Source organism: Aotus nancymaae, unplaced genomic scaffold (genome assembly GCF_030222135.1).
Source record: "Aotus nancymaae isolate 86718 unplaced genomic scaffold, 86718_ANA_hifiasm-v0.15.2.pri h1tg000006l, whole genome shotgun sequence".
NCBI classification, from domain to species: Eukaryota; Metazoa; Chordata; class Mammalia; order Primates; family Aotidae; genus Aotus; species Aotus nancymaae.
The window spans coordinates 43,660,568-43,732,656 of record NW_026988417.1 but is presented as its reverse complement, the minus strand read 5'-3'; positions in this window follow the sequence as shown (position 1 = coordinate 43,732,656).

Genomic DNA, 72,089 nt, shown 5'->3' with positions numbered 1-72,089 from the left:
TAAACACTATTCTTTAGAGAAAATGCATACTTAAAGTAGGAGACCTAAACAAAGAACTATTTCAATCATGTGGATGAGTGTGAGAAGAGAACTGAACAGTCTACAGATAGCAGCAGTGTTTCACACATTTATTGTGAGTCTACAACATACCTCCACATGCCTGGGCAATAATATGAGACCATCTGTGAGCTGACCATGCAGGACATGATTACCTCCATGAAACTGCTCTTGTTCCTTTCTCTTTCCACCTCATCTGCAGTTTAGGTCCCAAAACGAATAGAAAAAAATGTAAATGTGTAGTACAAATTTTAATTTAAGCATTTACTAGCCTTTCCTCCTGTAGATATTTCTAAAGACAACTTGAGAAGTTCGAAGTTTCCTTTATTTATCCTGTTCCTGAAAAAATCAGTTTATTTTCTGTCCCAGACTAGTATCCTATCACTTTATGATCATTCCTGCTCCAATGATGTAATTCTCATCTGGAATATCTCTTAATTTTTTTCTTATTTATTGAAATCTCATTCCTCAAGACTTCTTTAAATTCTTCAAGTCAACTAAAGTATCCTGTTATGTATAAAAGATTCTGTGATGGTTATAGTTAATCTTCTGTCTTCTTGCTATGAATTTTTCTTACAAATTGAATTAATGCTGCAAACTCAGCACTTAATTGCTGTTTTCTCTATTTTGTTTCCATTCATCTTACCTCCTAACTGTGTTGCAGATTCCTTAAGGGCACAATTATAAGCATATGCTAGATATAGGTTAATGCTTGTCAGTTGGTTTCTCACCAAAGGCTTCAAGTCAATCATTAATTTAAGAGGCAAATTTGACATCAGAGAAAAGCTTTTATACTAATAAACTATAGGTGTTAAACTAGTGTGGTATGCTACAGGCCTATTTCAAATTCAATATACCAAGGCATAAACTCAACAAAATGTTTGCCTTTGTCATCTTAATCTCCTAATATTTGATATTCATCTTAAATTTTACTTTAGTTAGTTGGACTCCACCTAAAGGAATATTGGGAAGATGTCTCATTACAAAATGTTAAACAGGGGACATTTTCTCCAACACTTTTCCATTCTTTGTATTATGTTTTAATATGAACATATTTACCAGCTTAGGATGGCAATCAATATGACCATATGAACAGTGCTAATACAGGGTGTTGTCACCCTCATTCTAACGTTCTGTCAATTGGTGAAATGAGTGCTTCACCTCCTTAGACAGACTTATTGGTAAGGGATCTTTTGGAGTTCTAGCTTGTCAGCTCTAAAGAAAAAAACCTTCTCCCCATGCCTCCTCACCTCCAAAATATTTGAGTTTCAGAATTAAAAAGTAAAGTTTCACTTGTTACCTGGCCATCATATCTCTTTTTGGCTGTAACCCAGGTTAAGATATTGAACCTCTTGCACAGCAATGGCCAAGGAGTGGAGGACCCCATAAATCTCAGATACTGCTGACATCACAAGATGGGACTATATTTTTTGTAGTATATATACTATTTCTGTTGTAATAAGTGAGTTTTAAGTTAAACTAAATTATTCCTTTTCTGTTCAAGTTATAATTGTTAAGGATGATTTCTCCTGTTTTGAAAAAATTACATAAAGAGGAAAAGTTATTTTAAAATGTTTATAGGAGAAAAATAATAGAATAATACTTAGAACTTAGCTGGGTAGAACAAAGAAAGAAAACGTTTGGTATTTATCAGGGTCTTTTTATGGAAATCCCAGCAAACACAGAAAGTAAAAAACTAGACTTGTTATCACATTGGTGAAATGTGAAGGCAGGGCTGGAGTAAGGGATTTTTTTTTTAACCTTTATGATTACTCTTACTCTGTTTTACATATGGTTTACTGTGTATTCTCCTAAGACCTTTTATTAGATAGTAAATCTCTTGAGTAAAAGACTCATCATTTTTCATTACCTTTATTGAGTTCCTATTATGTGCCAGGAATTAATTCAATTAAATTTTATCTCATATATTAATCTAGACATGTTGGGTTCTCAACATTATTTATACTTAAAATACTTCAGCATTATAGGATTACCCTCTTAAACATCACATTTTACAGTGTGGAAAGTATAGAAGTCATAAGAAATCAGATACCGTCTACAGGACTGATAAAACAGATGCTATAATTAATTTGATAACAATTTTTATACATCACCTATCTTTCTCTCACAAAGGTAGAGGGTAAACATTGTATTTGCCATTTTAGGTGCTTTTATAAATGTTTACATATTTGCAATTTCACATTAATTGGATTCTGTTTGAGAAAATGACCATTTTATGAATATAATACAACATATTATTTCGTTCATTGAAAATACATCTGCATTTGGTGCCATTGATGTCTTTATCGGTGTACTACTAATAAAACAGAGCCATTCAACTAGATATAATATTATTCTCAGACATTTGTAGAGCTTCTATTTTTATAATTAGAAGTAACTTTTTTTTTACCTTTTAGGTTCAAGGGTACATGTGCACGTTTGTTATGTAGATAAAGTGCATGTCACTGGAGTTTGGTGTACAGATTATTTCATCACCCAGGTAATAAGCGTAGAATCTGATAGGTAGTTTTGAGATCCTCTCTCTCCTTTCACTCTCCACCCTCAAGTAGGCCCTGGTGTCTGTTGTTGCCTTATTTGCATCCACATGTATTCAATATTTAGCTCTCACTTATAAGTAAGAACATGTGGTATTTGGTTTTCTGTTCCTGTGTTAGTTTGCTTAGGATTATGACTGCCAGCTTCATCTATGTTTTTGCAAACAACATGGTCTGATTCTTTTTTATGACTGTGTAGTACTACATAATATATATATGCTACATTTTCTTTATTTAGTTCATGGGCATTCAGGTTGATTCCATGACTTTGCTATTGTGAATAGTGCTGTGATGAACATATGTGTCCATGTGTCTTTATGTTAAAACAATTTATATTTCTTTGGTTATGATACAGTTTGGATATTTGTTCCTGACCAAATCTCATGTTGAACTATAATCCCCAATGTTGGAGCTGGGGCCTTGTGGGAGGTATTTTGATCATGATGGCAGATCCCTTATGAATGGCTTGGACCATCCCCTTGGTGATAAGTGAGCTGTTGCACTGAGTTCTCACAGATCTGGCAATGTAATTGTATGTGGCATGTCTTGCTTTCCTTCTTACCATATGATGAACCTGCTTCCCCTTTGCCTTTCACTATGATTGGAAGCTTCCTGAGGCATCCCCAGGAGCAGATGCCACCATGCTTGTTGTAAAGCCTGCAGAACAATGAGTCAATTAAACCTCTTTTCTTTATAAACTATCCAGTTTCATATATTTATTTATAGCAATTCAACAATGGCCTAACACAGAAAATTAATGGCAGGAGTGAGGCATTGTTATAAAGACACCTAAAAATGTGAAAGCAGCTTTGGAACTGGGTAACAAATAGAAGTTGAGTTTGGAGGCCTCAGAAAAAGACAGTAAGATGAGGGAAAGTTTGGAATTGCAGAGACCAGTTAAATGGTCATGATCAAAATGGTGATAGTGATGTGGACAGTGAAGTCCAGGCTGACAAGGTCTCAGATGCAGGTGAAGAACCTATTGGGAACTGGAGCAAAGGTCATGTATGTTAATAACAGAGCAAAAAAATGTGGCTGTATTGTGTCCCTATCCTAGGGATCTATGAAATTTTAAACTTCATAGTGATAGTTTATGTTATCTGGTGAAATAAATTTCTAATAATCAAAGCATTAAAGATATGGCCCGACTGTTTCTAACAACCTACACATGGATGTGGAAGCAAAAAAAATGACTTAAAGTTGGAATTTATATTTAAAGGGAAGTGGAGCATAAAATTTAGGAAAATTTGCAGCCTGGCCATGTGGAAGAGAAAGGAAAAGCTTTTTGGGGAGACAAATTCAAGAAGGCTATGGAGCAACCACTTAGTAGAAAAATTTGCATAACTAACAGGGAGCCATGTGCTGATAGCCAAGACAATGGGAAAAAGGCTTTGAAGGCATTTCAGAGACTTTTGAGGGAGCTCCTCTGTATTAGTTCTTTCTCAAGCTGCTAATGCATACCCGAGACTGAGTAATTTATGAAGGAAAAAGGTTTAATTGACACATTGTTCAACATGGCTGGGGAGACCTCAGGAAACTTACAATCATGACAGAAGAAGTAAATGTGTTCTTCACATGGCAGCAGTAAGGAGAAGTGCTGAGCAAAAGGTGAAAAGTTCTTCATAAAACCATCAGATATCGTGAAAGCTCACTCACTATCATGAGAACAGCAGCATGGGGTAACTGCCTCTATGATTCAATTACTTCCCATTAAGTCCCTCCCATGACACAAGGGGATTATGGGAACTAGAATTCAAGATGAGATTTGGGTGGAGACAAAGCCAAACCATGTCACCCTCCCTTCACAGGCCCTGAAGCCTAGGAGGACTGAATGGTTTCATGGGCCAGGGCCAGGGCCCTATGCTCTGTGCAGCCTCAGGACACTGTTTCCCACTTCCCAGAGACTCCAGTTCTAGCTTCAACTCAAAGAGCCACAGATATAGCTCCAGCTGCTACTTCAGAGGGTGATATGCATAAGCCTTGGTGGCTTCCATCTGGTGTTAAGCCTGTAGGTGCACAAAGTGCAAGAGTTAATAATACTTGGCACCCTCTTCCTAGATTTCAGGGGATGTATGAGAAAGCCTGGGTGCTCGATCAGAATCCTGCTGCAGGGGAGGAGCCCTCACAGAAAATCCCTACTAGGGCAATGCCAAACGGAAGTGTGGGGCTGGAGCTCCCACATAGTGTCCCAATGGGGCACTGCCTAGTGAAGCTGTGAGAAGGTGGCCACAGTCTCCCAGACACCAGAGTGGTAAAGCTACTGACAGCTTGCATACTGTGCCTGGAAAAGCCATAGGCACTCAACAATCTGTTAAAGCAATTGTGGGGGCTGAATCCTGCAAAGCCACAGGGGTAGGATGCCCAAGAACTTGGGAGCCCATTGCTTTCATTAATGTACCCTCGATGTGGGACATGAAGTCAAAGAAGATTATTTTGGAGCTTTGGGATTTAATAACTGCCCTGCTAAGTTTTGAATTTTCATGGGGCCTTTAGTCCCTTTATTTTGGCTGATTTCTCCCTTTGGGAAGGGGAGTGTTTACACAATGTCTATACTCCCATTGTATCTTGGGACTAAATAAATTGTTTTTGAATTTACAGGCGCATGGGTAGAGGAAATTTGCCTTGTCTCAAATAAGACTTTAGAATTTCGACATTTGAGTTAATGCTGGGAAGAGTTGTGATTTTGGGGAACCGTTACAAAGGCATGATTGTATTTTGCAATTTGAAAAAGATACGAGATTTGGGAGGGGCCAGAGTTAGAATTATATACTTTATTTTCCCCTCTGAAACTCATGTTGAGTTGTAATTCACAATGTTGGAGATATGTCCTGGCAGGAGGTTTGGGGTCATGGAGGGGCAGATTCCTCATGAAAGGCTTGGGCCCTCCCCTTGGTGATCAGTTAACTCTCTGAGTTCTGATGAAATCTGATTATTTTAAAACGTGTGTCACCTCCACCTTAACCCTACACTCTTGCTCTCATTCTGATATGTGATGTGCTTGCTCCCCCTTTGCCTTCTACCATGATTGGAAACTTCCTGAAGCTTCCCCGTAAGCAGATGCCACCATGCCTCCTGTAAAGCCTGCAGAACCACGAGCTAATTAAACTTCTTTCCTTTGTAAATTACTGAGTCTTAAGTATTTATTTATACTAATGCAAGATTGGCCTAACACAGGGTATATACCCAATAATGGGATTGCTGGGTTGAATGCTCCTTCTGTTTTAAGTTCTTTGAGAAATCACCACACTGCTTTGCACAATGACAACAAATTTACATTACCAACAGCAGTGTATAAATGTATTCTTTTCTCCACAACTTAGCCAGCATCAGTTGTTTCTTGGCTTTTTAATAATAATAATTCTGACTTGTATGACATGATACTTCATTGTGGTTTTAATTTGAAGTTCTCTAATGATTAGCAATGTTAAGCACTTTTTTCATATGCTCATTGGCCACATGTATGTCTTCTTTTGAAAAGTATATGTTCCTGCCCAAAGTAACTTATAGATTCAATACTATCCCCATCAAGTTACCATTGACTTTCTTCACAGAATTGGAAAAAAAAAACTACCTTAAACTTCATATAGAACCAAAAAAGAGCCTGCATAGCCAAGACAATCCTAAGCAAAAAGAACAAAGCTGGAGGCAACACTCTACCTTACTTCAAACTATACTACAAGACTACAGTAATCAAAACAGCATGGTACTGGTGCCAAAACAGAGATATAGACCGATGGAACAGAATAGAGGCCTCAGAAACAACACCACATATCTACAACCTTCTGATCTTCTACAAACCTGACAAAAACAAGCAATGGGGAAAGGATTCCCTGTTTAATAAATGGTGTTGGGAAAACTGGCTAGCCATGTGCAGAAAGCAGAAACTGGACCCCTTCCTGACACCTTACACTAAAATTAACTCCAGATGAATTAAAGACTTAAACATAAGACCTAACACCATAAAAACCCTAGAAGAAAACCTAGGCAATATCATTCAGGACATAGGCATAAGCAAGGACTTCATGACCAAAACACCAAAAGCATTGGCAACAAAAGCCAAAACAGACAAATGGGACCTAATCAAGTTCCACAGCTTCTGCACAGCAAAAGAAACAGTCATTAGAGTGAATCGGCAACCAACAGAATGGGAAAAAAATTTTGCAATTTACCCATCTGACAAAGGGCTAATATCCAGAATCTACAAAGAACTAAAACAGATTTACTAGAAAAAAACCAAACAAACCCATCCAAAAGTGGGCAAAGGATATGAACAGACACTTCTCAAAAGAAGACATATATAAGGCCAACAAACATAAGAACGAATGTTCATCATCACTGATTATTAGAGAAATGCAAATCAAAACCACATTGAGATACCACCTCACGCCAGTTAGAATGGAGATCATTAAAAAATCTGGAGACAACAGATGCTGGAGAGGATGTGGAGAAATAGGAACATTTTACACTGTTGGTGGGAGTGTAAATTAGTTCAACCATTGTGGAAGACAGTGTAGAGCTTCCTCAAGGACCTAGAAATAGAAATTCCATTTGACCCAGCAATCGTATTACTGGGTATATTTCTAAAGGATTATAAATCATTCTATTATAAAGACACATGCACATGTATGTTCATAGCGGCACTGTTTACGATAGAAGAGACCTGGAACCAACCCAAATGCCCATTGAAGATAGACTGGACAAGGAAAATGTGGCACATATACACCATGGAATACTATGCAGCCATAAAAAATGATGAGTTCGTGTCCTTTATATGGACATGTGGACATGGATCAATCTGGAAACCATCATTCTCAGCAAACTGACACAGGAACAGAAAATCAAACGCTGTATGTTCTTACTCTTAGACAGGTGTTGAACAACGAGAACAAATGGACACAGAGAGGAGCATCACACACTGGGGTCTGTTCAAGGGGCCAAGGGAAAGACAGTGGGCGGGGGGATGGGGAGGTTGGGAAGGGATAACATGGGGACAATAGCCAGATATAGGTGATGGGGATGGAGGCAGCAAACCAGATTACCATGTGTGTACCTATGCAACAATCCTGCATGATCTGCACATGTACCCCAGAACCTAAAGTACAATTAAAAAAATAATTAATTATATAATTAATTTTTTTTAAAGTAGGCTTGTAGGAAGAGAAATTAATTTAGAAATCTAGTTTAAGGCTTTCATTTTTCCAACAAAGTAACTGAGAAATATGATTTGCCAAGTAAAAATGCTTTATCCATGAAAAATATTACTGTTAAATAATGATGATTGCTGCTACCCTAAGAACATATATCAAACTATTATATGTTGATTATCATTTTGTCATAGATAAAAGAACAAACAGGTATTTTTTTGTATTTGAGGGGCAGAAAAAATGGTAAGTACAGAAATACAGATAGATAGGTAGGTAGATAGATAGATAAGACACATAGACACATAGATAGCTACAACGACAGAGATTTTGGACACATGTGATAGCATGTTTCTATATTATCTGAGATTACTGGCTTAGTCATGCCATTTATTTTGATTTACATATGGCCAATTTAGATATTCTGAGTCTTTTAAAAAATTATAAATGAAAATCACTACATCTTGACCTTTAGAGATATAGAAACCATGGTTTCTTTCCCCTTTTAAAAGAGAAATAGGCTGTTCTTAGGCTTCTTGGGTTTGAAAGTCAGTTTTCTTCCCCATTATCTCTAAAGTTGGCCTGCCACTATTTGTACAGGAAGGGTCAGCAAGTGTCGGGTTCTTCCTCTGCAAGTTCATTATTGTCTCATGCCAGATGAATCCTTAAGCTCTGTATTAGTTCGCTCTTGCATTGCTCTCAAGAACTAAGTGAGACTGGTTATTTGTTGAGAAAATAGGTTTACTTGATTCACAGTTCCACAGACTATACAGGACGCATGGCTGGGGAGGCCACAGGAAACTTGCAATCATGGCAGAAAATGAAGAGGAAGAAGGCATATCTTACACGGCCACAGAAAAAGAAAGAGACAACGGGCAGGGTGGAGGGTGTTACATACTTTAAACAAACAGATCTCATGAGAACTCACTTACTATCAAGAGAACAGCAAGGAGGAAATCCTCCTCCATGATCCAATCACCTCCCACCAGCCCTCACATCCAACACTGGGGATTGCAATTCAACATGGGATCTGTTTCATCAAGCTCTAAAAGCCATGTGTAACATCACTGTTGCATTCCTCTATGGCTCTCATTTTATGTTATATTACCATTTTATTACAAGAGTAAAATAATAACTTTACAGCAAATTTAGATTATTATTTCACCTAAACATTCTTCTGTTTCCTCATCCAGCCTTTTCGTATCAATCTACTTTGCATATTCATAAAAATAAAGCATATATTAATCATGGCCTATATTCTGGCCCTGATAATTGCTAGAAAGAGCTGACACAGCATGTTCCAGCAGTTATTTTTGAACACTTCGCTTTCCTCTAATAATGGTCTAGCCTTTAATAAATGTGTAATCTGTTTGTATGTCTAAGAAACATCACAACATATCCTTTTCCTGTAGGAACCAGACTGTTATTACCCTTTGTTTCCCTTCCTACTTCATCACCAATATAAAATCTTTAATTTCCTTTGCAAGCCTTTAAGAGAGGTTTGTCTAAACTTTAGGACTGAGACTTAGAATCTAGGATATGAATGAGATAATATTTTACTGAGTACTAATATATTTGAACACACAGTGGGTTTTTTTTAAAAGCTACAACATTTAGTATAGATTGTTCTGCCACACTTACCCAGAAAATAATTTTAACCCTTCTCAATAGAAGATTACAGTGAAAATGTCAAACAAGTCTATTGTTCCCTTTTCTTCATTTGAACATTTTTGTTATTTTACTGACACCAATAGAGCCATACAGAGACACTCCAGTTCTAAAAGTCAACATAAAATAACATGTAACAAAAGAATGGTACACTTAGGCAACAGCAATAGCTAGACTGGTATTTATCACATTTAATAGAAAAAAAAATGCAGTCTATATTTATTTCTTACATAAGAACATTCCTTTTCACAAATAAGTCCACGAATAGGCTATAAACAGTACATAATGCTTTAGCTTTTATTTTTGATCCATAATTACGTTTTATATCACCATGTAACATGAGAGATTGTTACTCAATTTTTGAATTTGCATTCTTTATGTCCTTATATTATATAGTCATTCATTCACAAAATATTTACAGAATGAATTTTTTGTCCCAGGCACTGCTCTATGTAGTTGGGGAACAAAGATTTCTTTATTTGTAAAGCTTTCTTTTGAGTCAGAGCAGGCAGGGGCAATGAACACAGTAAATGTAGGCATAAATATAAATACAAAGGAGATGAGTGCCATGGAAAAACAAGTAGAACAATGTAAGGGGATTTGGTATTGCAGCACTCAATAAGGTTATTTGGGTATTTCCTAGGCCAGAAAAAAAAAAGGCAATTAGAGCACAGGCTCTAAAGCTAGAGTGTCTAAGGTATCAAGAAACAATAAGCAGAGTAATAATGGTCAAGGTCAGAGAGGTCTCAAAGGCCTAACCACACAGGACTTTGCAGAATAGTGTAAGGAGCTTGCTTTTATTATCAGATTTACCAAATAAAAAGATGGGGCACTCAGGTGATATATTAATTTCAGGTAAACACCATTTTTAGTATATATATGTCTTATGCTATATTTGGGACATACTTATACTAAAAACGTATCTGAATAATTGTGGTATAAGTATGCTCCATGAAATATTTAGAACATAATCTTTAAAATGTTTTGGGTTTATCAGAAATATAAATCAAATTGGACATTCCGTATATTATTTGTCAAACCATGGGAGTGTTTTAAGCAGAGGAATTGCATGACCTGACATTATTTAAAAGGATCACTCTGGTTGCTGCCTAGAGAATGGACTGATGGTAGGGAGTTCAGGAAACAAGAAGATCTCCTGGGTGGCTTTTGCAGAGATAGAAATGAAAGATTATGGTGCCTAGAACCTGGAGGATAGATTGTGGTGCAGAAAAGAATGAGAAAAGGTAAGGCTAGAATGTAAAATAAAAGCAAGATACCTACTAACTGATATCTACCTATCTATCTAAACAGATATAGTTAATATAAATGTTTGCTTAATTTAATCTGATTGGTTTTGTGACCAATTCTCTCTAAAAATAAAAAAGAGGAAAGAAAGAATAGCCTCATTGCCGACCTGAATAAAAGAAGAAATGCAAAGGAGGATGCTGGACTAGAAATCACAACACTAGAGTTGTCACTTGTTTATATGTGACTTCAGATAAATCACAATCTCTCAGAACTCTCATTTTTTTATAAGCATGGACAAAAATGTCCATGTTTCTTACCTCACCAGGTTACTGTGAAAACCAGATGAATGTGGATACTTACGATCTCTAAAATGTGTCATGTAAGTACTCATTGTTATAAGTATTGAAGTTACAGGAAAATCATATGGGTAACATTATAAACACAAGAGAGGAAACAAAGGATTAAGTAAGCTGAAGAAATGTCATATTTCTTACTTCAAGGAAAAACTAAAAAACATTTCTTCCAGGCAACAAATCAAAGATGCCAGGAATTCATAATGGTCTTTGGAAGATCATGTACGTCTCTCCATTTTATCTTAAAAAACTGTCTTCTTTCTTCTTTCAATATAAGCAAGAAAACAACATATATTAGCACACATTCTTTTCAGTTTTAGATGTTTTCTACTAAGAGAAGTAAACTTAATGAACAACGAACACTCAATTGTTTTTTATCGCAGAAAATTACTTAGGAATCATAGTAGAATACTGTCAAGATGATTAATGAGAATATAATCTAAGATTCTAACATGGACCCAAAAAGAATAGGTCTGCTAGTACTGGAATCAGTGTATAAAATTAAGTAAGACTGAGAGAGAAATGTGGCAAGTGTCCATCTATTGATTCATTCATCAATTCATTTAATAATTACTTCTTGAGCACTCTCTATGTATAAAGGTCTATAGGATATTCAAAAAATAAAGAAAATAGAACCACTACTCTCAAAACACATATACATCAATAATTAGAATATTAGGTAGTTTATGATAAGTACTACAGGAGAAGTATAGATCATGTGTTATCGTAGTACGGAGGGAAGAATGGACACTGCAAAGGTTGATCAGAAAAATGCTGTGTTGTCAGATGGTGTCCTACCAGGTGGGATAAGGGAACCTGGTAGTGCCTGGCTGACTGTGGTTACAATGTAGAGAAAATGAAAGCAATGAACAGAGGTGTACAAGATGAGTTAACCCAACCTTATGGAAAATACTAAATATCAGATAAAAGAAGATGGTTTTATTATGTTGACAAAAGTTAGCTGTTGAAGGCTTTGGAGTTGACAGGACCATTAGAGTCAAGATTAAGAAAAATCAATCTGGCAGCATGTGTAGGAAGACTCGGATGCAGGGAGACAACTAGAAAACTATTACAATTGTCTCTTGGAAAGAAGGCAGTTGAATGAAAAGAATTTGTGAGGTGTGTATCAATTAGCATTGGAATTAAATGAGTATAAGAGGCAATCTAAAATAAGGGTGGCTTATACATGATTCATCTATCACTCATTTAAAAGAGAATTGGTAAGAACTAAATTGGTAAGAATGAAATTCAAGAACTAAAACACAGCTTTATATAGTTTGCAGTGACAGAAGATTCTAACTTTTTATACTACTATTTTTTTAATAGTTTCCACTATCATGTTCCCCAAGATGTTGGCTGGATTCCTATTGCCTCATCCTCATTGCAGGATGAAAAAACTAAAAAAGAAAAAGAAAAACCTCCTCTCCTCTGAGTCATCTCCCTTCAAGCAGCTTATCTGAAAAGTACCCAAAGGTTAAATTTTCTAGCCCTATTGTATAACTCAGAGACGTTATATTATTGTGAAAGCATTTTCACTATAATTTTTGTTTTTCTGTTACCACCCTGTTTGAAGACTGTTGAAAAACAGATGAATTTTACTTTCACCTGATTGTACAGTATTGCAATTGCAATCAAAATACAATAGCAATGTTCGATTTATTCATCCATTTATTTAACAAATATTTGTGAGTGTCTTTCACATGCCAGGGGCTATTCTAAGTGCTAAAGATATAATAAGAAGTAAAACAGAGAAGGTTTTTGCTCTGAAGAAGTTTACATTCTAGTGGGAATGTAGTAGGCATTTGGAGAACTCAAATAATGAACAAATATATAAGATAAAAGCAGAGAACAGAGTAGTGAAATAAATTAGAAACAGTGGAAGAGTAGGAGAAACAAGAATAAGGAATATATGGGAAATGAGCCCAAAGACTCAAGAAAGCAGAAGCAAGAGTAAACGTAAGGTACCAAGACAGGAAGGAGGGAAAATGGATACAAGGGGGAGATCATGTACTGACTTGTAACAAATGGAAAATATTTTGTTTAAAAAATATTTTTTAAAATGAATCAAGTGAATCAATGGAAAGAAGCATGGAAGGAAGGATAAAAGCGTTAATGGACTCTAGAATAAGGAAATATTTTAAACTGGTTTAAAGAGGTTACTGGTTTTATAGATAATAACTTTGCTTCAATATAACCTTATTAAAGAAATAAACTATATTTTAACTAACTCACATTTATTCTATAACTGTTCAATTTGCTTTGCTTTTGTTTTATACTGATTTTGAGTAGAGGTGACCTAAAGCATCAAGTACCAGAGCTGAATCTGGAGTGTGTGAATCTTGAGTGCACATTATCTAACACTTCCCTCCCAGCAGGCTGAACTGTTACTTCTGTGCTCTTCCCAGAGCTATTTTCTTCTGCTATGAAGCACATGAGTTAAAGTTCTAAACTTGAGGTAAGTCTCCATGGTTACAAGAGGGCAAGCTGTCTCTTTGTGCCCAGAAGAGCTGGAATTGTTTTCACTTGAAATTGAATAGCACCCAAGCTGCATTGCAGAATGACAAACTCAATTGTGAGTGACACGTTTTTATTCCAATGTAAACAGGATGCATTTAAATCACATTAAGAAAGAGATGAAAAGCATTAACACAGGCACTTATCATTCCAGTCCACACTGACACAGTATTCCAGAACATGAACCCAAGAGGTCAACTGTGCAATTTTGAATTCTCTCAACACTACACTCAGAGTGAAAATATCTTCCTAGAATTAGAGAAAGAATTAAACTGAAAAAAATAATAATAATTGATGGGACAGAAAACCTATTTTCCTGATGTAATATCTATATAAAAATGAAATTTGTGCATTTCTTCAGTTTGGGATTTCTATTCCTTAAGTATTTTTATGAATTCTCTTCAAGTTAAGTAAGAAGCTCTAATGTATCCATGTAAAATGAATTTTTTTCCTTTGTATTCTTATAATAAAAAACAATTCTTTAATGTAGAGGTTTCTCTTTTTGTAATTTGAAAAGATTATACTAAAATAATTTTGGAGATTTTGAGTATGCTTACAATTTTTGAGACCTTTCATATTTGAAGTAGAGTTGTTTCATCGATGCTTAGCTGAAGTATGGACATCTGTGTCTATCTATAGATTTACTTGCTGGAAGATTCCAAGGAATGGCACTAGGCTGGACCAACAGGAATAGGGATATCCAGGTATAAGAAAAAGGAAACCAAATAGGAAGAAAGGACAATAGATTCAACATGGATAAATCAAAGATACATGGGAATGCATACAAAGAACAAAAATAAAATTAAAGAAAGAACGAGTTTGCCTTTTATTTTACTCTTAAAAAGGAGTTCTGGTCACGAATGTGAGAGAGTCAGCAGCCAAGATGAAAATCTAGCAGTTCCTTAAGAAAGTAAACATTTTCAACCATTTCTAAGGTTGTATAAATAAATTATATACCAAAGCCAAGGAGAATTTATACTAGATATGCAAGGCTAGTTCAACATTCAAAAATCAATCAATATAATCTATCACATCAACAGGTTAAAAAAGAAAAATCACATGGTTATATCAATAGATAAAGAAAACACATTTGACAAAATCCAGGACCAATTTATGACTTAAAAATAAAACCCTCAGCCATGCATGGTGGCTCATGCCTGTAATCTCAGCACTTTGGGAGTCTGAGGCAGGTGGATCACGAGGTCAGGAGCTCGAGACCTGCCTGGCCAAGATGGTGAAACTCCGTCTCTTCAAAAAATACAAAAATTTGCCAGGCATGTTGGCAGGTACCTGTAATCCCAGCTACTTGGGAGGCTGAGGCAGGAGAATCCCTTGAACTAGGGAGGTAGAGGTCGCAGTGAGCCAAGGTCTGCCACTGAACTAAAGCCTGGACAACAGAGACTCTGTCTCGAAAAAAAAAAAAAACAATAATAATAATAGAGTGAATTTTCTTGACCTGACAAGGAATTATCTACAATCCATGAAAGAAATAATTGATAAACTGAACTTTATTAAATTTAAAATTTCTGCTCTGCAAGAAACAGTCAAGAGACTAAAAAGATAATACACAGTCTGGAAAACATATTTGCAATAGACATATCAAATAAAGTTCTATTACCCAAAATATGAAAGAAAATTATTAACAAAACTTTTCAAACACAGACAAGATGGCCAACTAGTAGCAGCCAGGAAGTGTCACTTCTATGAGAGAAACCTAGGTTTTAGTAAGTCCACATAATTTGAACAGCTCTTCAGAGAGAAAATGCTGAGAGTAGATGGAGATGTGATGCAGATGCTGAGGCTAAGGAGGTAGGCAGCTTGGAATCCTGTGTAGGGTACCCAGATGCTGGGGCTAGTGTGTGGCCCTGAACAGCTTCTGAGGAATAGGCGAGTAACAGTACTGACGACTGTACACCCTCACTATGGACCTCTAAGATTCTCCATACAGGGGATTCCCACATCCCCCATGGACTTTTGAGCTGATAGAGGGATCTGTCAGAGAGTAGACAGAAAGAGGGCTCCAGCTAGCACAGAAGTGGCGGGTCTTTATACAAGGCACAGCACCTGTAGAATGTAGCCATAGTGCCTATTCTCCAGTGCTCAACATCTCATTCCAGGAAGCTCCAGCTCAGCTGACCACAAGGCCTAGAGAGAGTGGGGCCAACTTCTTGGGGTGGGGGTTGCTGGGACACATCTATTCTGTAGGCCCTCCTGTCCACAAGCCCCTCCTAGGACCCCTACCTGGCCACCCTGCAAGAGCATGTCCACCCTGCAAGAGCATGTCCACAGCACAGCCTCCACTGCCAAGCCTGGTGCTTTGACTACCTCATTACATTCCCAGGAAACTGGGAGCACTTGAGATTATTCAAAGCACCTAGAACCTGCTTCTAAGAGTATGGAAGACAGAGCTGCAAGCCAATCTCAGGTGCCCAAAGCTACAGTGCACAACTTGAGAATTCTGAGCCAAGATCTCTGGCTAGCACTCGAGCAGGAGAGGAACCCATACTTTCAGAACACTGAGAGGGATGATGTGTGAGTTCTTGGGCTGAGTGGGAGTGGGAACAGGGCATGCCTCCTCCAAAAGGACCAGCCTAAAAGAGGTGTAGCCTATCATTCTGCTGCAGCTTGTGCCAGGGAGCACTGCAAACTGAAACACCTAAGAAAATAAAATGTAGGTGCAGTGCCAGTGATTGGAGAGGGCTCTCGCAAGGCATCTGGAGTGGACCTGGTGAGGGAGTCGCCTCTCTCACCCTACACTGCAGACCATAGCTTCAAACATGAGGATATAGAGCAGTTCTGTGGCTGAATATGAGACTATCCTCCAACCATTACTCTTAAGCACTATCTACTGGATCTCAGCCCAAACTACAACACCAAAAATATTTTGGTAATTTAACCCCCTGAGAAACCAAGAGTAAGAATTCAGCCATAAAAACCCTGTAAAGAGCATTGGCATTCAGAAACCATCCATAAGTGAAGCCAACCGGCTATACTCAACTTACACCACAGTGAAAGGAACAACAACCCACCCTGAGGAGAAAGAATCAGTGTAAGAACTCTGACAATTAAAAAAGAGTGTTCCTTTACACCCACATGTGTCCATTAGCTCCCCAGCAAAGGTTCTTAACCATTTTGTAATGACTAAAATAATAGGCACAGATTTTACAATCTGTACAGCAAGGAAGTTCATCAGGATTCAGGAGAAAGTTAAAAGACAACCCAAAAACTCCAGTAAAATGAACCAAGAGTTGAAAGACCAAATAACCTGTTTAAGAAAGAACCAAAGTCAACTTCTCAAGCAGAAAAAATTTACTACAAGAGTTTCATAATACATTCAAGAGTTTAGCAGCAGAATAGACCAAGCTGAAGGAACAATCTCAGACCTAGAAAATCAGTTCTCTAATCAACTTTGTCATACAAAAATAAAATAAAATAATTTTAAATAACCAAACCTCCAACAAATATGGGATTATGTAAAGAGACCAAATCTATAACTCATGGGTATTCCCGAGAGAAAAGAGAGAATAAGCAACTTGGAAAATGTGTTCGAGAATATGGTCCACAAAAACTTCTCTAATCCCACTAAAGAGTTTGACAGGTACATTTAAGAAATTCAGAGAAACCCAACCAGATACGATACAAGATGACCATCCTCAAAGCATGTAGTTATCAGTTTCACCAAGATCAGTGCAAAATAAAAAGTCTTAAAGGCAGCTAGAGAGAAGGGCCATGCACAGAAGGAACCTCATTAAGCTAGCAACAGACTTCTCATCAGAAACCTTCCAAGCCAGAAGAAACTGGAGGTCCATTTTTAGTGTCCTTAAATAAAAGTAATTCCAACCAATAATTTCATATCCCACCAAACTAAGCATCATAAAGAAAGGAGAAATAAGAGAAATAATATCCTTTTTAGACAAGCAAACACAAAGGGAAATTATTTCAACCAGACGAGCCTTATAAGCCCTTAAGAGAATGCTAAATATGGACTGAAAAGAATGATACCTACCACAGAAACACATTTAAGCACATAGTCCAGAGACACTATAAAGCAACTACACAATCAGGTCTACATAACAATCAGCTATCAGTGATGACAGGATTATAATCACATATATCAATACTAACCTTAGTTTAAGTATGACAAATGCCCCACTTAAAAGACACAGAATGAAAGGCTGGTTAATAAAACAAAACAAAACCATCTGCTTTTTTCAAGAGACTCATCTCACGTGTGATAATACCCACAGGTTCACAGTAAAGGAATGAAGATCTACCATGTAAATGAGAAAAAAGAGCAGGAGTCACCACTCCTATATCAGATAAAACAGACTTTATCCCAATAAACATTTAAAAATACAATGAAGGGCATTACATAATGATAAAAATTAAAGTCCAACAAGAGGGCTCAACTATCCTAAATATATACATACTGAACATTGGAGTACCCAGATTCATAAAACAAGTTCTTAATGTGAAAAGACTTAGACAACCACACAATGATAGTGGGAACCCTAAACACCCCTCTGACAGTGTTAGACAGATCAACAAGGCAGAAAACAACAAAGAAATCCTGGAATTATATTTGACACTTGACCAATTAGATCTAGCAGATATCTACAGAACATTCTACAGAAAGAAGAGCCAGAGTAGTGACTACAGTCACTACTGAGTAGTCACTACTCTGGCTCTTTTTTCTCATTTGCATCATAGATCTTTCTTCATTCCTTTACTGTAAACCTGTGGGTATTATTACACATGAGATGAATCTCTTGGAAAAAAAAAAAAGATGGTTTTGTTTTGTTTTATTAACTCAATAACCACAGAATATTCATTTTTCTCATTTGCACATAGAATGCAGTCTAAGATCTAGGATCAACCACGTATTTGGTCATAAAGCAAGTCTCAATAAATTTAAAAAACTGAAATCATACCAAGCCCACTCTCAGACAACAGTACAATAAAAATATAGCTAAAAATCAAGAATATCTCTCAAATCTACACAAATACATGGAAATTAAACAACTTGCTCCTGAATAACTCCTGGGTAAACATCAAAATTAAAGCAAAGATTTAAAAAAATATTTGAAATAAATGAAGATAGGAATACAACTTACCAAAATTCTCTGGGATGAAGCCAAAGCAGTGTTAAGAGGAAAATTGTATGGCCCTAAATGCCTTTATCAGGAATTTATAAAAATCTTAAATTACCAATCTAACTTTCCAACTAAAGAAACTAAATAAAAAAGAAGAAATCAACTCCAAAGCTAGCAGGAGAAAAGAAATAACTAAAATTGGGGCTCAGTGCAGTGGCTCACGCCTGTAATCCCAGCACTTTGGGAGGCCGAGGTGGGCGGATCATGAGGTCAGGAGTTTGAGACCAGTCTGACCACCATGGTGAAACCCTGTCTCTACGAAAAATACAAAAATTAGCTGGGCATGGTGGCGCACTCTTGTAATGCCAGCTACTCAGGAGGCTGAGGCAGAAGAATTGCTTGAACCTGGGAGGTGAAGTTGCAGTGAGCTGAGATCTGGCCACTGCACTCCAGCCTGGGTGACAGAGTGAGACTCTGTCTCCAAAAAAAAAAAAAAAAAAAAAAAAAAAATTGGAAAAGAACTTAATAAAATTAAGATGCAAAAATTCATACAAAATATCAATGAAATCAAGAGATTTTTCTTCTAAAAACAAACAAGATTGATAGATTACTACTAGATTAACCAAAAAAAAAGAGATTGAAATATATACAATTAAAAGTGACAAAGATGACATTACAACTAATCCCACAGAAATACAACAGATTCTCAGAGAATGCTATGAATAACTCTATGCATACAAATTAGGAAATCTAGAGGAAATTGATATATTCATGGAAATACACACTCTTCCAACATTAAACCAGGAAGAGATTGAAACCTTGAATAGACTGATACTGAGTTCTGTAGTTTATTACATTAGTAATAAAAAGCTATAAACCAAAAATAGCCCTGAACCATGTGAACTGAGTCACTGAATTTGAGCCAGTCTGGGCAGAAGGTGAAACACCATCTCTACTTAAAAAAATACAAAGTATTACCTGGGAGTGGTGGTACATGTCTGTAGTCCCAGCTAAAGAGGCTATCGCAGGAGGATTGCTTGAGCTGGGAGGTGGAGGTTGCAGTGTGCTGTGATCATGCCGCTGTATTCCAGCCTGGGAAACAGAGCAAGACTGACTTAAAACAATGACAACAAAACAAACAAACAACAAACCACAAAGCCAGCATCACATCAAAAAGTTAATACATCACAATCAAGTAGGCTTTTCAAAATATGCAGATCAATAAACATGATTTACCACATAAGTAGAATTAAAAGCACACAAAATATGATCATCTCAATAGATACAGAAAAAGCTTTCAATAAAATCCAACATCCCTCAATGATAAAAAAAAAACAACAACAAATTAGGCATTGAAGGAATGTACTTCAAATTAATATGCACCATCTATGACAAACCATCAGCAAGTATCATGCTGAATGCAAAAACTTGAAGCATTCCCCTTGAGAAACAGCATAAGACAAGCATGCCCACTCTTACCATGCCTGTTCAACATAGTACCAGAAATCCTAACCAGCGTAATCAGGCAAGACAAAAAATAAAAGGTATTCAAATAAGAAAAAAGAAGACGTCAAAGGATTTCTGTTTTGACAATAAGACTTTATACCTAAAAAGGCATAAAGAATTTGACAAAAGGCTCCTAGAACTGATAAATAACTTTAGAGAAGTTTTAGAATACAAAATCAATGTACAAATATCAGTAGCATTTATATGCAACAATAACACCTAAGCTGAGAGTAAAATTAAGAACACACTTGCATTTACTACAACCACAAAGAAAATGAAACACCTAGGAATACATCTCACCAAGGAGGTGAAAGATCTCTACAAGGAGAATGCAAAACACTGATGAAAGAAATCAGAGACTACACAAATAAAAGGAAAGCCAGTCTGTGCTCATGGATTGCAAGAATCAGTATTGTTAAAGTGGCCATATTGCCAAAACAATTTACTGATTCAATGCTATCTCTAACAAACTACCAACATCATTCTTCACAGAATTAGAAGAAAATTTCCAAAGTTCATAAGTAACCTAAAATGTGCCTGAATATCCAAGCATTCCTAAGCAAAAAGCACAAAGCCCAAGGTATCACACTGCCTGACTTCACACTATACTATAAGGCTACAGTAACAAAACCAGCATGATGTTGATACAAACACAGACACATAGTTCAATGGAACAGAATTAAAAACTCAGAAATAAAGCCGCATATCTATAACCATCTGATCTTCAGTAAGATTGACAAAAACAAGGAAATGACTCCCTATTCAATAAATGGTGCTGTGAGTACTGGCTAGTCATACTCTAAATAATGAATCTCGACCCTTACTTTTCACCATATATAAAAATTAACTCAAGATGGATTAAAAATTAAAATGCAAGACCTCAAACTATAAAAACCTTGGATGGCAATCTAGGAAATCCTTCTCAATGATGACCTTGGCAAAGAATTTTTGGCTTAGTCCTTTAAAGCAATTAAAACAAAAACAAAAATTGACAAGGAGGACCTAATTAAGCTAAGAAGCTTCTGCACAGTAAAATAAACTATTAACAGAGTAAACAGACAACCTACAGAATGGGAGAAAATATTCATAAACTGTGCATCTGACAAAGGCTTTAATCCAGAATCTATACAGCATTTAAACAAATTGACAAGTAAAAGCCAAATAATCCCATTAATAAAAAACTCAGCAAAGGACATGAACAGACACATCTGAAAAGAAGATATAGAAGTGGCCAAAAAGCATGTGATAAAAATGTTCAACATCACTAATCATCAGAAACATGTAAATCAAAACCACAATGAGATAACCATCTCACAGTAGTCAGAATGGCTATTATTGAAAATTAAAAAAACAAAACACACAAAAAATGGTATTGTCACGGTTGTGGAAAAAGAGAACACTTATACACTCTTGGTAGGAATGCAAGTTAGTTCGGCCTCTGTGGAAAGCAGTTTGGAGAGTACTCAAGAACTTTTAAAAAAAAAAGTTACTATTCAACGCAGCAATATCATTAATGGGTGTATGTCTAAAGGAAAATAAATCATTCTACCAAAAAAGATATAGGCACATGTATGTTCATTGCCACACTATTCACAATAGCAAAGACCCAAAATCAACCTAGGTACCTATCAATGATGGACTGTGTTTACAAATGTGAGGCATATATATATCTCACCATAGAATACTGCAAAGCCATAAAAAAAGAACAAAGTCATATCCTTTGCAGCAAATGGATGCAGCTAGAGGCAATAATCCTAAACAAATTTGTGTAGGAACAGAAAATCAAATACCACATATTCTCACTTATAAGTGGCAGCTAAACATTTAGCACACATGAACATACACATGGGAACAAAAGACACTGCAGACTAGAAAGGAGAGGAAGGAAGTGAGGCATGGGTGAAAAACTACCACTGGGGACTGTGATCACTACCTAAGTGAAGTATCACGGGATGCTGACATCATGGAATTTTAAATTTCTTCAAGTTTAATGTTTTCCTGATTTTCCAAAATTAAAATATACTTTCTGTTTTAAAAAGTCAGTATAAACCTTACCACATATTTCCACGTTTAGCTACATCCACATATTCATATTTTATTGAATATTATGTCTCTATCACACCTGATTATAAAGTTAATAAGAGAGGCAAACATGTTTGTCTTGTATTGCCACTGGCGCAGATACGCTATGCAATACTGTATCCACTCAACAAATTTTTTTTCAAAAATGACTAAATGAATAATTGCAAGAATCATGGTTAAACAGATCAAGAATAGATGCTTTGTATTCTATTGAGCCAGCACATAGTATACAGAATAATTTTCCTTAAGCAGATATCATATACTCCCCTTGTAATGAATTACCCCCAGTGTATATGGCTTCACATCTGAGAAAATTCTAACATCCATACTTTTTTTGGAATTCAAATATTCTCTAAACTTCAATTTTCCCAAAAGTAAGCAGGGTAAATAAACTCCCTATAGTTAGGCTGCAATCAGAGATAATCTAGGTATGATACTTACGATGTACCTGAAATAAAGAAATTATTAGTATTGGTATTGTTATCATCGACTTCCTTAACTAGTTCTCATTTAATCATACCCCCTTTCAGTCAAATAGCACTACATACTTTTTATTAAAATAAACTATAGAATTTTCAAAATTTCAATTATTCTAACATCACCCTCTCAATATTTGCCAATCTGAATATCACATATACCTACTATTTATTTATTTTTAAAATATGCCTTATATTGCTTTGGTTTCTTGATTGATTTTTGGCAACAATATTGATGAAATTATGGCTTTGATATTTTTCTAATATAAAATATGTAATTATTACATAAACAAATACACACAGAGACACATATTTCTTCCTTGCTCAAACGCTTCTCATCTTGTATTCACAAGTACTTATAATATTTTTTGAGAGACACTGCCCCATATTATAGTGGCAATTGGTAATTGGTACTGTGGAGTCATTTTGTGGATTCAAATCCTAAAATCAAATGTGTCTCAGAGCTCACGTAACTTTTCTCTGTTTCATTTCCTTTGTTGATAACTGGTAGTAAAAATAAGTTTAAGAAAAAGAAGAGTAATTTAAAATTTTTTCATCTTTGTTCAGTGAAAAGGTTTAAAAGCAATGACTAATTCAATAGAAATGAGGATTCTTAGTTCTTACATTGTAGCTCTAAATACTATTTTACATTACACCAATTTAGGTCTTCTTGAAGAAATGGCTGACTCCAATTCTGAGGTAGAAAATAGATCAGATGAGCCCCAAGAGTAACCATCCAAGACTACTGAGATCATTTCAGAAGGAACCAATTTAAATAGGTTTCCAGTGACTGAACACAGGACAATTTAAGCACTGGTAAGCATAATTTAACTGTAATGAATTGAAACTTATCAATATGTTTATATCCATGAGTTTATGATGACACAACAAAACAAAAATTCACTGATTACCTTTAGTAGATGAAAGAAAATTATTATTTTGAAAACTGATAACTAGATTAAATGAATTAAGTGTTTATTCTGCCTTTCCTATAACTAACTATATTTTTAGGTAACAGTATAATTAATGATGAAAATACCTCTCTGTTGAAGTAATTCAGCTAATAGATGCAGGAAAATAATCACAAATAATCACCTGTCCATTTATGAAAAATAGATATGGAATTAAGGGCAAATCCAAAGTTTGTGCCTTGAGGTTACAGCAGGATGAAGTGGTTCTTATTTAAAACAACATAAAAGAATCATTAATTGTGAATTATGATGAGTCATTTAACCCTCTCAGCAGATTCTCCTCTGGTAACTTGGGAATCATACATTCTACACCAAGACCTAAATCTTGTGAGAATTCAGTGAGATAATCTATAGGAAAACATATGGAGTGTAACAATCTAAAGAAGCTTAACATAGTCCTAGGACTTTATCTTTCTTTCTTTGAGTCCTCAAAACATTTCCATGGACCCATTTTACAGCAGTTTTATATATATATATATATATATATATTTTTTTTTTTTTTTTTTTTGAGACGGAGTTTCGCTCGTTACCCAGGCTGGAGTGCAATGGCGCGATCTCGGCTCACTGCAACCTCTGCCTCCTGGGTTCAGGCAATTTTCCTGCCTCAGCCTCTGGAGTAGCTGGGATTACAGGCACGCGCCACTATGCCCAGCTAATTTTTTGTATTTTTAGTAGAGACGGGGTTTCACCATGTTGACCAGGATGGTCTCAATCTCTTGACCTCATGATCCACCCACCTCGGCCTCCCAAAGTGCTGGGATTACAGGCTTGAGCCACCGCACCCGGCCAGTTATATTTTTATCTTTTAATTATTTGAGCATTATTTTAAATTATTGCCACCTCTTAGATTACGAAATCCCTATAGGAAAGAAAGATGTTTTGCTTATTTTCCATGCTCTTTTTTGCACATATCAGGGTTTGAAAATATCTGGCAAGCAAGCAGGCTCATTCTCCTACACATCTGCCATGTATTCATCATTCTTTTCCAATGGAGCTGGGGTACAGAGTCAGTGCTTTTTATAGCATGCCCTCCTGTGCAGCCACTGCTTTACCTGGCACCTGAGAAACTTGTTCGTCACAATTCACCACTACCTTAATGGCACCAAGCAGACCTTTATTGAATCAATGAAGTTAAAGTATACCAAATTCAAACTAAGTTCTCTTAAACTGTCTAAGTAAAGTGGACAAGTTTCATTGCAAGCATTTTACAATCTTTTTTGCTTACTGAAAGATTTTGCTTACTTTACAGATCATAGGTGTTTTTGGTAAGGATAAGTATGAATATTAGACTGGGCAAGTGTTAACATAATGGGGTATGATTATCATAACGCTAAAAGGTTTAACTTTCCCCTTCAGACTTTATTTAAAATGTTACAGTTATTTTCTAGCAAAATTTACCATTAATCATTTTTATAAGGCTTGATTTACAATAGAAGGAAATTCAAAGTATTGGGAAAACGACACCAAGAAATTAAGAGCAAGTATATCCAAGGAAAATTATTGGCACAGTTTACATTATATGATGATATGATTTAATTCTACTGTCACAAATAAGTCAGTAGCTATTCAATTATTACAGTAATTTTGAGTAACTTTTTTTAAAAAACCAACTCTAATCTCTATACCTAATAAGCTAAATTAAAATTGCTTACCAGGGTGACATTTTTCTGCCAATGCTTACACCACAAAATCAAACCCCATCCTTATATTTAAGAACCCCTTCTGGAGAATATTTCCAGAATATCACTGGGAGACAATTTTTAAAGTATTATCTCCCAAGGACATCTGAACTCAAATCTGAAAAGTTAAAATTTATCTATTCTGTTTTAACTAGTACAGAATGTATATTAATTTATACAACCCATTTCAATACTTTTGGAGAAAAATATCTATAAGCATACTCATAAGGTTAAATAATTTTAAGTAAAATGTTTTAACTGCCCATAGTAACAATTTTAGAATAATATTATATAATATAGTTATCAAATATATATGTTTTTTTTCTGATATAGTTCTACTGGAAATTTTACATGAAAACATTAACACTTGACAACAGGCTTAATGTTTTCATCTATAAAGTGGGTATAGTAAAAACACAGAACTTACATTATGTCTTTTAAACAATAACAAGTGCTGATAAGGATGTGAAGAAATTGGAATTATCCTAGTTTGCTGATGACAATGTAAAATGTTGCAGTTGTTCCAAAAAGCAGCTTGACAGTTCCTCAAGGAATTACTTACAGAGTTACCTTATTACCAAACAATTCCACTCCTGGACATATAGCCAAGAGAATTAAAAAGATATTGAGCACACAAAAATTTGTACTGAGCATTCCTAATGTTACTCATAATAGCCAAAAGGTGGAAAAAACCCAATGTTCATCAACTAACAAGTGGATAAACAAAATGGTATGTCCATACAACAGAACATCATTCAACCATAAAAAAGAATAACGTATTGATTCATGCTACAACATCGATGTATTTTGAAAATGTTATGCCGAGTGACAGAAAACAGACACAAAAGGCACATATTGTGTGGTTCCATTAGTATGAAATGTCTAGAATAGGCAAATCCATAGAGACAGAGCGGTGGTTGCCAGGAGTTGTAGGAAAGGGAGAATATATACAGTAACTGCTAATGGTTAAGGGGTTATTAGGGGGTTAAGAAATGTCCTGAAATTACCGAATGACATTGGTTAGGCAGTTTTATGAGTACAGCACAAAGCACTGAAGAAATGTCCTGAAATTACCGAATGACATTGGTTAGGCAGTTTTATGAGGACAGCACAAAACACTGAATTGTACTTTTTGGTAAATGTGAGTATTATATGTGAATTACATATCCGTGAAGAAAGATTCAGTCAGAGGATAGATGTCTAACTACTATTGTCCAAACTGTTCTATCTCACATAATAAATCAGAACATTTCTTTAGCTAGGTTGTGCTAGCTAGTACAAACTTTTCTTTGATTCATGACACATTTTTAGCTAAAATCAACATATTGTTTAATTATAGTATTGTTAATATAGATTTTGATTTTCTATTTCTACAGAAGAAAAATAGAAATATTCTAAATTAGAAAACACCTCCATCTAGTTGAAATCTGCATTATATTTTCTACACCAATTTCCAAGTTTAGATAGTCTCAACAGAAATTTAAGAAATATACTATTCTTTGAAGTTCAAATTTTTAAAAATGTGACTTAAGTGAGAAATATAAAAATGCAATTTCTAAGACACGTGATACGGTTTAGTTCTGTGTCTCCACCCAGATCTCATGTTGGATTATAATCCCCAGTGTTAGAGAAGGAGCCTGGTGGGAGTTGATTGAATCATGTGGGTGAACTTCCCAATTGCTGTTCTCATGATAGACTTATCACAAGGTCTGGCTGTTTGAAAGTGTGTAGCACTTCCCTCTTCACTTGGTCTATCTTCCTCTTGCTCCAGCCATGTAGAATATGCCAACTTCACTTTCACTTTCTGCCATGATTGTAAGTTTCCTGAGGCCTCTGCAGAAGCAGACACCACAGTGCTTCCCAAGCAACATGTGGAACCATGAGCCAATTAAACATCTTTTCTTTATAAATTACCCGGTCTCTGGTATTTCTCTATAGCAATGTGAGAACAGACTAATATACCACAGAAATGAAATAACAAGATATACCCTTATTTTTCTATTAAAATTATTCAAGTATATAAACAAAAAATATGCAACTGATAAAATGCCAAATAAAATATAAATTATTATAGATTTGATTTTAATTATTTTTTGTTCTAATGGACAAAACCAACCAATAAATCAGTATTAGTTGAAAGTATATCTTCACATTTACAGATTAACATGTATTTAAAGAGATACATATTTTGATAACATACACAAAGCAACAACTTAGAGGTTATATACAATCTAATTTTTGTTTTTCAAATAAATATATTTAAAATAAACAAAATTTTGCTGTAACTATTAAGGTGACACCTGTTCTTTAATATTTTTATTATTCTTTTTACTACCTTCAGGGCTATTTCTGAGACATATGATCAAAACACACAAGCATTTAATTTAGAAAACACAAAAATACATTTACTCAGGATGAGAGATATGTGAATTATATCTTTAACTTGTTAGTGTAATCACTGAGACTCTGATGTCAACAGGAAATAAATGCAATCAAATAAAAAGAATCAGTGCTCAATATTAAATCAGAGCTCCTTAAAGAAATGAATAATTCAAAGCTAGGGTAGGGATGATACAAAATGAGCTCAGAGAATTTTGTAATGCCAAAAACTAAAGAAGAGCTTAGACACACATACAAACATGAACACATAGGGTATGTTAAAGATTTCAAACAGATAAAGGAGCCAGATGAAAGAGCTCCCAATGCCAAAAACTGAAATAATATGAATGACAAAATATACAAAGTAGTATCTCATTATAATCCAAAGCACAACAAAAATGTCCATGAGGCCATACTAATATAAACCAATGTTTAACTAAATAAATAAATAGAGAAAATAGACAACTCTTTCACGTAGAAAAATTTCAAATAACTTATGTGGATAATCCAACTCAAGTAAGTGGTATATAATTCCCCATATCTTAAGTGTAGGCTGTGCATAATTACTTCCTTCCAAAGACTATATTATGAAATGGGAAAAGGAGTAACTTTATAGTGAAAAAAATCTCACAAACACTATCTGAACCAGGCAATCAAGTTTAACACCCATGATGCCAAGTCATGTTGATAATATGTAACTTGATATAATGTGATGGAAATGGCACTTTACTTCTGTGGTCTCGCTCCCCAAAATTTTTAACTCAAGAGTAATTGTGGGAAAAATTCTGCAAAATACCTCACCAATATTCCTTAAAACTGTCAAGGTTATCAAAAATAATAATTATTTGATAAAATGTTACAATATAGAGTTAACCTGAAAATCCTAAAGACACATGGCTACTAAATGTAATAGAATATGCAGGATGAGATTTTGGGCTAGCAAAAGGATATTAGGTACAACTCATGAAAAGCTTTAAAATGTGTGAACTTTAGTTATAATTATCTATCAATATTGGTTTATTAATTGTGACAAATGTACCATACTAACAATAGGTATTAATAATAAGGGAAAATTAAGTGTTGGGCATATGAGAATTATATATAGTGTCTATAGGGTTTTTTTTGTATATTTTTAAACAAGTCTAAAGTAAACTTTATATTTGAAAATGAGTCTTTGCACAGAGAAACAATGAAAGACCAGGTCTCTCCCTCAACATTGGAAATCACAGTTCAACATGAAATTTTGGTGGGGCCATAGAGCCAACCCATATCATTTTGCCTCTGGGTCCTCCCAAATCTCATATCCTTCTCAATTTCAAAACACAATTATGCCTTCCAAATAGTCCCCCAAAGTCTTAATTGATTCAGCATTAACTCAAAAGTCCAAGTCAATGTCTCATCTGAGACAAGGCAAGTCTCTTCCACCTAACAGTAAAATCAAAAACAAGTTAGTCGCTTCAAAGATACAATAGGAGTATAGGCATTGGGTAAATGGCCCCATTCCAAAAGGGAGAAATTGGGCAAAACAAAGGGGCTAAAGTTCCCATACAATTCTAAAACCCAGTAGGCCAGTCATTAAATTCTACAGTTCTAAAATAACCTCATTTGACTCCATGTCTCACATGCAGGCCACACTGATGCAAGGAATGGGCTCCCAAAGCCTCCTGCCCCTGGGCTCTGCAGGTTACAGCCCCTACTGCTGCTTTCATCAGCTGGTATTCAGTGTCTGTGGCTTTTCCAGGTGCATATTGCAAGCTGTCAATCGAACTATCATTCTGAGGTGTGGAGAATGGTGGCCTTCTTCTCACAGCTCTACTAAAAAGTACTCTAGTGGGGACTCTAAGTGGAGTTTCCTTCCTAGGTCTCCAGCCCTGTGATGGGAGGGGCTGCCAGGAAGGTCTCTGAAGTGCCCTGGAGGCATTTTCTCCATTGTCTTGGCTATTAACATTTTACTCTCTTTTACTGCTGTAAATTTCTGCAGCCTTGAATTCCTTTCCAGAAAATAAGGTGTTTTTTTTTTCTATTCCATGGTCAGGCTGCAAATTTTTCAAGATTTTATGCTTTTCTTCCCTTTTAAATATATTCTTAACTAAACCTTCTAGGATTCCATATTTTTACTTAATTTGATGTAAAAACACTGCAGCCAATGAGAGAGACATTTGTGAGAAAGAATTTGTTTTCAATTTTAAAGCTATTATCAAGGATCTGCAAATATAGCTTTATAGTTCTTAAAGTCTAAAAACATATTCTAGATAGGTCTTATAAGACAACACCTATTTAAAAGAACTCTCGTGCATAGTGCTCCAGTAGAAGTCTAATAGAGAGAACATAATATTTTTCTGTCTGATATTGGGCAAGCTACTTCAACTCTTAGAGTTTCATTTCTCTCATATATAATATTGGAATAAAAATACTTTAAGGATAAGATTCTTAAAATTATTGTATGTGGAAAGCATCTGATAGATTGTTGGGCACATACATGGCACTAGTAGCCAGAAACATATTAGATCCAATCATTTATTTCATTAGATTTAGGAACAATAGTACTCACAAGTTAAAATGTGTTACAATACTAAATGCCATGAACAAAAATTGAAAGTGACCATAGGCTACTATGTTACACAGATGGAGACACTGAATTCCAAAAAAGTTACATAGTATGTCTTAAGACATAGATTTTGTTAGTGCTGCTTTTCAGCCCACAACCAGAAATTTAGATAGCAAACTCAGTGACACATAATCTGATGTGTATCATCTCAGGAATGGTTCCTACTATTTTAAAAATAACCAAGTTCACCCTTGAGCTGAAAGTCACATGTCTTATGGTCAATGTAACTATTTAAATAACTTTTCAGGAAAATGAATGCAGAAGGCAAGAAAACTCCCTAAATTAATACATTTTTTTTAAAAGGTGGGTTTTCTTATTAAACTGTTATATTAAGAGATTTTCTGGTTCCAGTTTAGAATCTCTTGGTAATGCAAATTGCCATTTAATTCAAGCTTAAATTTTACCTAAAACTGTAGGAAGTATAGCTAATCCTTACTAAAGCTGATGAATATTCATTTTCCCTGTCCAGAATATTATAATGGATTCAACTTGCTTTGAAATCCCCTCAGGATATGGTCATGATTTCATTATATGCCTGATTCGATAAACAGGAAGGATGATTGCTAAGCTCTCCAGAAAATTGTTAGGAAAATTATCCCTTATGGCACTGGCAACTCTTCACTGGGCTAAAAATTTTTTCAGTTTTCAGACAGAATTCTTTTTAATGTATTAAATATACAATATTTACAAAGACAGCTAAATACAACTCAACAACTGGGAGGGATGACATTTCTAACACACCTTACTTCAAATATCAAAAGAAATCCCTTTCTACCATAAAAGTTTCTTTTTCCACAGTAATCGAGCAGAAACAATGATAGATACAGATATTAGACTAATAAAAGAGAGTGAGACAAAGGCTTATATACAAATATGTTGTAGCAACTCTGTGGAATGTGGCTGGATATTGAAGTACCAGGCTCCTAACATGCAATCTTCTCTTAGTTAGCTACACCCTCTGCCTTCGGGTTCCCATCCAATCATATGGCTTTAAATGTCATTAGGATACTGATGACTCTTCAGTTTATGTCTCCTATTCTAACATCTTCACTCAGTTCCAGACTTCTTATATATCAAACTAGCAACCTGATCTCCATTTGAATATTTAGCAGTACTTCAAAATGAACTTGAGAGCAAAATTGACACACACACACACACACACACACACACACAGAGAGAGAGAGAGAGAGAGAAATACCTAGGTTTTCTAAGAACAGAAAACTTAACCTCATTCCTCTGTAAGTTTTTCCAACCTCACTAAATATCTGCACCACCTACTGAATTATTTAAATCAAAATCTTTGGTATACTTTTGAGTCCGATCTTTTTCTCAGACATACATTCCTCTGCATTCAATTTACACTGTTGAACTTGCTCTACTTTAAAAATATACCCCTAATTCATTACTTCTTATCATCTCCACTCTGGCTCAAGCCAATACCATGGCTCACCTAGATTCTTAAAACAGCCTCTGTCTTTCTTGTGTCCACTGTTCTCTCTTTAATTCATTTGTAACATACGGAAGTTGAAACTTAGATTTGGCACCTTCCTGCTTATGAGTTTCCATCAGGTTTATATTGTAAATAGAATAAAATCCAATTATTCAACTTACAAGGCCAGTGAAATGGCCTCTGCATATCTCTCTGAGCTCAAGTCCTGCCCATTCCTCTCTTACCTTTAACCACCATGACCTTATTTCCGTACTTCATATTTCCTTTTAAGAAATGCTTTCATTTTCTTCTTCATCTGTCGAGGTAACTCCACCCCTAGATATTGACAATCCTGGCTCTTTTGCATCATTTATGTCTTGACTTCAAGGTCATTTCCAGAGTGTAGTTTATGGAATTAATGTCTGAATTCAAATGGAAGCTGAAGAGGAAAAGACTAGTTTCTAGAAAATAAAAAGTAGGTAAGTTCAGTGGAAGCTCTCTTCTCATATTGATGGGTAGAGGAGAAATGATGTAGTAAATCTTGCTGGAGGGGAGAGGCCTTTTTCCTTCCATGGAAGTTCCTCTAACCCTCTTGATGTCATTCCAGTCTCCTCACCTAATGTCCCCAAGGGACAAGGGTCAACTTCATCTGATGAACTGGGCATGTGTCCCTCACCCCTTTTTCTTCCTACAAAAGGCAGTACTTTGCTGTATCCATCTTGCTATACATTCTACAAATAGCCTCTGCCCTTGAATTGAATAGGTAAAGTAGCCTACATCCCTTTTATATACAGATATAAACCATTGTCTTACTATTTACTTCATCTATTAAAAAGTTTGTATTTTGGTCATTATTTGCCTTATGACACTCTTGTATCATTTAACTGCTCTGATACTCAAGTTTAGAAGAGGAATGACATTGGTTAGAACCTCTTACATCCTGAAAGAAGCCGTGCTCTTCCAGCACGTATTAATATGCCTAAAATAAACCACAGATGGCTGCAAGATACAGTTTGAAATGAGGCCCTGGTCTGAGCTGAAACTAAGAAATTATGTGTCCAGTAAAGGTCTTCTGCTTCCTAATTAGAAGAAAAATTGATAATGTTCATCTGACTTAAATAATTTTGCATATAAGACCTAACTCATAGTATATAGAAGAGCTGCATAATTATTTGTTGAAATATTGAACAAATGAATGAATGATATTTTTTCTTTCCTTCAGGCAGCATGAGATATGCATGATCCAACACCAGCTTGGATACAGCACAGCTTTAAAGCATCTATATCCATATGAAGGAAGAGCAGCTAAGGTGAAGGAGATGAAGGACTACAGCAACTGCTTCAGCAAGCAAAATTTCCAGACAATGATGCAGACCAATTCTTTCAGAGATAGAAATTATAGGCCTGAAGTGGTGTCTCATGCCTGTAATCCCAGCACTTTGGAAAGCTGAGGCGGGTGGATCATGAGGTCAGGAATTTGAAACCAGCCTGGCCAATATGGTGAACCAAATTTCTACTAAAAATATAAAAAATTGGCTGGGCTTAGTGGTGGGCACCTGTTGTCCTAATTACTCAGGAGTCTGAGGCAGGAGAATCGCTTGAACCTCCGAAGCAGAGGTTGCAGTGAGCCACAATCGCACCATTGCACTCCAGCCTGGGCAACAGAGTGAGATTCTATCTCAAAGAAAGAAAGAAAGAAATTACTTAGGTAATTAGGTAATTTAAGATGGACTGAGGGTTCATACAGCAAGCTAGCAGTGGAGTATGTCAGAACATGAGGGGGAAATGGCAGTTTGGGAAAAGTCAACAGAAATAAAAAATTTATTATTATCATACCCTCCAAACTTGGAGAAATGCATCTTCCAACAGCTTCCTTTTAACACATTGCACCTGTTGAATTATATTTTACTACTACCTTTTTTTTTTTGTTCTTGGCCTTCCTGAAGTTAGAAGTTTAAAAAGTAAAATTACCCAGACATAGAAGTGTTTTCTTAAAATTTTACTTAAACTCCAAAAAACAGTAAGTTTAACAAGGAGAAAAATGTAATGTGAACAATCCATTTTCTGTTCTTTTATTTTAAATTTAGCTATTTTCTTGCATTAAGTAATGTTTCCATAAAAGTGAAAAACACTTACTTTGTTAATTTCCATGAGGTATTTAAAAGTTCCAGTTACTCTTTCCTGAGCAAAAACACTAGGCTCATGGGAGGAGCTCCCAATTCACAGCTGTTCAGCATCACATTGTCACGGCTTATCACAGTTGCCTGGAATGTCTTTTTGAAGATCAATTTCCAAGTGAGCAATCAGATCAAGATCAGTCAATCTAATTCAGTCACTTTAATGACCAGCTAACTGAAATAGTGCTGGTAATTTTGGTGATTAAAATGACAAATACAATTCAGTTGTGCAAAATTGACATCTCGCAGTGCTTGGCTGTGATGTCAACACACAAGCACACACAAAACCCCTCTGATCCTGAGCAAAGCACTTTGTGGACACAGTCCAAAACTGCCCCTCTCTTGCCATTGCTTTGCAAGATTGCTTTTGCACTGTTGGGGTCTATCATTTTGACAACTCATCATAATAATACATTTTCTTCTGTATTCCTTACACAGCCTTATCTTAGTGAAAAATAACTAAAATTGCACCTTATCTCAATCATGTTGAATTTAGTGGTAGAGTTCTGACAATATGATTAAAGTAATCACAATCACTTATCACTCTGGTGGGAAAACGTTCCTTTATTTGCAAAATAAACATAATGCCGCATAATTTGCAATTTTGGAGAACATTTTAGAAAAAAGAAATCTGGAACACCTGTTGTTGTCAAGTCTCAGGAAAACTGCCAGTAGCATTTTAAATGCTGCCTTTACCTGTTTCACATAACAGCTGAGTCTTACCATCTGGCCTAGCCTGAAATTTCCATGAGTTCAGCCAAATTGTCAGAATAGCTTCCTTTTGCCAATCCTTCAAGAAATGGGCTGCTTAGAAAACTGAAAATACATTTGACATCAGAAAGCCTTCTCCAAATGCATGAAGCCTGAATGCCATAAAATGATGGGAAGAGTATTAGGCTTAAACACCATATAATCATTTCTAGTGTAACACCATATTAGAATTAGGGATTAAGCCAACAGAGCGTGTTTGTTTAGAATTGTGATAATTGCTGAGTGCAGAGCAGTATAAAAATCATTCCTCAAAATGGAACATTGCATTTTCCTAATGGACAACTAAATAAATAAACATGTTGTAAATGTTTCCACAAGTCAAGCAACAGAATTCTTTAAAGCAAAAACAACATATACTCTCAGATTATAAACTTAATGTATAAAATACTTTAGGTAATGCCAATGAAATTTAACTGCACTTAGCCCATTTTATCCTTAGGAACTGTGGAGATTTTAACTTTTAACTTTAATCATTATTGATTAAAATGAAAACAAAAATTAAATCAGATGATATTGACTGGTAGGTAGAATGGGCAACATTTTTGAATGAGGTATAATTCACAAGCAGTGAAATGCACAGATCTTAAGTGTAATTTCTCAATGCATTTAGCAATTGCATGCATCCATGTACCCTACATGCTTACTGAGATAAAAATATTTCCATCAACCCAAGAAGTTCCTTCTTTATATGTATACAAAGAGGTTTAATTGGCTCACAGTTCTGCAGGCTGTGCAAGCATGGCAACATCGCTTGGCTTCTGGGGAGACCTCACGGAGCTTTTATTCATGGCGGAAGGTGTAGTGGGAACAGACACAGCACATGGCAAAAGCAGGAGCAAGACAGAGTTAGAGCAAGGTGCCCACACCTTTAAACAACCAGATCTCACAAGAATTCACCCACTATCATGAGGAGAGCACCAAAGGGATGGTGCTAAACCACTTATGAGAAATCTACCCCCATGATCCAATCACTTCCCACCAGGCCTCACCTCCAATACTGGGGATTACAATCCAACATGAGATTTGGAGTAGGGAATAGATATCCAAACTATATTGTAGGGATAACTTAGCTATAAGCACATAAATTTCAATCAATTTTATTGTTATTTACATCAAAAAAGAGAATTACAATTCATCCACAATTGTGCAGTCTGCATAGTATCCTTATTTATATACTCCAGACAGAATAGACCATTTGTTTTGCATAAGCATTAATGAGAACCAAATTCCCTGTTTATAAATTTGAGCATCTAATGATTGTAATAAATTTTGATATAATACTACAAACTTCATATATTGCATTTGTATATTTTTACTACTCACCTTCTTCAGGTGTCAGGTACCATAGGACCCATTCATAGCACAATATTACCTTTTTCTTCACATTCATTCACCATACTAGGTAAGGAACAGGAGTCTTCTGCCATGATCATGAGGACCCTCAGCCACATCAAACTGTGAGTCCATTAAACCTCTTTTCTTTATAAATTACTCAGTCTTGGGTATGTTTTTATTAGCAGTGTGAATACAGACTATTGCAATGTCCCACATAAAAGACATAAAGTGAAAGCCTGGATAAAAAGATAAGACCCAACCCTCTGTTGTCTTCAAGAGACCCATCTCACATGTAACAACACCTACAGGCTCAAAGTAAAAGGAAGGAGAACAATCTACCATGGAAATAGAAAACAAAAAAAGAGCAGGTGTCATGATTCTTACATCAGATAAAACAGACTTTATGCTGATAAAAATTAAGACAGATATTATGTTATGATAAGGGCTACAATCCAACAAGAAGCTTTCACTATCCTAAATATATATATGATATATATATATATATATATATATATATTTAGGATGTAAATATCCTAACAATGGCACACCTAGATTCATAAAACAAGTTTCCTAGGCCTTCTCAAACAACCATGTAATAATAGTGGGAGAATTCAACAACCCACTGACAGTGTTAGACAGATTATCAAGGCAGAAAACTCACAAAGAAACTCCAGACTTAAACCTGACAGATGGCCAACTGGACCTAATAGGTATCAACAGAACACTCCACCCAACAACCACACAATATACATTTTTCTCATATGCACACATAACATGTTCCAAGATTGACTACATGCTCAATAATAAACAAATTTCAATAAATTCAGAACAATTGAGATCATACCAAGCACACACTTGGACCACAGGGCTATAAAAATAGAAATCAAGCTCAAGAAGATATCTCAAAACTACATAAATAAATGGAAATCAAACAACTTGCTCCTGAATAACTCCTGGATGAGAGATTAAGAAAGAGATCAAAAATTTTTTTGAAGTTAATGAAAATGGAGATACAACATATAAAAATCTCTGGAATGCAGCCAAAGCAGTGTTAAAAGAAACACTTCATAACCCTAGATGCTCTTATCAGAAAGAAATATCTCAAATTAACCACCCAACTTTCCAACTAAAGAAACTAGATTAATTATTCTCAGCAAACTAACACAGGAACAAAAACCAAACACCACATGTTCTCACTCAGAAGTGGGAGTTGAACAACGAGAACATATGGGCACAGGAAAAGGAACATCACACACTGGGGCCTGTCGGAGGTAGGGGGCAGGGGAGGGATAACATTAGGAGAAATACCTAATGTAGATGATGGGTTGATGGGTGCAGCAAACCACCATGGCACATAAATAACTATGCAACAAACCTACACCTTCTGCACATGTATCCTAGAACTTAAAGTATAATAATAATAGAAAAAAAGAACAAACCAACCCAAAGATAGCAGGAGAAGATAAATCACTAAAAATAGAGACGAGCTTAATGAAATTGAGATGCAAACATTCATACAAAAGATCAACGAAATAAAAAGTTGGATATTCAAAAACATAGATAAGATTGATAGACTTCTAGCTAGATTAACAATAATAAAAAAGGAAGACTTGAGAAAGTACAATCAGAAATGACAAAGGCTTATTACAACTGATCCTACAGAAATACAAAAGATCCTCAAAGACTACTTGAACAACTCTATAAAGACAAATTTAAAAATATAGAGAAAATGGATAAATTTCTAGAGATACACAATCTTCCAAATTTGAATCAGGAAGAGTTTGAAGCACTGAATGGAACAATATCAACTTCTAATATTGAATGAGTAACAAAGAATCTATCAAGCAAAAAAAAGTTCAGAACCAGATGGATTCACAGCCAAATTCAACCAGATGTACAAAAAAGAACTCATACTAATTCAACTGAAATTATTTTTAAAAATTGAGGAGGAAGGACTCCTCCCTAAGTCATTCTATGAAGCCAGTATTATCCTGATATCAAAATCAGGTAAACATACAATGAAAACAACAAACCTTCAGGCAAATATGATGAACATAGTTGCAAAATTTTTCAACAAAATATTAGCAAATTGGATCCAGCAGCACATCAAAAAGTTAATACACCATGATCAAGCAGGCTTTATTTCTGGGATGCAATGTTGTTTCAACATATGCAAATCAATAAATGTGATTCACTACATAAACAGAATTAAAAACAAAAACCATATGATTATCTCAATAGATGTGGAAAAAGCTTTCAATAGAATCCAATATTTCTTCATGATGAAAAACCAACAGACTAAGCATTGAAGGAACATACCACACAATAATAAGAGCCATCTATGACAAACCCACTGCCAACATCACACTGGATGAGCAAAAGCTTGAATCATTCCCCTTGAGCAGTAGAATGAAAAAAAAAATCCCCATTCTCATCACTTCAATTCAATATAGTACTGGAAGTGGCAACCAGAACAATCAGGCAAGGAAAAGATATAAAAGGCATCCAAGTAGGAAATTAAAAAGTCAAACTATCTCTCTTCACTAACAATATGATTCTATATCTAGAAAATCATAAAGACTGCCAAAAGACTCCCAGAACTAATAAATGACTTTAGTAATGTTTTAGGATACAAAATAAATATGAAAAAAATCAGTAGCCTTTATATACACCAAGAATGTTCAGGCTGAAAGTGAAATTAAGAATACAATTGCATTTACTGTAGCCATAGTGAAAATGAAATATTAAGAATACAGCTAACCAAGAAGGGGAAAAACTTTTACAAGGAGAATTACAAAATAACTGCTAAAAGTAATCAGAGATGACACAAATACGTAAACAAAAATTCCACGTTCATGGATTGGAAGACTGAATATTTTTTAAATGGCCATATGACCCAAAGCAATTTACAGATTTTACCCTATTTCTATCAAACTACTGATGCATTCTTAAGAGAATTATAAAAGACTATTCTAAAATTTATGGAACTGAAAAGGAGCCTGAATAGCCAAAATTTCCATAGCAAAAAGAACAAAGCTAGAAGCATCACAGTATGTGACTTCAAAGTATACTTAAAAGCTACAGTAACCAAAACAGCACGATACTGGTACAAAAACAGACACATAGACCAATGAAACAGAATAGATACTCCAGAAATAAGGCCACACCATACAACCCTCTAATCTTTGACAAGACCAACAAAAGCAAGCAATGGGAAAAGGACCTCCTATTAAATAAATAGTGCTGGAATTACTGGCTAACCATATGCAAAAGAATTAAACTAGACCCCTACCTTTCACCATATATAAAAATTAACTCACAATAGATTAAAGATATGAATGGGAGACCTCCCAAAAACAATTGTAACAAAAACAAAAATAGACAAGGAGTACCTAATTAAATTAAAGAGCTTCTGCACAGAAAAAGAAACTCTCAACAGAGTAAACAGACAACCTACAGAATGGGAGAAGATATTCACAATCTATCCAACAAAGTTCTAATATTTAGAATCTACAAGGAACTTAAAAAATTTACAAACAAAAAACACAAATAACCCTATTGAAAAGTGGGCAAAGGACATTCTTCAAAAGAAGACATAAAAATGGCCAACCAACAAATGAAAAAATGCCTAATATCACTAATCACAGAGAAATGCAAATAAAAACCACAATGAGACACCATATCACACCAGTCAAAATGCCTACAATTAAAAAGTCAAAAAACAACAGATGTTTGCAAGGCTGCACATAAGGTGGGAATTTAAGATAGTTCAGCACCATGGAGAGAAGTTTGGAGAGTCCTCAAAGAACTAAGAACTACCATTCAACTCAGCAATCTCATTACCAGGTACATATCCAATATACAAGTACAAGGGGAAATAAACAAAGGAAAGAAAAATAAATAAATTATTCTACCATAAAGGTAGGAAAATAAATCATTCTACCAAAAAACACATGTGTATGTTCATTGCTGCACCATTCACAATAACAAAGACATAGAATCAACCTATTTGCCTATCATTAGCAGATTGGATAAAGAAAATATGGTACACATACAGCATGAAATACTCTTCAACCATAAAAAAATGAAAAAAATCATATTCTCTGCAGGAGCATAGATGCAGTTGGAAGCCATAATCCTAAGCAAATTAATGCAGAAACGGAAAGCCAAATATCATATATTCTCACTTATCAGCAGAAATGAAATACTGAGCACAGATGGACATATACAAGGACACAACAGACCTGTGGACTACTAGAATGGGGAGGTGGGAAGGAAAGCATTGGTTGAAAAACTACTTATACGACACAATGCTCATTACCTTGGTGATGGGATCTGTACCCCAGACATAAGCATCACACAATATCCCCATGTAAGAAACTGCAGATGTACAGTACATATCTAAAATAAAAGTTAAATTTTTAAAAAATGTATGAGCTTAATTTTAAGAAGTAGTTCAAAGAACTTGATGGAGGTTAACTGTGGATATAAGGGAAAGGAAAAGGGAAGTAAAGGATAATCAATAGCCCCTAGGTATTTATTCTGAGCAACGTGTGATCAGTGTTGAAGTCAAAATGAAGAAGATATGGCAATAAGTGGATTTGGAATTTGAGGGAGGGTGGTATAAGTCAAGAATCAAAATGCCTATTACCCATGCAAAAAGAGATGTTGAGTAAGTAAGCAATTGGATACAGGAATCTGGTGTTCAGAAAATTAAGAGGCTCTAATATTTAGGTGTCTGTACCATAGAGATGATATTTCAGGGCTTGTGTGGTCCTCGACCTCAAATTTCTGTCCCAGTTAGGGCATTTATGTCATTTATGTGGGAGATTTCTCTGATTAATTTCTGGGCATGTTATTGTTTCACATGGGAGGAGGGATGTGGCTTCCTCAATTCATCTCATCTAGGCTGTTTCCACAAAATCTCCTCAATGTTTCTCACAAATAGGTATCACTTCTGCCCTCCCTCTCCAACACCCAATTTACTTCTCCCATGTAATGTCTTAGTTCTGTGAGAAGTGTAGCAAAGAGGGTGTAACTGTTGGTTAGATATTCATGTTTTAATTCTGCTATCCAAAGAGTTAATCAAAAAAGTAAACTCTACTTGAGGTTGCGATTGGGATTTAATAATGAGAAATAAGTAATTACAAATAATAAAATTACTCCATTTTGGTGAAGTTTATTTCAAAATTTAATTAAAATGGCAGTTTTCCAAAATATTATTGTTTGGATGTCACTGCCAGATAGTTAAAAACCTAAAATGCACAAATATTAAAATAAGTTGAAACTCCTAAAATAAAACAATATAATACAATAAAAAAGCAAGGTGCAATTCCTAATATATGGGAGAATTTAACACTCTTCAAGGATTATTCTTCAAATTATAGAAGGATGTAAAATTTATTAACAAATAGTATTTGCACATGAGGTTAATGAATGGGAAAAAAGTAGGTTTGAACTCTACAGTATGAAATACAATAAAACGTTTATTTAAAATATTAATTATAAATAAATTAGCCTATATCAGGTGAATGTAAACTGATTTCATATTGGGAATGATTTATTCCAATAAAGCATGAATAGCCATATGGAAAAAGGATTAGATTTGATTACACACAATTAAAAATAATGTATACAAAAATATCTCAGGTACAACTTAAAGTATAATGAAAATTGATAAGAATAATCAGCAAATGATATGAAAAATGAGAAGTTAATATCTTTAACATAAAATAGAAATTAATAATCAGTTTAAAAAATACAATATAGTGTGTTTTTGTTTCAATGGGCAAAGAAATGTTAAGAAAATTCACATACACACAAAAAAATATCTTTTACAGTCCCCTTTGTCACTAATCAAAGGAAAACTCATAAAATTCTATAGTGTTTGCATTTAAAATTGGTAAATTATTTCATACATTCATTTCTTGAACAAATATTTTTGGATAACTACTATGTTCTGGATAGTGCTAGGTACTGAAACCTTTAAAAATAAGTACCTTTTTTTACAATCCAATGAAATACTAACTCAAACTCTCAGTGGGAGTTTTAAATTGATGCAACATTTTTAGAAGGCAGTCTGGAAATACCTCCAATATTTGCATATGGTTTGACTCCATTATGCTTACAGAAAAAACAATCATTAGAATATTGTGCAAAGATAAATATGCATCGAGGATTAGTTAAATAAATTATAATACATTCAAACAATTGAAACTACATAGCTATTACTTGAATGAATTATACAATTATAGTAATTTTAAACATCTTTTTACAATTATTTATGTAACATAAATACATTTCTTCTATTTTTTCAAATACAGAAAAACGTGATGGTGGTTACATGAATCTACATGTGTCATGACATAGAACTAGAAATACATTTTGTGCCAATGTCAAATTCCTGGCTTTAATACTTCAGTAGAGATAGCACAAAATATAACATTACTATTTGGAGGAACTGGGAGAAGGGATCATGGTACTTCCCTGTACTATCTTTGTAATTTCCTGTGACTGTATAAAAATTATTTTAAAATAAAAAGTTAAAAATATATAGCAAAACATGAGAAATCAAAGACCTTTTTCTCCACTGATTTTCATTCTGATTTACAGCTCCATCTTTCAGTCCTCTCCTGTTCCCAGAGACAACCAATATTACTTTGGTATTCACCTTTTCAAACCCCTAAAAATATTTTAAAATAAATATAAGGTAGATCAGATCAAAACAGACATCAAGATATGAAAATTGCAAAAAAGACTCTCTGTTTAGATTGCTTTTACTTTAATTTCCTACAAACCAAAAACCAAACATGCAAAGATGCATGACAAAATCAAGGGTACTAGGGAGCAAGTAAACACAGTTTTCTAAAGCACTCCAAGATCTATCTGATGGCAACCTTCCTGGAGAAGCAGAATTTCCCCGAAAACTTGCAGTTTGTTTGTTTGTTGTTTGTTTGCTTGTTTTTAACATTTTTACTTTTATTGTATGTACTGCATGTTACACTCTACATTGTTCACTAATCTAGGTGAGATGATACATGAAATATAGAGAAATATTGTTTATAACATACCCAAAACCTTTCAAGTTTTTGCTTATTAATTTCAACAGATGCTCTGAAATAATTTGCATCCCTAGGCACAAATTTCATTTCTTCCTTCATCATGCCCAAGATATGTAATAATTATTATTAACTCACCTAAGTATGGCAAAAGATGCAAAACAAGAACACAAAAATGGAATGAGGAAAATAACACATTTGCATGGTAGTTTATAAACAAGCAAAAGCCCGAGAAATGAATTTTAGCAACTAAATTCAATTTTTTTCCGTAAACTGAAGTTGTATTACCTTACCTACAAATCACGTATAGATGCTTGTTTTTTTTTTTTTTTTTTTTTTTTTTTTTCTGAGACGGAGTTTCGCTCTTGTTACCCAGGCTGGAGTGCAATGGCGCGATCTCGGCTCACCACAACCTCCGCCTCCTGGGTTCAGGCAATTCTCCTGCCTCAGCCTCCTGAGTAGCTGGGATTACAGGCACGTGCCACCATGCCCAGCTAATTTTTTGTATTTTTAGTAGAGACGGGGTTTCACCGTGTTGACCAGGATGGTCTCGATCTCTTGACCTCGTGATCCACCCGCCTCGGCCTCCCAAAATGCTGGGATTACAGGCGTGAACCACCGTGCCCGGCCGCTTGTTTGGTTTTTAAGGGACTCTTTTGGAAGTGGTGATCCAAAGTTTGGAGGAGCGTAGAAAATGGAGATTTACTACATTAAATAGAGGAGGCGAGCAGCATCCAGGTCACATATGTGAATCTTCCACCAGTTCCAATATATAAAGTAATTCTCCCCTGTGACGAATTACATAGACTGTTGTTCTCTTTTGTGCTTCATCATTAGACCTTTATTATGTTTGGCTTGCCAAATCGTAGTAAATATAAAACGTAAATTGTATGCATATTTTCATGTAAATTTTATTATCCTGTACTTAGATTTATAAGTTGCTTTTTAAATTCAAAATATGTTAAAGAAATAGACACATTAATGACTCTAGGTCTAGTTCTTTCCTTTTAAGTGTTTTGTAGAATTCCAATGTAGAACTAAGAAATAATGAAGCCATTTACTACAAAAGGACTTTTAGATCATATCCACTACTCTGATGTAATTAATGTTGCAAAAAATATATATCTAAGTAGCTTCCTTTATCCTCCACTGCTTTGTCATGGATACATATTTAGAAGGAAAATTAGGTCAATGCAATTTTTGTTTCAAATAATACTGCCAAATTGCCTTCTAAAATGCCTGATTCGATTTATATTTCTTCTTTTGTGTATGAGTGTACCCCTCTTTCCCATCAGTCCACAAATAGTTGCTTTTATTAATTGTTTGGATTTTGCTAAGATTAAGGCATTTCGTTATAATCTGCATTTTCTCAATTATCTTTTTTATTTGCTTCCTTATGTTTGTCTTAATTTTATTTCTATTTTACTGTCACATAGTAAGGTATGATTCTCATTTTATTTTATGTTATAATAATAAACCCTCTTGACACTTATTGAGCTGCTTTTCTCCCATTAGTTTTGCTATTTTACATTGGCTTTTATTGTTAAACATAATTAAAATACACACACAAACACATGCATACACACATACACACATATGCCTATTTCAGGACTTTTAAAAAATTTATTTATTTATTATACTTTAAGTTCTGGGGTACATGTGCAGATGGTTCAGGTTTGTTATACATAGGTATACATGTGCCATGGTAGTGGTTTGCTGCATCCATTGCCCTATCATCTACATTAGGTATTTCTCCTAATGCTAACCCTCCCTAATCCCACCATGCCCTGATATTCCTCCCCTAGCCTCCAACCCCCTAGACCCCAGTGTGTGATGTTTCTCTCCGTGTCCATGTGTTCTCATTGTTCAACACCCACTTATGAGTGAAAACATGCAGTGTTTGGAGTGTTTGGTTTTCTGTTCTTGTGTCAGTTTGCTGAGAATGATGGTTTCCAGCTTCATCCATGGCCCTGCCAAGGACATGAACCCATCTTTTTTTATGGCTGCATAGTATTCCATGGTGCATATGTGCCACATTTTTTTACCCAGTCTATAATTGATGGGCATTTAGGTTGGCTCCAAGTCTTTGCTATTGTGAACAGTGCCAAAATGAACATATGTGTGCATGCATCTTTATAATAGAATGATTTATAAACCTTTGGGTATATACCCAGTAATGGTATTGCTGGGTCAAATGGTATTTCTAGTTCTAGATTCTTGAGGAATCGCCACATTGTCTTCCACAATGGTTGAATTAATTTACACTCCCACCAACAGTGCATAAGCGTTCCTATTTCTCCACATTCTCTCCAGCATCTGTTGTCTCCTAGTTTCTTAATAATTGCCATTCTAACTGGTGTGAGGTGATATCTCAATGTGGTTTTGATTTGCATTTCTCTAATGACCAGTGATGATGAGCATTTTTTCACATGTTTGTTGACTGCACAAATATCTTCTTTTGAAAAGTGTCTGCACATATCCTTTGCCCACTTTTTGATGGTTTGTTTTTTTTTTTTTTTGTAAATTTGTTAAGTTCTCTGTAGATTCTGGATATTAGCCTTTTGTCAGATGGGTAGATTGCAAAAATTTTTTCCCATTCTGTTGGTTGCTGGTATACTCTAATGATAGTTTCTTTTGCTGTGCAGAAGCTCTTAAGTTTAATTATATCTCACTTGTCTGTTATAGCTTCTGTTGCCATTACTTTTGGTGTTTTAGTCATGAAGTCCTTGCCTATGCCTATGTCCACAATGGTATGGCCTAGGTTTTCTTCTAGAGTTTTTATGGTGTTAGGCATAATGTTTAAATCTTCAATGCATCTAGAGTTAATTTTTGTGTGAGGTATAGGAAAGGGATCCAGTTTCAGCTTTCTGCACATGGCTAGCCAGTTTTCTCAACACCATTTATTAAATAGGGAATCCTTTCCCCATTGTTTGTTTTTGTCAGGTTTGTCAAAGATCAGATGGTTGTAGTTGTGTGGCGTTCTTTCTGAGGCATCTATTCAGTTCCATGGGTCTATATCTCTGTTTCATACCAGTACCATGCCTTGTAATACAATATGATGCCTCCAGCTTTGTTTTTTTTTTTTTTTCCTCAGGATTGTCTTGGCTATGCAGGTTCATTTTTGTTCCATATGAAATTGTAAGTGTTTTTTTCCAGTGCTGTGAAGAAAGTCATTGGTATCTTGATGGGGATAGCACTGAATCTATAAATAACCTTGGGCAACTGCTGAGAGATTTTGTCACCACCAGGCCTGTCCTACAAGAGTTCCTGAAGGAAGCACTAAACATGGAAAGGAACAACCAGTACAAGCCACTGCAAAAACATACCAAACTGTAAAGACCATTCACACTATAAAGACACTGCACCAACTAACGGGGCAAAACAACCAGTTAGCATAAAAATGGCAGGATCAAATTCACACATAACAATATTAACCTTAAATGTAAATGGGCTAAATGTTCCAATCAAAGACAAAGACTGGCAAATTGGATAAAATGTCAAGACCCATCAGTGTGCTGTATTCAGGAAACCCATCTCATGTGCAAAGACACACATAGGCTTGAAATAAAGGGATGGAGGAAGATTTACCATGCAAATGAAGAGCAAAAAAAAGCAGGGGTTGCAATCCTAGTCTCTGATAAAACAGACTTCAAACTAACAGAAATCAAAAGAGACAAGGGCATTACATAATGGTAAAGAAATTAATACAAGAAGAGCTAACTATCCTAAATATATATGCACTCAATACAGGAGCACCCAGAAACATAAAGCAAGTTCTTTATGACCTACAAAGAGACTTAGACTCCCACACAGTAATAGTGGGAGACTTTAGCACCCCACTGTCAATGAGACAGAAAATTAACAAAGGTATCCAGGATTTGAACTCAGATCTGGACCAAGCAGACCTAATAGACATCTACAGAACTCTCCACCCCAAAACCACAGAATATACATTCTTCTCAGCACCACATTGCACTTATTCTAAAATTGACCACATAATTGGAAGTAAAACATCTCAGCAAATGCAAAAAATGGAAATCATAACAGTCTCTCAGACAACAGTACAATCAAAGTAGAACTCAGGATTAAGAAACTCACTCAAAACCACACAACTGCATGGAAACTAAACAACCTGCTCCTGAATTACTATGGGAGGCAGAAATAAAGATGTTCTTCGAAACAAAGATGCAACGTACCAGAATCTCCGGGACACATTTAAAGCAGTGTCTAGTGGGAACATTATCACACTAAATGCCCACATGAGAAATAAGTAAAGATATAAAATTGACATCCTAACGTCATGATTAAAAGAACTAGAGGAGCAAGAGCAAACTCTGACTTAGTACATGTAGAAAAGTCTCGAAGCATTAATGCAGAGGCAGTCCTGTGCCATGTTTGAAGGACAAATTGCCTACATTAAACTCTGATTCCACCATTAATGTCTGAGGGACCTTGGAAAGTTTACGTAATTTTTTTACATTTCAGTTCTTTCATATTTAAAATAGGATTAATAATAATGGTAGAGATGTCTTAGACTTGTAAATGAGTTAACTAAGCTTAAATTAGCATCTGTCACATTGAAAATATTAATGACTGTTAGCTGGCATTCTATTTACAGTTGCATGTGGTGAAAAAACTTTTAAATGCTTAACTAAAACTAAATTGAAGTGAGACACCATTTCCCAGATTAGCTTCAAGGGGACCAATAACACTCCCATATTGCCTTTCTTATTGGAGATAAATACCATTTTATATAATTAAAACTTCTACTAGAATATTAAATATGAACTTATTCTACCTGACAACTGGTTTGCCCAATAGTTCCATGAAACATTTAATATGGAAACAGATGGATATGACACTGACTGAATCCCCTCCTTTTCTCTATCAAATTAATTTAAAAATGCCTTTGATTCTATTTCCAAAGTACATGCAAATGTCATATATTTCAGTCTAAGCTACTGTGCTTTCTCAGCAGGTTAATGGAATGGCCTCCTATGTCATCTCTGTGCTTTTCTGGATCCATTCAATCCCTTCTCTACATAACAGGTCAAATTATTTCTGAAAAATAAAAAGTAGCACAGGTTACTCTTTGTCTTAAAACTCTTAAGAGAGGTCCCCTGGATTGTTTAATGGAAAAAGACTGTTGACCATATCCTAAAAAAGCTCTTATGCTGGGGGGCCTTTCAAGTGTCCAACTGCAAATTACTTATGGACAGAAGGGGAAAAAAAAAGTGCAAAAGCTGGGGAAAAAAAACTGCAAAAGCTCTGGAAAAGAACAACCTTTGCCCAGCCTCACCGGTTTTCTTTCTCTTTAACAACTTCTTCCCAAATCTTTAAATGGGAAGCTCCTCATCTCTTTCGACCCCAGCTTCAATAGTATGCTCAGAAACATCATTCTTGAACCCTTCAAGTAGTTTCCCAACATTCACCCACAATCGGTCTCTGTCATTTATTTCACTCTGTTTTAATCATAACTCATTTTTATCTGTAGTTACCTCATTTGTTTATTTTTTTTTAATTGTCTGCCTCTGCCCCATTCTATCCTGTATTTCAGAATTAGAATTACATTAAAATGACAGCAAGTGCCTTTTTGTTCTTGTTCACCACTGTACCTCAAGCATCTGGAATACTGCCTGCCACATAGCAGATGCCCAGCACGTATGTGTCAAATATTAGTTAGTATATGAATATAGTATTGGTATTAAATATGAAGCTGCAAGGTCCGCTCTTTCTTCAACAGATGCAACTTCAACAGGTATAATTTCAGCCTCTGGAAATTACTGGTTTTGTTAACTTTTACTTTAAAACAGAGTTCTCAAAAACAGAGAAGACACTTGATTATTACCTATTTGTGGCTTTGTCTGCCTTGTAGGGCTCAGGTCCATTGGCAAGGTGACAAATAATGTGGCTTACAATGAAACACATATATTCAGCATATATAAACATACATTAGAAATCCCAATATATCTCTGAATTCTCTTTTAGTCTGTATCTCCATATATTATTTTCCCTTACATTTATGCTTTGTGGTTGAAAAATTCAGGTCACTTGTCCTGTGAGGTTTCTCATGTTGTAAATTTTACTCATTGTATTCTTAAATACTAGAATTATTAATATATCACTCTATAAGTAACAGAAAAAATTCTGGAAATAATTCAAGTATCTAACACAAGGGACAAGTTGAATAAACTATTTTACATGTACACAATGTAGTACCATGCAGTTGAAAAGAAGTCAGGTAATTCTCTGGTGCTATGTACTGATCTCTATAATATATTGTTAAATTAAAAAGCTAAGTGCAGATTTACATAATGTGCTACCATTCATCTAAGAAAGGAAGGATAACAATATATGTGCCCATTCCTAATGTTAAAAACATAGATGAATAAGCCATACATTTGTAAGTAGTTTTATATGATGAAAGAAAGAGAATAAGGTAAAAGAGATGGGAAGGTAGAAATTAAATTCTTTTTAATAATGTTTTTAAAACTTTTTATAAAAATAAATATTTTACTTAATTGTAAAATATAATGGAATTTTAAGGAGCAGTCCCTGAAAACTGAAAGTATTATGAAATAAGTGAACCTACATAATGTTAATGGCATAAAATGCACAGAGAAAATCTATCCAGTTGATATGAAGACATAGAAATTTTATTATATATTTTTAGTGGAAAATACTCTTTAGTAGGAATGAAAATAACTGGAAAAATGAACATAAAATAGTTTTGGTAATTTTATGATTGGTGGTAGTATGGGTATTCTATTCTAAGACTGTCAGTGTAGGGTGGGAGACAGTAAATGATAAATTATGTTGGTTACGTTAAAAACACAGTTTGTCTTAGGAGAAAAGAGACAGTTAGGTTAAATTAAAATAGTGTTGCTCTAAATTTGAATTAGAAATGAGTATAAAATTATTATGCATTTTATTAGATAGAAAATGATTGTTAGAGAGAGAGAGAGAGAGAGAGAGATGTGTATTTAATGAAAATGCTGGCCAAGTGTGGTGGCTCATGCCTGTAATGCTTGCACTTTGGGAGCCCAAGGCAGGCAGATCACATGAGGTCAGGAGTTCAAAACAAGCCTGGCCAACATGGTGAAACCTCGTCTCTACTAAAAATACAAAGAATTAGTCTGGCATGGTGGTGGATGTCTGTAATCCCAGCTACTGGGGAGGCTGACACTGGAGAATGGCTTGCACCCCGGGAGGCAGAGGTTGCAGTGAGTGGAGAGCGTGCCATTGCAATCTAGCCTGGTTAACAGTTCAAGACTCCTTCTCAAAAAAAAAAAAAAAAACAGAAAACACTGAGCAAAAATGCAAAATAACTCAGTAGCTATGAGCAAAACTAGCACCCATATTTTGATTGCCAAGTACCATTTTGGACTAAAAGTAACCATATTACATGGGAAAATGGCAGATCAAAATACATGCAAAATTATCCTGGAGTATCTTGTCATGCAAGAAAGTAAAGAAGTCATCAAAGATCACAAGTGTTTATCCAAAGGACTTATTTTGATAGGCCCCTGTTAGGTACGCACTGGGCCAGAAAAAACAATTTGAGTACCAATAAGATAACAAATACAATGAATTACAGCATGTTAAATATATTTAAATCCATCAGTTCAAGATGAAATTAAAAAATAACATCTCATTGGTCAAATTTAACTGTGAAAACTAGAAGATAAATGGGAAATACAAAGGATTTATCTGCTGTTCCTCTAGAAAGTGTACCGAAGGGTAATCAAAATTTGATGAGGACAAATACCTGTTATAAAGGCAATTCACCTAACAAAATAATAAAGAATGATATTATTAGAATACCATGATTTTGTAGTGCCTAGGGAATGGGAATTAATACACCACAGCAATGATCACCTGTGTCTGCTAACATCACTGAAAGAGAGCAAGCTGGCATTATGTGCCCCCTTATGGAAGTTCATAATGCCATTCATGAAGTAGTCTTGGAAAAAGAAAAAGGCAAATAGTAACAAAAGAAGAAAAGGAAACTTTAATCTTTTGAAAACATTTAATGGAAACATGTATAACATTTCAAACTTTATAAATCACCTAAAAGGCCTCACAAATATTTCAGGGAAATTGTAATATCCGGCACCTTGTTAAACCTCTAAATAAATTGAATGAATAAGTGAATAAATTTATTGAAGACACTTTTTATTTGGAAAGCTGCTGAAAATCTACTGTCAAAACTTTCATTAGAAAATATTAATAGAAAATTTGTTTCCTAATAAATATTGAATGTGTTTGATAATTTATTCAGAGGAGAAAGACAAAAATATAGTCAATATAATTTAAACACATAGTCTTTTTCCAAGACAAAGGATATTACTAATATAAAAGGAATAGTCAGCTATTAATAATAATTGTGACTCACTATTAAATTCAGCTTGAAAGCTTCTCTTTAAAATAATAATAATAAAAACTATTTCTAAAGAGATGCTTTTGCAGGTTAAGGTTTTAAAGTCAGCATGAGCCACACAATCCCATGCAGGGAAGAATGAATGTGCTGAGCAGGATACAAGCTCTTTGTCAACACGGGAAGAAAAAACTGTGTCATCTGTATCCTTGTGAAAGCCATCCTGCTGGGCGGTAGCTTTGAAATGATAATCTCTTTTGTCCACCCTGTTGGACTCATATGACTCTGACACACATAGTACTGTTTCCTACTTAGTCTAAAGCATTGATTATTTTGTGATAATATTGCAAACTATGACTTGCACATTTTCTAAGAGACTACCTCTAGCACAAACATAAACACACAAAAATCACACTCCCATTTTGTATGTAAGAATCCACTGCCTAAACCACTTTTGTTGGGTTTGTAGCCAAAGAAAACTATTCCACTTGTACAAAACAGGCATACTTAAGTAGGGAACAACTGTGTTAAGTAGAACAAAGCACTGATTTTGAGTGAAATTTATTAATAAAGCTTCAATTATCTAGTAACATTTAATTGCCTAATGATATTCATTTGTATGTTGTAATCACCTTATTATTGACTCAAAAGTTTACAAAGGACACAAAACACACCACCAACCAACTTTTCATTGTTGGGAAGGTCACTTAACTTACCCTAACCTCCATTTTTTTTATCAGGGAGAATTGAAATAAATAATCTCCAAAATTTATCCAATTTGGGAGGACTCTGAGACTATAAAAGCCTTTTCACTTTCTATCCCCAATATCATAAGCAATGCCTACATGTACAGTGTGTCTAATTGGCTGTTTATATGTGCATTTAAGATCACGATTACAAAAATATTTTAAACATATTTTTCTGAAGAGTCAAATGCCACGCCTACTATTGCTTGCAGTTTAAAAAAGAAAACATCATACAGCTTCTGCCTTGGAAGGCTTATAGAAAGACAGTGATATAGACAAAAGCAGATAATTTTCAATGCTCAGTTAAATTAGTGTTACCAAAGAGATAAAGACAGCATATCCTCTCCGAATCAGGGAAACATTCATGTGGGGTATAACATTTGAACTCAATCTTTAAGATGAGAAAGGTCTAGCATAGTGTTTCCAACATGTCTCGAAATACCTGTCATTGTTCCCTAAGAATTAGTACTATATCTTATTAGTCTTTGTTTTCCTACGTTAGTATATACTGGCAGCTAAAAATGTTTTGTAGTTAATTGAGAATAGAGAAATTCTGAATCATAGAATCTCAACTGAAAAGGGCATAAAAATTACTGAGAACAAGCTTCAGATGCTGAGAGCAAAATTTCTAAATCACTCTAAAGTTGTTATTCATCATAAAATGAAGACATTTTTCAAAATTTCAATGTATTAGTTTGTTTTCACACTGCTGATAAAGACATACTCGAGACTAGGCAACTTACAAAACAAAGAGGTTTTACAGTTCCACATGGCTGGGGAGGTCTCATAATAATGGTGGAAAGCAAGGAGGAGTGTCACGCCTTACATGGTTGGCAACAGGCAAAGAAGAAGCTGGTACAGGGAAACTCCTCTTTATAAAACCAGCAGATCTCCTGAGACTTACTCACTATCACGAAAACAGCACAGGAAAGGCCTGCCCTCATGATTCAATTAACTCCCACCACCTCCCTCCCATAACACGTGGGAATTGTGAGAGCTACAAGTAAAGATGAGATTTGGGTGGGGACACGGCCAAACCATATCATTCAAGATACCTTTAAACTTTAGGTTGAATATAACCTGGTAATATATCATCTTGATAACCCGTGCATTTTTGCTTGTTAATTATGGCCTAATTTATTTTAACAATAATTTAATTTCATTTCTTATTGATTCTTTAAGGAGATAGAAAAAACTAGCCACCTTGTTAATATTAATCCTTTATACAGTTAAAATAACATTAAATTTAAAATGACCATGATGGGTATGGAGGTAGGGTATAATTTCAAATATGCAATAAATATATAGAATTTGTTTTTCCCATAGCATATCTTAATTTCTAAACAGAACTCCTATTCCCCCAATATATTAGAACCTGAAATGGCAATTTTTGTAGTTAAAAAACATTGAGTTTTTCAAACTAATACAAACTTAATTATATTCAGTCTTAAGTTTTTCTCAGTAAATTTGGTCTTTTCTTCACTCTTCTTCCTGTTCTTTCAAAGTTACCTTACCAAACAAAAACATTAAAAATAGAAAACTTGACACAGTCCAATGGCCAGAGAGAATAGTTACTTTAAAATGTTTCCCAAAACACTTAAAGAGCAGGAGTCCTGAAACTGACAATGAATACTTTGCAAATTTTGCAAGTGTTTGAGTCATTTTTCCTAATTACTACCACCATATGATACTCAGTTATTCACAGTGTGAGATAAGATTGAAAGTTTTTTATTATTCCAGGGGGCCAGGGAGAGATCATATGGCACAGGAGGCCATGACTGAGCAGGAGCACTTTCAGACAGACTCCCTTAAGGCGATATTTTGCAGACAGCGCAAGTATGACTGCAAGCTGTCAGCAGCAGGGAGGGGAAGAGGGCACTGTGGCGACAGTCCCACTTTTGCAGCCCACTGGCTGAATGGCCCTCCTTGTCCTCTGTTTTAAGATTTCTACGTGCATTTAAAATTGACAATTTACTTTCAATTCTTCTCTTGCCTCAGTCTTTCTTTAGCAGAAATAGATATTCTTTTTTTTAAACTATGGGCTTCAATGTACTAAATGACCCTCTAAAGAAATAACTGTAACTCTGAGTATCACACATGCAATGGAAGATTAACAAACCCCACAGAGAATCAAAGTCAGAAATACCTATCAATTTTACAGAGCCTTTGTGAGAAAGTTGGTGATTAAATTAAATGACTTTGAAAGAGTCAAATTCAATGGAAGAGCTCATTATTTCTATTATTGGTGGGAACTGGTAAGGGTCATGTCCATTATGCAAGGGCAGGAGAGACGGGGAAAAAAATTCCCATTACGCTTAGAGTTTAGTTTGTGGTAATAAATTGGTAATACATTTTTATTTAATATTAAAACTGATTGGATGTTTTAAACTGTTTTCTTTCTGTTTTTCATATATGCTTTTAAATGTATATTTTTAAGTAACAGTTTTCAAATAATATTCATTTCCTTACATGTTAGATTATTGCTTGGTATATTTGAGCCTTTTTAAAGTTATTTCCTCAGAGTCTACACTTTGAAGTAGATTGACAATAATAGCTTTTTACAATAATTTTTTTTTTAAATATTCAGTAGCAGAATTTACTTAATGGAGCCTAAGATTAACCTTCTTGTCAGTGCACTTTGTTCGGAAAATCAGAAAATAGAGAGTTTCACAGTATTATATATTCATGGCCATGCTATGTATTTGATTTTTTAACCATCTACAAACATGGTTATCAAACTTTAGCATACATCAGAATTACCTGGAGGGCTTGTTAAAACACAAATTCCTGGTCCTAACCTTGGATAAAGGCTGTCTTTGGTAAGAGCTGATAATTTCCATTCCTAACACAACCCAGGTGATACTAATGACATTGATCTGGGAACCACCATTTTTAGAATAACTGAATTAGAAGACAGAAAGTATGTTGGTTTAAAGCCCCATAGAGAAATAATCAAACCTAAAGGTCTTAGCATAGAATGAAATATGAAAGCTTATTTGAGCAAAGTGTTTGGATAGCCTCAGAGAATGCTCATGTGAACAAAAATTTTTAACATGTTATTGACCTGATATGGGGGTTAGGAGTAGAATGGATGCAGTTATCAGTAAGGTAGTATAGCATCAACTGCATAAGAAAATAAATGAAATACCATCAAGATAGACATAGCATCAGTGTTCTGTATCAAACCAAATGTAGTCAGAGGTTTAGTACATACAATTTGGTGGTGTAAATGGAGTAAATCTCACTACCATGCTGTGACCCAGCAAATGCTGTACAGTAAACATTCTGCAACTGTTGAATTTAAATGCAATTTTCAGGTTTCATATAGCTTACATATTATAAAAGCTATATGCACTAGCTGATATATTTTTATATTATATAATATATATAATGTACTAGATAATATAAAAATGGTACCTATTATATTGGTGATCACAATTTTGGCAGCCATAGAAAAACTTCAAAGCGTAAACCAAAACAATTAGAAATAGCATGGCCTTAAATTGATTTTTTAAAAATCTTAAGGTGACAAATATTCTGCCATTTGTCATGATGCAAAGCTGGTTCCACAGAAGGGCAAATTAGGAATATATTACCTGGAATAGCCATTCCTCACGCCTAGAAAAAAAGTCTCTACAAGTAGAATTCTAGCTGTTCAATGTGCCCTTATAAAATGGGGCCAGATTGAACCATTTTTTCTTCGCAATAGACAAGAAAATCAGACTGTAGCTATAGCTTTGTCACTGGGAATTGGTCAACCATTTCAAAATAGGTAGACTTTCTCTCTCCTGTGCTTCTACTGGGGCTTGAAGGATTGATAAATACGCTTCTATTTCCTGTCAAAGTTTTGAACTAAGTGAGAAATAGGCAAAGATTCAGGCAGATGGAGATCAAGAAGACAGCTTTATATTTAAAAGAGCTATGGGAAATCTTTGCAGTAACAATGAATTTTTCTATTACTGTAGACAAATATACCTTCCCAGCCATAAGTAGTGCTGGACAACTGCACATCTCCCCATCCCAACAGATGTATAGGCATTTTCTTTTGATGTTGATGAAAATAATTATTTTATCACTATATCCAGATAATTCCAGATAGCAATATGCTTTTTTAAGGTAGAAGAATATTTCTAAGATACAAACAGAAAATATATGTCATTGAAATAGATACTAGGTGATATTTCACATATGCAATATGAATTCTGCTTCTTTGACAAGACAGATAAATAAAGGGTTCATGTTTGAATGATTGGCATTAAAGTATTAAATAATGAAAGTGTCCATATTCTCTGACCAGTATGATCTTTTAAAATATCACCCACACAAATACAAGTGAAGTCATATTTTTTACAATGAGGCATCAAATTCAGACAGCCAAAACACAATGAATATACCACTTAGGCTAATTGTTTAGTGGCTTTAATGATATGGAAAGTTTAAGTTTAGAATGAGCAAAATGCCAAAAATGAAAATAATCAGTCTCCTGGCTTTCACAACTGGTAGTCTTAATGAATGTCAGAACTGTCACAGATCAGATGATGGCCCAGTATGTTTTCAAATAAATGACACTGAACATCATGTTTTAAAAGTACACGATTGTCCTTCCTGATGTTTATCTTAAAACTTAAGGACATGCTTGCCAAACATCATAATTTCTCTTAATAACTCATATCAGATAAAACTCCAAAAAAAAAAGAAAAGAAAAAAGCAATTCAAAATAACTGGGACAAATGTAAAGATTATTAAGATGGAAGATTTAAACCAAATATATTACTAATTGTGTTGCACATAAATGAAATAAATATTCTAAGTAAAAGGCAAAAAAAAAAAAAATCTCCAGCAGAGACCTGTGCTCTGGACTCCAGACTGATGCCACGTAGCCTACTTACTGTCTTTACCTGGAGGCCAAATAGGTATCTCAAAGTGAACATACCTCAGGAAGAGCTCTTAATCTCCCTCTGCTATTCTCCCCACTTCCCCAGCATCTTCTCCATTCTCACCTTCTCTCATCATGTTCCCCACATTGGTTAGCAGGTAATGGACTTCATCCTTACAGTTATACAGTTATTAAGCCCCAAAACACGTTGCTTGTATCCTTGACTGACACCATTTTTTAAAATTATACTTTAAGTTCTGAGATACATGTGCAGAAGGTGCAGGTTTGTTGCATAGGTCTACCTGTGCCATGGTGGTTTGCTGCACCCATCAACCCATCATCTACATTAGGTATTTCTCCTAATGCTATCCCTCCACTTGTCCCCCACCTCCTGACAGGCCCCAGTGTGTGATGTTCCCCTCCCTGTGTCCATGTGTTCTATTGTTCAACTCCTGCTTATGAGTGAGAGCATAGAGTGTTTGCTTTTCTGTTCCTGTGTTAGTTTGCTGTTTCCAGCTTCATCTATGTCCCTGTAAAGGATATGAACTCATCCTTTTTTATGGCTGCGAGTATTCCATGGTGTATGTGTGCCACATTGTCTTTATCCATTGATGGGTATTTGGGTTGGTTCCAAGTCTTTGCTATTGTGAATAGTGCTGCAATAAACATATGTGTACATGTGCCAATGCCATCAAAAAGTGGGTGAAGCATATAAATGAACACTTCTCAAAAGAAGAAATTTATGAGGCCAAAAAACATATGAAAAAAAGCTCACCATCACTAGTCATTAGAAAAATGCAAATCAAAACCACATTGAGATATCATCTCATGCCAGTTAGAATGGCAATCATTAAAAAGTCAGGAAACAACATATGCTGGAGAGGATGTGGATAAATAGAAACCCTTTTCCACTGTTGGTGGGAGTGTAAATTAGTTCAACCATTATGGAAGACAGTGTGGCAATTCCTCAAGTATCTAGAACCAGAAATACCACTTGATCCAGCAATCCCATTACTGGGTATCTACACAAAGGATTATAAATAATTCTATTTCTTTATTGAAATGGAGTTTTGCTCTTGTCGCTCTGGCTGCAGTGCAATGGCGTGATCTGGGCTCACTGCAACCTCTGCCTCCTGGATTCAAGTGATTCCCTGGCCTCAGCTTCCCGAGTAGTTGGGATTACACATGCCTGCCACCACACCCATGTAATTTTTGTATTTTTAGTGCAGACAGGCTAACATTCACCATGTTGGCCAGGCTAGTCTCAAACCCCTGACCTCATGTAATCTGCCTGTCTCACCCTCCCAAAGTGCTAGGCCACTGCTCCCAGGCACCACCTTTTTTTCAATAACTCATGCTATGTTAACAAATGTTATCAATAGTAATTCAAAACATCTTCAGATTCTGTTCCTGTCTCACTACGACCCACATCCAAACCAGCATCTCTCCACTCTCCAGTTAGGTTTACTGCTATAGCCGCCTAACTGGTCTGCCAGCTTCTTTGCTACCCCTTGCCTTCAGCCCCTTATTGTCTCTGCTGTTAGATTGATTCTTTAAGAATATGTCAGACCAGTATTTTATTGAGGTTTTTCACATCGTTGTTCATCATGGATAGTGGCCTGAAATTTTCTTTTTTAGTTGTGTCTCTGCCAGGTTTTGGTATCAGGATGATGCACAGCACATCAAAAAGCTTGTCCATCACAATCAGGCCGGATTCATCCTTGGGATGCAAGGTTGGTTCGACATAGGCAAATCTAAAAATGTAATCCATCACGTAAACAACCAAAGACAAAAAACACATGATTATCTCAGTAAATGCAGAGAAGGGCTTCGACAAAATTCAACAGCCCTTTATGCTAAAAACTGTCAATAAACTAGATATCAATGGAACGTATCTCAAAACAATAAAAGCTATTTATGACAAACCCACAGTCAATATCATACTAAATGGGCAAAAACTGGAAGCATTCCCTTTGAAAACTGGCACAAGACAAGGGTGCCCTCTCTCACCGCTCCTACTCAACATAGTATTGGAAGTTCTGGTCAGAAAATCAAGCAAGAAAAAGAAATAAAGGGTATTCAATTAGGAAATGACAGGTCAAATTGTCTCTACTTGTAGATGACATGATTGTATATTTAAAAGACCCCACCATTTCAGCCCAAAATCTCCTTAAGATGATAAGCAACTTCAGCAAAGTCTCAGGATACAAAATCAATGTGCAAAATCACAAGCATTCCTATACACCAATAACAGACTAACAGAGAGCCAAATAATGAGTGAAATCCCATTCATAATTGCTACAAAGAAAATGAAATACCTAGGAATACAACTAACAAAGGATATGAAGGACCTCTTCAAGGAGAACTACACACCACTGCTCAAGGAAATAGGAGAGGACACAAACGAAAAAATTATTCCATGCTCATGGTTAGGAAGAAACAATATCATGAAAATGGCCATACAACTCAAAGTAATTTATAGATTCAGTGCTATCCCCATCAAGCTACCATTTACTTTCTTCACAGAATTGGAAAAAACTACCTTAAACTTCATATGGAACCAAAAAAGAGCTCACATAGCCAAGACAATCCTAAGCCAAAAAGAAAAAAAAGAAAAAAAGAAAAATCAAAGAGCTTGGGGCATCATGCTAGCTGAATTCAAACTATACTACAAGGGATACAGTAATGAAAACAGAATGGTACTGGTACCAAAGCAGAGATATAGACCAATGGAACAGAATAGAGGCCTCAGAAACACCACCATACATCCACAATCATCTGATCTTTGACAGACTTGACAAAAACAAGTAATGGGGAAATGATTCCCTATTTAATAAATGGTGTTGGGAAAACTACCTAGCCATATGCAGAAAGCTAAAGCTGAATTCCTTCCTTATACCTTATACAAAAATTAACTCCAGATTGATTAAAGATTTAAACATAAGACCTAACACCATAAAAACTCTAGAAGAAAACCTAGGCAATACCATTCAGAACATAGGCATAGGCAAAGTCTTCATGACTAAAACACCAAAAACAAAGGCAGCAAAAGCCAAAATAGACAAATGGGATCTAATTAAATTTAAGAGCTTCTACACAGCAAAAGAAACTATCTTTAGAGTGAATCAGCAACCAACAGAATGGGAAAAAATTTTTGCAATCTGGATCTACCCATTTGACAAAGGGCTAATATCCAGATCTATGAGGATATTTACAAGAAATATACAAACAACCCCATGGAAAAGCGGGTGAAAGATATGAACGGACACTTTTCAAAAGCAGACATTGAGGCAGCCAATGAACATATGAAAAAAACCCATCATCACTGGTCATTAGAGAAATGCAAATCAAAACTACATTGAGATACCATCTCATGCTATTTAGAACGGCAATCATTAAAAAATCAGGAGACAATAGAGGCTGAAGAGGATATGGAGAAATAGGAACACTTTTACACTGTTGGTGGGAGTGTAAATTAGTTCAACCATTGTGAAAGACAGTGTGGTGATTCCTCAAGGATCAAGAACTAGAATTGCCATTTGACCCAGCAATCCCATTACTGGGCATATACCCAAAGGATTATAAATCATTCTATTATAAAGACACATGCACACGTATGTTTATTGTGGCACTGTTTACAATAGCAAAGACTTGGAACCAACCCAAATGCCCATCAATGATAGACTGGATAAAGAAAATGCAGCACATATTCTCCATGGAATGCTATGCAGCCATAAAAAAGGATGAGTTCATATCCTTGGCAGGGACGTGGATGAAGCTGGAAACCATCATTCTCAGCAAACTGACACAAGAACAGACAACCAACCACCTCATGTTCTCACTCATAAGAGGGTGCTGAACAATGAGAACACATGGACACAGGAGGGGACATCACACACCAGGGCCTGTTGTGGGGTGGGGAGCTAGAGGAGGGATAGCAGGGGGTGGGGGGATTGGGGAGGGATAACATTAGTAGAAATACCTAACATAGATGATGGGGGATGGATGCAGCAAACCACCATGGCACATGTATACCTGTGTAACAAACCTGCACTTTCTGTACATGTACCCAAGAAATTAAAGTATAATAAAAAAAGAGAGAGAGAGAAAAGTAAAAATAATAATATGTCAGACTGAGCTATTCTTCTGTTTAAACCCTCCAAAGCCTTTATTTTTCATCCCAGTCAATGTATTCATTTCCTCAGGCTACTGTAACAAATTACCACCAACTGAGTAGCTTAAAAAGCACAGAAACTTATTCTCTACAGTCTGGAGGTTAGAAGTTAAATCTAAGGTGTCAGCATGGTCATGCTCTCTCTGAAGGCTCCAGGGGAGGATACTTCCTTGTCTTTTCCTAGCTTCTTACAGTTGCCATAAATTCTTGGCATTCTTTGTCTTCCAGTTACATCACTCCAAGCTCTTCCTTCATCTTCACATGACCTTATCCTCTGTGTGTTTTTCCAAATATCCTCATCCTTATAAGCACACTAGTCATTAGATAAGGGCCCACCAGAATCCACTTAACTTGATTGAATAGGCAAGATTTTATTTTCAAGTAAGTTCATATTTACAAGTACTGGGAGATGGGACTTGAACATCATTTTTAGGAAGACACAATTCAACCCACAGTACTCAAATCCAAAGCCCTTACCATGCACACATCTCCACATCTTGGTATTCAAAGTGTGATACACAGACCAGTAGCACCAGCATCACCTGGGAACTTGTAAGAAATGTAAACTTTCCAGACCACCTGAGTCAGAATTTTTATTTTAATGTGAAACTTACATGATTTACATGCAAATTAGAATTTGAGAGGGATTCCCCTCAAAATGACCGCCTACCTTTCTGATTCTTTCATCTGCTTCTCACTCCATATCACTCCATCATTACTCTGCTTCTGTCATATTAGCCTTTTGATATTCCTGAAGTGCCTGGACTATTCCTCCTCCTGATATTTGCATGGGTTATTCACTCGCCTGCTCCATATGTACATGTATATATGTTCAATGTATATGTGTCTGTGTGTATATATATATATATATGGACATATAAAGATATAGTTAGGCTGTATAGTTATATATAATATATCATATATACATTACATGTATTATATATAATATATAATATATAATGTATATATTACATGTATTATATAGCTATATATATGATATATATTATATATGTGTATATATTATATGTAAAAATATATTATATATGTGTATATATAATATATAAAAAAATATATATTATATATATGTGTATATAATATATATTATATATGTGTATATATATGCTGTACAGTTATATATAATATATACTAGATATATATTATATGTACTATATATTGTTATATATAATATGTAATATATATTATATATGTGTATATATAAATATATTAAATATATATATTATATATAACTATACAGCATAACTATATCTTTATATGTCCATATATATACACACATATATATAATATATTATATATTATATATAACTATATATAATACATGTAATATATAATGTATAGTTATATGTAATTACAATGTATATAATTATATGTAATATATATTGTATTACATATAATATAGTTATATTATATTACATATAACTATATACATTATATATTATATATAGTTATATATAATAAATATATTATATATTATGTAATTATATGTATATATATGTAGACATATAAAGATATAGTTATCATGTAAAGTTATATATAATTATATACATAACTTCAATGCAGCCATTCCTGGATATTCTATTTTAAATGTACATCCAATCAACCTTATTCTTCTTCCTTGCTTTATTTTTCACCACAGAATTTCCCATCAACAGGTATGTTGAATATTTTACTTATTAACTTTGTTTATTGTGTTCTCTCTCAATTTGAATATTAGCTCCTTGAGTACAAGGATTTGAGCCTGGTACTTTTACTGCTGAATTTTAGGTTCCTGGAATATACCCAGAATTCAATAGAGATTGTTCCTTAAATATATGTTAAATAAATAAGTCTGTAAGTTCATCAATGTATTTGCCCATGTACATTAACTTTTGCCCATATACAACCAAAAACTCCTATTTGAAATCAACTGTACTATTTGCTTCATGTAATAATTAAAAAATATATATGTGTATATAAATACACACAGAAACAAACACACACACAGACACACACATATATGACTGACTTAGGTTTATGATTTAAGAAGTGAAAATTGGAATTTACCAGAATATTTGTGAATTGATTTGTTCTTATGCTTCACCAACTCTTATGATAGAGAACACCTTAGGCCTAGTACACAGTATGAAAGTATGTAAATGCTTCTATGTGCCCTAAATTTCTCTCTGTTAAGCTTCATAGAATGTTTTGTTAATGACACAGAAATATGGTCACAAAGCACATGTGTACCATAATATAAATTTCATGCATTTTGTCTCTTTGTATTATGTTTTCTTTCCATTTATGTCTTTTCAAGATAACAATTCCTAATCTCCTAATACAATGCGCCTTCCAAGCACTTACTTCTTTGGATAATCATGTTCTTTTAACTAGAATCCCACAGATAAAGTTATCAAAGTATGGAAAAAGATGAAGAATCTTGATTCCTTTCTCTCTCCATCCCCCATTGAATTCAACTGGGCCTAATTTTGTATTTGTTTTCTTCTTCTTGAAAAGAAAATAGAGTCATTACCCCCACAATATACAGTCTAGTTAGGGAGATAAGACTTCAGAGTAGGATTTCATAGTTTTGATTTTGATTATCTTACCTTCAGATATTTGGAAAGACCAAAATGCTGTATGCTTATGAACCACAAGCAGTATGAATGGAAAACAAAAGTAATAAATGTTACTTATGACTTTATAATAATGTTAGGATTGTTAGTAGTTAACAATTACTTCCTAAAGGAAAGTTTAAATTGAGTATTTCTAAATGGGAAAATTTTAAAAAGCAGCTAAGTCAATAACGTTTAGGTCCCTGAATCTACTGAGCTAAAAGTTCAGTGAGAATTAATTCCCTATAAGTATTGTAGCAATTCTTGAGGTTATTTGTAAGGACTCACATGAGAGCTAAACAAAAGAGGACTGAGAACATTTCAGGGCATGGAGAACACCCTCCTTGTTCAGATGAGACATTACCATTTATTTTGACTCCCTCTTTTTGAATAAACTAAGTTCCTAAGTGGAAGTTTATTCAAAAAGACGGAGTCAAAATAAACCCATAGCCACAAATGCCTAAAAACCAGTAGCCACAAAATAAGTGGGGAACTCAGTGTTTAAGCATTATTGTTCTGCTATACACAGTACTGAGCAAGTACATAAATGGTATGATTGAAGCATGACAATAATGAGATAAGAATCACACAATTATTCGTTTTTACAGGTGAAGAAATCAAGGTCTACAAAAGAAATCAAATAATATGTCCAAATTCATACCACTGATAACAAGAAAAACAAGGCTTTGATTTTAGAACTTTTAGATTTTTGTCTTTAATACTTTTAAAAATAATTTTACTCATAAGAAGTTACAAAAATAGTAAAAAGAATGCCCGTGTTATTTTCAGCCAACTTTCCCCAGTGATTATATCTAACTTAACCTAGTATATTGCCAAAATCAGGCAATTGACATTGTTTCCATACCATTAATATTTCTAAGGATTTTACATGTATGCTTGTACATGTAAAGGTGTAGGTGTATGTGAGTGTATGTGTGATGTGTGTATATAGTTCTATGGAGTGTGGATTTATGTAACCATCACCTTAATCTGGATGCATATCTGCTCTATCACCACAAAAAAAGTACAACATGCTTTCACATTAGCCCTTACTAATCACATTTTCCAACCAACCCTGACCCTTGGCAGCCACTGATCTATTCTCCATCACTAGGATTACGCTATGTAATTCAGGCATTTTTGAAACCAAAGCTCAAGAGTTTGCTAAATAAAAAATAATTTTTTATATAATATTTTCAATCTGTATAAATGGTATATGGTACAACATATTCAAATGCACTATGCGTGTATAGGTAAGCTAAAGCTTGAACATGGATCTAAGTTCACAAATGTAAAAAATATTGTACACTTTTATCACAATATTCCTATTTGTAATTTTTTCCCCAAAAGCTAGTAGTAGTGATGTTTGCTTTCTCTTATTTAAACTATCAGAATTATAGTCATTACTAATTGTAAGTATGTTTGAATACTGCCTGATTCCACTTACATAAGGTGCCTAAAATAGAAACAGAGTAGAATGCTGGTTGCCAGGGACTAGAAGGAGGGGAAATGGGGGTGCTGTTCAATGGGTATAAAATTCAATTACAACAGATGAATAAGTTCTTAGGGGTCTGCTGTCAACAGAGCACCTATAGTTAACAAGATTGTTTTGTGCAGTTAAAAAGTATTAAGAGGATAGGTCTCATGTTAAAAGTACTTACCTCATTAACAGAAAAGAAAGAAAAAAATGGAATACTTTACACATAAAAATTACATATATGCCTTAATTCCACATTTTGTTTCACAAATTGAAATGGTGCTAAAAAGATATTTTTGTATTGAAACACATCTAACTGAAAGAAAAGGTACAAATGAGTGATCATTCATAAATAAAATATAATACTGGGGACTGCCGTTTTTCCATTTTGAATACCTTCCACAATTAGTCTTAATAATTACGTTGACTCCATGCAAAATAATGATTTCTCAAGAGGCAGTAGAAAGTAAAGAATAAGTCCATTCTTCAGGAAATTTGTAATTAGTCAAAGTGATTATTTTCATCCTCTTTTCTTATTTAAACCTCAAGTACTCCCAGCCACTCTATGCTCTTCTTTTCTGGGACCAAATAGTCCAGCTATCCACAGAGTCAGGGCATTCTCTAACCACTCCTCCCTAGAGATGTCAACAGATTTTTACTCAGCTATACTGTCTCAGTGCCTGTCTTCATATCAAATTTCCAAGACCTGTGGACCATTCCCCTAGGCCCTGGCAGGACAGTGCATTATACATTCCATGCTAATTATCAAATGAAGGTCACTAAATTAATATTTTATTATACCACATAAAATATTCTTAGATCTAACAGTACAAAAATTTCCAATTATGTCACTCCTTCGAATTACATTCTAAGGCTAATTTAAAGAGGGTGTCACAAAAATAGAAATAATAGAGACAGAAAATGGTCCCAATTTTCACTGCACTGTTCCTAAGACCACCTTGCCACTCATCATTATAGAATGCCTTTCCGTAACATAATAAAAGCCATTTTTAATACGGAACCTTACTATACAAGTGTGTGACAGGCAGAGACCTTTATTATTATTCATAGTTTACAGATGAAGCAGTTAGATTTGCCCCAGGTCACTGGCTTATTAAATGACAGGCTAACACAGAACCAAGTTTTATTCTCAAATAACACCATAAAGAAGAGGACTGATTGAAATGAATTATAAAATTTTCTTACAGCCCAGTAACCATAATTGATAAGGTAATGATTTCTTTAATAATAATAATCTGATATGACAAGTAGAATGTGACAGAATCAACACGATCTATTAATCAGATATGGGTAGTAGTTTGCATTTGTTTTTGTTTTTTACAGCATTTCTACTTTAAATTGTTTTCATCCCAATAGAAGACAAACTGATTCATGTATTTTTCTTTATATGCCATTAAATAAATTACATACAGCAATTCATTTTAATAAATAAACACTATATAGCTATATTTATTATTATGTAAATATTCCTTGGGCATTTACTCTCTGCAAACTGATTTTTAGGCATTCAAAATTTATAAGAGTAAGCAAAATAGACTTCTTGCTCTCATGGAATTTATATTATAGTGGGAAGAGGTAAATAATTTAAGAGAATATCTTTATGATATATTTATCAGTGACAACTAGTAAGAATAAAAATAAAACCAGTTAAGAGGATAAAAAGTGATGGGAGATTGCCTGTTTTAGGTAGACCGGTCAGCAAAGGCCTTTCTGCAGTGGTGACATTTGAGCAAAGATCAGAATGATGGATTGAACATGTGAATATTTGGAGGAAGATCTTTCAGGCTACATAAATAGCAAGTAAAAATTCTTCTAAGACGGGAATTAATTGGATATATTTGAGAAAGAGTAGGAAGCAGGAGCAGACTGAGTGACTGACTGGAAGAGAGAGAAAATGGGACAAGAAAAGTATCTGTGTCCTTCTGTGTCCTTGCTGTGGCATTGCAGATTTTAGGGTTGTACTGAAGTGTGATAGGAATCCATCAGAAGACTTTGGAGAGAGTGTGTGTGTGTGTGTGTGTGTGTGTGTGTGTTGGAGGCTGGATTGAATTATAATGTTATTTATACCTTTTAAAGAGTCTCCAAATTTATATAAACCTTGAATGGAAATCACCTTAATGCCTCATTTAAAAGATACAGATTGGTGGTTAAATTTTTTTTAAAGATCCAACCATCTACTTTCTTAAGAGACCTATCTCACACATCATAGTACACAGAGATCTAAAGTAAAGAGTTGGAGAAGGATGTACCATGTAAATAGAAAACAAGAATAGATCATGGGAGCCATTCCTACATCAGATTTAAATTGGCAAAAGTAAAAAAGAACAAAGAAGAACATTACAAAATGATAAAGGGTTTCCCATCCAAGTACTAACCAGGCCCAACCCTGCTTAGCTTCCGATATCAGAGGCGATATCGGGCGTGTTCAGGGTGGTATGGCCGGCCGTAGACCGTGTCTCTTGTTGTCAGGCTCACCTTAGAAATGTAAAAGTCACAGCACTGGTCAGGAAGTGTGGGGGGAGCACACTTGCCCCTAACTCCCCCAACCCCCAATTCCTCTGCCACCATCTATGTGCTTCATCTTCTCATGGGGGAGATGATCATCTTCCATATCATCTTCCCTGATGTGTGGATGAGGTGACAGCCCAGGATCCAGCCTTGTGGACAGGCAAGAACATAGCTCACCCATCACCACCTAGATGAGAGAACCCCACAGCCAAGCACAAGGCACCAGACAGACAGGAGCAAAAGACCCAGCCCCAACTCTGGGCCTGGCTTCTGGGGTGACCTAGGGAAGTTGCTTCCCCTCTGAGGGAGAATTTCCCCATTGATATGTGTGATGATCTCTTCCTGAATTATTTCAGTTGGGGAAATGCCTTGTACTTAACCATTAAGGAAGAAAAAGATTACAACCAGATGGAAGCATATACGAAGGGAAAGCCTGGAAGGAACTGGCCAGATTTTGTGGTGGGATCCCACTTGTCCTGTTTCTAAAAACCTGAGCAATAAGACCTGCCATCAGCTTTGTTTTCTTCTTGGCCAGTACCATGATTTCCATGTGAAAATAAAGTTTTTTCTCTCTTCTTTTTTTTTTTCTGTAAGAATTTTTTTTTAATTGTACTTTAGGTTCTGAGGTACATGTGCAGATCACACAGGACTGTTGCATAGGTACACATATGGCAATGTGGTTTGCTGTTGCCATCCCCCTGTCACCTACATCTGGCATTTCTCCCCATGTTATCCCTCCCAGACCTTTCCTCCCCCACTGTCCCTCCCTTGGCCCCTGCAAGAGACCCCAGTGTGTGATTCTCCCCTCCCTGTGTCCATGTGTTCTCATTGTTCAATACCCGTCTATGAGTGAGAACATTTGGTGTTTGATTTTGTGTTCTTGTGTCAGTTTGCTGAGAATGATGGTTTCCAGATTCATCCATGTCCCTACAAAGGACACGAACTCAACCTTTTGTATGACTGTATAGTATTCCATGGTGTATATGTACCACATTTTCCTTGTCCAGTCTATCGTCAATGGGCATTTGGGTTGGTTCCAGGTCTTTGCTATTGTAAACAGTGCCACTATGAACATACGTGTGCATGTGTCTTTATAATAGAACGATTTATAATCCTTTGGGTATATACTCAGTAATGGGATTGCTGGGTCCAATGGAATTTCTATTTCTAGGTACTTGAGGAAGCTCCACACTGTCTTCCACAATGGTTGAACTAGTTTACACTGCACCAACAGTGTAAAAGTGTTCCTATTTCTCCACATCCTCTCCAGCATCTGTTGTCTCAAGATTTTTTAATGATCTCCATTTTAACTGGCATGAGATGGTATCTCAATGTGGTTTTGATTTGCATTTCTCTAATAATCAGTGATGATGAGCATTTTTTTCATGTTTATTGGTTTCTCCCTTCTTAAAGCCAAAAAAAGACAAAGGGTTTAATTCAACAAGAAGACTTAACTATTTTAAATATATATGCAACCAACATTGGAGCACAAAGATTCATAAAACAAGTACTTCTAGACCTATAAAAAGGCTTAGCAATATAGTAATAGTGGAGGAATAAACACACCATTGACAGCATTAGACACAACATTGAAGCAGAAAACTCATGAAGAATTCCTAGATTTAAATTTGACACTTCACCAATCAGATCAAAAGACATCTATAGAATGAACACTCCACCTATCAACCACAGAATAAACCTACTCTCAGCTGTGCATGAAGCATACTCCAAGATCAACCACATGCTCAACCTTAAAGCAAGTCTTAACAAATTAAAAAAATTATACCAATCATACTTTCAGACCACAGTTGAATAAAAATAGAAATTAATACCTAGAAGATCCTCAAAATCACACAATTATGTGGAAATTAAACAAATTGCTATTCAATGACTTTTGGGTAAACAACAAAATTAAGGCAGAAATAAAAAAATTATTTGAAATAATAAAAACAGAAAAACAACATACCAAATCTCTGAGATTCAACAAGAACAGTGTTAAGAGAAAAGTTTATAGCACTCAAAGTCTATCTCAATAAGTTATAAAGGTCTCAAATTAACTGTCTAACATCACACCTAGAGGAGTTAGAAAAACAAGAACAAACTAACCACAAAGCTGGCAGAAAAAAAAAGAAATAACAAATCAGAGCAGAACTGAACAAAATTGAGATCCAAAAATAGATGCAAAGAAAGAACAAGCCAAAAGTTGATGTTTTTGAAAATACAAACAAGATCAATACACCACTACCTGATTAAAAAAAAAAGGAAGAGAAGATTCAAATAAGCACAATCAGAACCAACAAAGACGACATTATAACTGTTCCCACAGAAATACAAAAGATCCTCTGCATGATTATGAACACCTCTATGCACACAAACTAGAAAATCTAGTGGGTACAAATAAACTCCTGGAAGCAAACAATTCTTCAAGATTAAATCAAGAGGAAATTGGAACCCCAGTCAATATTGAGTTCTAAAATTGAATCAGTAATAATAAAACCTAACAACCAAAAAAAAAAAAAAAATCCCTAGAGTAGATGGATTCACAGTTGAATTCTACCAGACACACAAAGAAGAGCTGGTACTAATCATACTAAAACTATTCCAAAAATTGAGGAGAGGGACTCCTCCCTAACTCATTCTATGAAGCCAGCATCACCCAGATATCAAAACCTGGCAAAGACACAACAACAAAAAAAAGAAAACTGCAGGCTAATTCCTCTGATGAACATAGACACAAAAATTCTTAACAAAATGCTAGCAAACTGAATCCAACAGCATACCAAAAAGTTAATTCACCATGATCAAGTAGGCTTCATTCCAGGGATTCAAGGTTGGTTCAACACATGTAAATAAGTAAATGTGATTCACCAAATAAGGAGAATTAAAAACAAAAACCATATGATCATCTCAATAGAAGTGGCAAAAGCTTTTGATAAAATCCAACGAACTTTCATAATAAAAGCCCTCAAGAACTAATCATTTAAGGTATATATCTCAAAATAATAAGAAACATCTATGACAAACCCACAACCAAGATCAAACTAAATGGGCAAAGACTGGAAACTCTTCTTTTGATAACTGGAACAAGACATGGATGCCCACTCTCACTACTCATATTCAACATAGCACTGGAGGTGCCAGCTGGAGCAATCAGGCAAGAGAAAAAAATAAAAGGCACCCAAATAGAAAAAGAAGTTTCAAGCTATCCCTCCTCATGAATGATATGATTCTCTACCAGAAAACCCTAAAGACTCCACCAAAAGGCTCCTAGAATTGATAAACAACTCCAGTAAAGTTTTGAGATACAAAATTAGTGTACAAAAATTATTATCATTTCCATACCCCGATAACATTCAAGCTGAGAGCCAAATCAAGAACACAATTCCATTTAGAATTGCCATGCAAAAATAATAAAAATTTTGAAAAAGGAATAGATCTAAACAAGAAGGTGAAAGATCTCTATAAAGGGAATACAAAACACTGCTGAAAGAAAACACAAATGACATAAATGGAAAAATATTCCATTCCATGCTCATGGATTAGAAAAGTCATTATTGTTTAAATGGTCATATAGCCCAAAGCAGTCTACAGATGTAATACTACTTCTATCAAACTACTAATGTCATTTTTACATAACTAGAATAAAGTATTCTAAAATTTATATAGAATCAGGAAAGAGCCTAAATAGTCAAAGCAACCCCAAGCAAAAAGAGCAAAGCAAGAGGTTTCACATTACCAAACTTCAAACTGCAGTATAAGGCTATAGTAACCAAAACAGCATGGTAGTGGTACAAAAATAGACATATAGACTAAGGGAACAGAATAGACAGCCCAGAAATAAAGCTACATACCTACTGCTATCTGGTCTTGACAAATTTAACAAAAATAAGCAATGGGGAAAAGACTCCCTGTTCAATAAATGGTTATTGGAAATTTGGCTCACTGTATGTAGTAGAAGAATAAAATTAGACAACTTCTTTCACCATATCTAAAAATTAACTCAAGATACATTAAAGACTTAAATGTAAGACCTCAAACTATAAAAGTTCTAGAAGAAAACCTAGGAAATACCCTTCTCAATAATGGCCTTAGTAAAGAATTATAGCTAAGTCCTCAAAAGCATTGCAATAAAATCAAAAATTAACAAATGGCACCTAATTAAACTAAAGAGCTGCTGAACAGCAAAAGAAACTATCAACAG